Source organism: Leguminivora glycinivorella, chromosome 7, assembly GCF_023078275.1.
Source record: "Leguminivora glycinivorella isolate SPB_JAAS2020 chromosome 7, LegGlyc_1.1, whole genome shotgun sequence".
Taxonomy (NCBI): Eukaryota; Metazoa; Arthropoda; class Insecta; order Lepidoptera; family Tortricidae; genus Leguminivora; species Leguminivora glycinivorella.
Genome location: NC_062977.1, coordinates 5,019,884 through 5,091,972, shown reverse-complemented (window position 1 = coordinate 5,091,972; position 72,089 = coordinate 5,019,884). Strand labels below are relative to the sequence as shown.

At 34.6% G+C, this 72,089-nt stretch overlaps 1 protein-coding gene across 1 annotated transcript; it reads right to left on the bottom strand.

The window, feature by feature from the left end:
• Positions 1-32,415: 32,415 nt before the first annotated feature.
• LOC125228117 (fringe glycosyltransferase) lies at positions 32,416-70,749 on the bottom strand. The gene is made up of 8 exons (XM_048132571.1): positions 70,323-70,749; positions 61,412-61,460; positions 60,782-60,884; positions 51,363-51,522; positions 50,744-50,829; positions 35,309-35,379; positions 33,689-33,866; positions 32,416-32,819 (listed from the first exon to the last, which is right to left on the bottom strand). Exons 1-8 carry the CDS (start codon positions 70,605-70,607, stop codon positions 32,765-32,767), a joined length of 987 nt encoding a protein of 328 aa, XP_047988528.1. The 5' UTR covers positions 70,608-70,749; the 3' UTR covers positions 32,416-32,764.
• Between the last annotated feature and the right edge of the window lie 1,340 nt (positions 70,750-72,089).

Here is a 72,089-nt window from a genome sequence, read left to right as displayed (position 1 = left end):
TATGGTATCCATTTACAGGGCTGCTTTAAATTATACCTAATAAATCAATATACATTTAAATATCGTTGATAATTAATTGTATGTTAGTATCTATTTAAACGGAGGGCTGGGGCAGCTGCGGAGGCGGCTGAAATAAAAAAGATGACAAAATATCGGGGTCTCGGACACCAATACCATTTTAGGGTAGTTGGCGTCGAGACCATGGGGTCCAAGCGCCCGTGAGGTTTTTAAAGAGCTGAGCGCAAAGCTCAAAGAAACTACCGGTGACCAGAGAGCTGGCAGCTTTCTCTCGCAACGCATTAGCATTGCTATTCAGCGAGGGAATGCTGCCAGCATCTTTGGCACCATGCCGCGGGGGCCATATTTAGACGTATTTTAGTTTAGTTTAGTTTTTAATTTAATTATAAGTTGTTTTATTATTATTATTTTTAGAGTTAGATATGTATTATTTATTTGTTACTTAAGTTTTATGTCCAATAAAAATTTTATAACTCCAAAAAAAAAAAAAAATTAAACGGAGCTCAAAAAGATTTTTTTTACTCCTTGTCAAAAAAAACTAATCTAATTACTTATAGTAAGCCGTTTGGGTGCTTACTACCAACATCGAACCATCTGCTTAAACACTGTCCTAAGTACTGTCACAACCGATACGACCATGAATTTATCTGCGATCTCGAAAAAGTTAACCCGTACGACATATCGGAAATAATAGGAAAAGAGTCAACTACAACATCGTTCCAAAAATTTACCTGTAAAATATTAAACTCACTGAAAAAATTTAACAATACATAAAGCAGAACGAACTAACACATATACATATAAATACCTAATATTTATCTAAATACTATTAAGACAGTAAAAACATTATAAACAGTAAATATATCCAATAAAGTAACAAAGAGTTATCGGCCGCCCGTACTGAAAGCGAGGACCGTAAACTTAATAAAAATAGACATAAATCAAGACATCTACTTGACCGTACAGAGCCTGTCATAGCATTATTTTTGGATATGTCTAAGGCATTCGATTTTGTAAATCATAAAACGCTTCTCAATAAACTTTACAATTATGGCATTAGAGGGAAAGCTCAGGACTGGTTTACTAGCTACCTAAGTGAAAGAAGACAGTGCACAGAAATATCTAAAATAATGAATGATGAAAAAGTCTGTGTCAAGTCAGAATATAAAATTAATAGACGAAGGACGAAGGAAGCATTTTAGGACCAATATTGTTTCTTCTATACATTAATGACCTTCCCGATCAAACAACTCACAAATGTATATTGTTTGCCGATGATACGACTTTACTGTTTAGATGTACGAACCTTAATACTTTTGAAAATGAAATAAATGAAACTGTTAGAACCATAGTAAATTGGCTGAATATACACGATCTTAAAATTAATATTGATAAAACCAAAGCTGTACAATTTCGAACTAGTAAGAGCCAAGCATTATCATTAAATGTAATGTACAACGATACCAAAGTAGAAATGGTAAATTCGACTGTCTTTCTGGGATTAACTCTTGATGACCACTGTAAATGGAAGAAACATATTGACACTGTATGCTCTAAAATAAACCGATTCGTGTTTGCACTCAAACGGCTCAAAGAAATCGCATCCTTAGACACAGCTTTAAATGCCTATCATAGCTACGTATCATCTGTGTTACGATATGGTGTCATAATCTGGGGTAACTCTGTTGACATTAATAGAGCATTTAAAGCCCAAAAAAAGTGTATCAGAGCATTATGTGGAATCGGTACAAGAGAATCATGTAGACCCATGTTTATAAAACTTAAAATTCTGCCCTTGGCATGTATATATATAGCAGAAATATGCATTTTTGTAAAGAAACACTACCAATACTTTACTTTCGTAGCACAAGTCAATCCAAACGCCAGAGCTAATCGATTAAACAAGCTTCTTGGTACGAGAAACAATTTGGCACTTTACCGCAGTAATGTAGACGGGATGACATATATTATATATAATAAACTGCCACAACATTTAAGAGACATGCCATTTGTTAAATTTAGACGAGCGGTCATAGCATTTTTAAGTAATCATAATTTTTATAGCGTTAAGGAATATTTAAATGAAGACTTTAGTTAACACTTTGACATTTATCCGTAATTAATCTTATTATAAATCTGATATTTTGAAACAATAATTTAATAAATGGTGTATATAATTATGTAATATATTGTAAATAGATTTAAATAATAAGATTTGCATGCCTACTAGTATAAGGTACTGACATTATCTGGACATACATAACACAAATGATATTACCACCTTATCTGTACATAATGTTAAGCAAATAAATGCATTTCATTTCATTTCATTTCATTTCATTTCATTTCATTTCATTTCATTTCATCTATGGGTTGCATACAAGTTTATGGCTTCAATATGAAACAACAAAGGAGGATTAGATACCTATATATTCGATTATTTAATGAGAGCAGTATCCCTGATCTCCTGCTACCCAGCATGTTAAAGCGATTGAAACACTTATATTATGGTCCTGGAATTATTAAATAAATAATAATACAAGACATCGGTCTGGACCTGCAATTTCTGGCATAAATAGCGCACCTAACTCTACAAGCTATTTCCGCAGCTGTATATATAGAGTTCCAAGAGTTCCAAAGGGAATTTATAATAGTTAAAGCGCATATGCAAACTACCGCACTCCAAATATCTCACGTAGCCAAGAATGTAGCGAGTCGCAGTATTTAAATTACAATCGAACTATTAGAATACATGTTTATGTAAATGGCCGCTAAATGGTCGTTTTGTTTGAAAACGAGTCGTGGCACATTAAACTAATGTGCTTAATATTTTCCCTGGTCAGCGGTGTTCTTGGCTATGATTCGGTCTCACAGACGCCGCATTCGTCGTCATTGAATAAAAATAATAATAGCAGCAAAAATAATTACTAAACCCATCCTGTATTAGAGGGAATCTGGAAAACATAGTATATACTACATAATGTATTTAGGTATTTTGTAAGCCTTTAGGTACAGAAAGAGTTTATCTGTGCTCTAGAAAATATTCTTGAATTCGTACATATTTCAAGTTGTAGCTAGAAACAAAAAAAGTATTGTGGTTTTGTCTTCACTCTGTATTTAGAGTGCGCAGGTTCTTATTCTTAGCACAAAATATGCGTTAGAAACTGCCTATATACTAGTAAATAAATAAATAAATATATAAATTTATTTATTTATATACTAGTGAATAGTTTTTTCTACCTGGCACCCTGCTCAATGCCGTTTGAAGTTCAAGATACATTTTCTAAATGAATTTCGATATAAAGTCGGTTATGCATATATTTATTAAGCATTATAGAATAGTTTCGTTTTGTAGGAGGTAGCGCATAGCGAATGATATTCCGCTTTGTGTGGTAGGGCACAGCACAGCGGATATCGTCTCGCTCGAATCTAGAGCAGAGCCCAACTGGGGTAGTACCTCCGCCTTACAGAAGACCGCAGCCAAATAGCACTAGACCCTACTCATAGTGTTGTGTTCCTGCCGGTGAGTAAGGCTGCCAGAGCTCAACGAGGGTGCGGTCCTGATGACGGGAGGACTTACGGAACTAACTTGTTCCGTATATTGTCCTTTAGAGTCGTCGGCAACCCGAACCCTCCTTGGAACTTGTACACTCCTTTTTGCTGTGTACTTAACACAGCAAAAGGGAATGTACAAGTTTCTAATGGGGTGACAACGCGCATGTGACACTGTTTGCGTTGCATGCGTTCATAGTTTACGGTGACCGCTTTCCATCAGGCGGACCGTATGCTTGTTTGCCACCGACGTAGTATAAAAAAAAAAACTTATAATAGAAGCTTAAAGCAACACTTAGATGAACAATTGAACAGTCAGTACAACTCGCCTAACTCGTCTCTCGCTTCATCTAGTTCGTAAGGGATCTATGCCATTACCATAACGCCGGTGTCGTGTAGCGATAGGTTGGGCCAATAATTATTGTCTCAGAAGGTTAATGTGGGCTTCGGTGTTAAAACCAGTCCAGCCAGTCGTGGACTAAACAGGAACGTTCTTAGAACAATCAGGTAAGGCCGATCGGGGTACTGCAACTGACAAAGAATAGGTGTACTTTGAAATGTAAGGAATATTAAATTCTCCTTACGATGCACGACTAACGGTCTGGTGGAAGAGACGAAAGAAAAAAAATGAAAACAATCAATTACGTCTTGACACTGATAATTTTTAAATGTTGGGATTAAGTTACGGAGAAACTGCCGGACGAGGAAAATGAAAGACAAGAGAATAAAGAAGTTTTGATATACACCTTTGTCGCAAATAAGTTTCGAGGTACCATGCTTATTTCAAGCTCGATTGGTGCATCTCATAATGAAGCACGCTTAATATGAATTCAAACTTTTGTGCCAAACTTCGTAAAAATAACTACAGCCAGATTTCATAAGGACCTTTGGTTTTCGGGTAAAATCATACGAAATTGTAAAATGGGCACTGAATTGTCTTACACTTTATTTTTAGTTATTGTTGACACGCTCTAAAATCCGAAGGCTCTTCTGAAATCTCACGCCCTGTAGGTTTTAATTTTATGCCCTACCCTACACATTTTTGAGCTAACCGTTAATCGTTATAGATCATAAAGTATTATGAACGCTGCATCAACATTATGACAGACCCAACGTCGCTTGTCCCTACTTATTTTAATTTGTAACCGCGTGTAATAATATGCACCTCAAGCAACCTAGCCAGATCCAAAAGAACGTAACTTCCTACATGTTTCAACTTCATACGCTCTTTTTAATTTTGCTATGTAAAATAGTGGTAGTAATCTAGACCGGTCTGTCTAGTGCAGCCTAGGATAAAATACCGCCTGTGGTCAACCAGATACACTGTCTTTTTCAAAGACGCTGGAAGCTGTATTTCCAGTTGATCAAGATAAATTACCTTATAAAAGAAATATAGCCATCACTTGTTTTAACTAGTATGGTTCTGTAACATTCTAATTACACAGATAACTTTGTTTTAGGGACTGCATATGTTTGTATTTTTTATCTGCTGATGGCCATTTTACTTAGTTTTGAGACTTTTGAACTCGGTTACGATTACTATATTAGAGCACAACATTTTTTAGTTGTTATTGTTACCTATTCAGAATCATGAGCTTTTTCAATCTTATTTTTTTTTCAAATTTTTAAAACTTTAAATTTAATACTTTAATCCATACTAATATTATAAATGGGAAAATTAATAAATAAAAATTAAGAAAGACAGTGATTATCTCCAATTTGATGTCATTTATAATAAAGAGGTTTACAAAGAAATGAAGAAAAGGACAGTGATTTATATATGTGAATAAAAACCCATATTAAAAAAAAAACACCTAAAATGCAGCTAAAGGTTGTAAAATGGAGTGCACTGTGCAGTTTTCTTTTCAATGTGTTCGTTCTAAAAGCAAGTATCTAAATATGTTATACATATTTCGTGTAAGGTAAAATACCCCATAATGGACGGTGATGCCATTATGGACAAAAAAACACAAATCCTTAAAAATAAGTATCTAAAATACGTTTCTAAAAACTGACGGCTATGTACCATAAACTAGAGTTGTAGAGCTGTTTAATTTTGAAGTTTCAATTAATTCGGTTATTTCTGAAGGATTTGGAGACAAGATAAAATTCACCAGTTTACTGAAAAAAATATCAAGACGAATTCTTAGTAATGTTGCTAAGAGAGATGAGTTCATGTATAAAATAATAAAAAAATAACGCACGGTGTAATCTTGAATGCGTTTTACTTACTGCATTAAGCATGATATAAGGTATAAAACATACTAGTTTGTTGCTCCAAAGATATAAAGAAATGATGTTATTTTGCAAGTGTCCATTACTGGACCCGAAAAACTGCCTACCTCCTATAATGGACAAGGAACAATTTACAAAATCAAAATTTACAAGAAACAATCCTATGTTAAAATAACCCAAACTAATTGTATTTATGGTGTATAAAATTGACTCATTGCGTATCAGTTGGCTTTAAAAGTGAAATTTTAAACTTATTTCACTGTCCATAATGGGGGATCCATTACTGGAGAACTGCCGTCCATAATTGGAGAAAAAACACCTAGTTTTAATTTGTTAACTATGAAGAAACCAATAGGAATATCTATTCTGCAATACGCTTGAAATGTAGAAGAAGGATAGGACATTAAAGATTTAACACGCTTGGCGGTAGAATTTTTACATTTATCAGTGAAATATCAAAAACTGGCGAATTTTTTTCTTAAACTGTCCATGATTGGGTTCGTCACCTTATACCTAAGTTCCGAGAAACTCCTTAGTACAAGTTGTGGTTTGCACACACGGGGAAAAGTTTACCTAAACTAAAGTAGAAAATAAATAGATGTGTTGGTTTCTAGGTTTAATTAAATCCAACTTGTGCACGTGCAATGTGCATTGGTTAACTTTGCTCATAACTTCGTGCTAAATGACTTAAGTGGAGTTACGCCTAGATTGGCTTGTGGTAGTTGTGGTAGTTTTGATTTGATTTTAAATCGATATTCGTGTAAGAACCGTCCCAGTAGTATTTATTTGTAGGTGGTTGATAAAGGAAAACCGAGTAAAAGGTGGATTGACTGTGTGAAAGGTTATATGAAACGGAAACAAGTGAATGATGAGATGACGGGCGATAGAGAAGTATGGAAGAAAAGGGCATACTGCGCTGACCCCAAATGACTGGGATAAGAGCATGCGAATGATGATGATGATTAGAACTAACTAACTAGTATGGCACTGTGATCCAAAGAGGATCTTGGCCTCCAAAACGAGAGCACGCCACTTATCCTGCGTAGCTTCCTGCTAATTATCTGCTTGTAGCTGACACAGATCCGCCATGACGCTGTCTCCCCAGCGGTATCTGGGCCGACCCGCCGGGTGGCCACCAGTTGGTCTTCCCAGATACGCCCTCTTGGCAACCCGATCTTCTCCCATTCTTAGTAGGTGGCCGAACCAGCGAAGTCTGTGGGATTTGGTTACGCCGATGATGTTCGCTTCGCCCACCAACTCCTCTATTTCGGCATTCCTCCTTATCCTCCACGTGCCGTCATCTCTCTTGACAGGTCCCAGGATTTTCCGGTATATCTTCCTTTCCGCTACAAGGCTGACTTTCCTCTTTTTGTCCAGGCCTCACAGCCATACAATAGGATTGGTCGAATTACGGTGTTATATATTCTCAGCTTAGTATTTCTACTGAGAAGCCTGGACACCAACACTTTATAAAGAGCTGCACTGCACCGCATGATGATTTATAATATACTTATTTAATTTAAAAAAAGTCTCAATTTAGACTGAAAAACTGGTACGTATCAGAAGCCTATCCTCTAATATATCATTTTTTAGTTACGAAGTGCTCTAAAATATTCGAGTGCACACGTTACGCGCTTTGACAATTAGATGTGCAGACTCGTAGACAAGAGTGGTCAATCGTTAACGCTTTAGCGTATCGTAGTACTCGTAGTTAGCTCTTTCTATCTCTATTTTTAGTTGTGGCGCAGGTATTTTGGGCACCGTGGCACCTCTATTATATCTGATGTCAAAGATGGGTACAAAAAGAACGCGGATAGATCGTATTACTGATAGATACTAAAAGTTACACAAAAATCGTTTTAATTGGTCTCAGGTCTGTTTATAGCACTAAACCCATTGGATTGGAATAAATCAAATCGCGATACCACGCGTCATAAACGAATTAATAACGTCCGATATTATGCAGATTGCAGGTCTACGTTCGTGTGATTGGTCATGGAATATTAATTTTGATTTACCGATATCGCTTATCAAATTATTACATATATTGGTGATTAGTCGTTTAAAGTTTCCTTAATTACTAAGCAAGTTGGCCACTATTATCTGTCTTAGCGTTAGCAAAGGTTGTTTGTTTTTCTAGCCTGTTATAATAAAACAGATTAGATGAAATTGACTTGAATAGATTATTAAATATACAACTAGGGAACAAATCAAATTATTTTATTGAATATTTTTTTTTTGTTCTTCTTTAAGTAGTCACACTACTAAGTATATATAAATTATAAATTGAAATATATATCATACAGGAAAGAAACAACGACAAGGCCCACGGCTAAACGCGGCTAGGCGCGTAAGCTGAAGACCCGTGTTCGATTCCCCGCTCGGCTGCCAGTGGGCCTTGTCGTTTTTTCTTTCGTGTATGATATCTATTTCAATTTATAGATTACTAGCTTTTGGCTGCGGCTTGGCTTGCGTTAAAAAGAGACAAAAAGTAGCCTATTTCACTCTCCATCCCTTCAACTATTTACACTTAAAAAATCACGACAATTCGTCGCTCCGTTTTGCCGTGAAGGACGGACAAATAAACAGACACACACACTTTCCTATTTATAATATTAGTATAGATTAAATATATTTACTTAAAATAAGTTAATAGCTACGTATAAAAATATCACATATGAAAGTGAAATTACAACGTCCTATTTTCATTCTGTACGAGTAAGTATATTTAACGTGGAACGCATAATATATTTAAGCACCAGTTAATCATAGTGTCTACTAATCTACAACCGTAAGCTGACTCGATAGGACAGACAGGTGTAAGTAGTTCCAGTTTATGCGCTGCATATAATAACGAACCCTGTGTTCATTTTACTTTATTTGACAATGTTACACAATAAAAGTCAATAATTATGGACATTAAAAATGTTATTTAAAGTATAATTATGTCCGTCTTGCGGCAAAATTGTGGTTATCAAGTATGATAAGCAGATTTACGACCGTAGTTGCAGAGGTGACGATACGGTATGATATCTACATATCTGTCAGTCTTAAAATTGATACTATAGTTGAAGAAACGTGACATGGCAGATAACCATTGTTTAAATAATATTTGGTGGAGAAAAAAATTACATATATAGGAATATTATTTTATTACACACAGTTATGGAATTAATATTTAGTAGCATGTTGTTCTAATGCACAGTGCAAAACAATGAAATGCTTTAAAAACTAATTTTGAAGTTTAATTTTCAGACGATTATGAAATTCTACACTTTAAAATCTCAGTCCGTCTCAGTATAATTGCGCTTTACTGTAGAGAATGCAGTGCAGGGAGCAAAAATGTAATGAAAATCGTGAGTCACAAATTGTTTGTGGTGTTTTTCTTCATCTTATAAACAAAAATGTAATTATTATAAAAGTGTTGGTAATTAACCTTTCGTCGTTTTGGAAGTGTTATAAAAATCATCTCTCAAAAAGCTCCATAGTTGCAAGAGTACTATTTTGTTTGTGGATGATTAACTCTGGTACAAAAATGGTCTGTGCTGGCAAAAATTACAAATGCCATATTTTATGACGTGACATTATTACAAAAATAATTAAGACGCTGACAGCACCCAATGGCCTTGACGCTAGCGTACACTGTCTAATCGTATGGGTGTAAGTGAGAGCGCGATGTCACTAAAAGAGGGCGGATAGGTACGAAAAGTGCGGAAAAATATTAAAATAAAATAGAAAGATGCATTACTTGTGCAAAATGTTTCGTTAGTGTTTTAGATATGTATATATGTGTTATTATAATATTCACTAAAGACAATTAAGTGAATAATTGAACGACACACAACCGTTTAATGACGAACTCGAGACCAATCTTTGCAATTTTTTTCTATCGAGCCGATTTCATTAAATCGTGTATCGAGTACGGCTATGTTCTTTTAAATATAATGAATAATAACATATTATTTACTTGCCTTACTAAGACTAATAGTTTGTCTTAAAAAACTGCGCAAGTAACATCAATTTTACGCAATTGGTTGTTGTCAGCCCCTTAACACTATTCGCAAACTGTAGCAATTTATTATGAACACCGTGATCCCAATATGCGTGATAATCATCAGGATAAATTGGATCTGTAATGAACAATTTAATCGGACAAGTGGCCGGACTTGTTATGACGCCACACCCACCAACCAGTGGTTCCGCCACATTTATACACGATTTAAATAACTGATGTTCTGATTGCTTACTAAGTAAATGAGTCGAGCACCCAGTGGCCCATTTCTCAAAACTGAAAGTTACAAGTTACAAGTCTGCCCCTGGGGCCCATTTCTCGAAGCTACCAGTTACAATTTACAAGTGGTTGTCAATGTCTAATATGACAGGTTGGAAAGAGATTTCCGCTTGTAACTTGTAGCTTTCAGTTTTGAGAAATGGGCCCCTGCTAGTATTGTTAACTTTGATCTTAATGAGAATTTCACGGCTATTAGTTTGAAACAATCACATGGAATCGCATCCACATTCCAGACTCATCCTCCATTCTAAGTGGCCGAATAATTTATTCAGAATTGCGATACAAAATCAAATTTAGAAACAGGTAAACAATAAATAATGCGGAATACCATATATCGCATACCCCTTTGGTCAGCTATCTAATATAACAGAAAACATCAAATCAACTATTGCGCTCTGTGATTACATTTTACTTCGAGTAACTCTATATATGACACATGAACACGATCAGAATAAAAACTTACATTTGATTCAACAGCAATGTTTGCAATTCAAATTAAATTGCAAGTACTGTGGACTGACTTCTAATGTATATAATCCGGATCAGAGGCCAGGGAGCTCTGGTCATATTTAAACGTGAACTGTACAGTAAATTCCGCGTTTTATTGTACAAAAGGTGCGCCCAGTGACAATCGCAGCCTTGGCTGGGAGTGCTAGGACACACCTTGGTTGGAATTAGTTACACAAATGTTGCTGTGACTTTGGATATGTGAGTTAGGCACATTAGTGCTACTAAACATGGCTGTGAACGATTTTTTTATTGTGAAAGGTTTTCCATATTAGTATTTGTAGGCATTACTACTTGGTACAATTTACTACGTACTTAGTACCTTATGCCTACATCGACTTTTTACAGCCAATTGACTCAAAAAAATATTGTCTCTTAACATACGATAAGTAGACATAGTTAATTATAATGTGCAAGCACAGCCGTTCTGGAATATTATGCAGGTAATTTCTTCTGACAGATGTCTCTATCTATAAGTTTACATCGACAAGTCACGCTCGACATATACATAGTTACTACTGGTGCTCGTAATCACTATTTTTAATCCGTTTTATTAACTAATTTAACTACTTACCTACTTACGGAAAGCTAGGGACCAATTGAATTATAGACTACCACTCCTAAATTCTACTTTCTACATTTCTCATACAATATCTCTCGCTTGAGCATTAAACTGTTCAATAAATTGCCTTAAAGATCAAACTGTTCAATAAATTGCCACAAGAAATAACTAACCTCCAAACAAATAGTTTTAAGACCAAAATATCTATGTTTTTCAGGAAGCATGCCTTTTACTCTGTCACTGAATATTTAAACTGTGATATTGACATGAACAAATTCGCATGTTCTTTTTTTTTTTTTATTAGCCTACTGTAGTGTCCCACTGCTGGGCAAAAGCCTCCCCTCGCTTCTTCCACTCAACCCTGTCAAGTGCGTAATTTTGCCAGCTTGGATAAAATGCGTTCAAGTCGTCCCGCCATCTCTTTTTCGGTCTGCCTGAACCCCGGCCTGCACCCTCCACGGTGCATGCCGCATGTTCTTAAAAAAAAAAATCTTTTGTCATGTTTTCAATGTTATATTTAAATGTACATATATACTTTAATTATTTGTAACGACATACCATGTAATGCACATATTACTTTATGGTGAATAAAAACAATACAATACAATACAACTTATAGGCAGTCAGTATACTCACAACACTACATTACTTATTCGATATCTGTTCCAATCCAGAAATTGTTCAGTCAGGTTTCGCTTACCCGAGTCTGACCACAGCTAGGTATGATTTAGGTTCCATAATAGCACTTTAGACCGTTAATATAACGGTAGGGCGATAGATATTATTAATGAAACCTTGCTGCTTGGAAATTGTCCAATTTATTTGCCGTGTAAAGTTATAAAATGTCTAAGCAGTTTAGTTACGCATGTTAGTAATCTAGGCTTCTATATATTACTTTAGAACTAAGTTAATATCCACAACAATGTAAGTGATTAAATTACTTAATACTGGTTTCTTAGCTATAAGTACGGTCAACCAATTTGAATCCTAGGCCACTCTAGAACCCTGTCTCATTTAAACCGTGTTCTATTTGCTATAAGAAGTCACATTGATGTTTACTGTGCAAAGGTTCTACAGTGGCCGATGATTCAAATTGGTTGACTGTACTTACAAAATTAGTCTTACTATACTAAACTTATACATATTATAGTGTACAAGCTAGTACTACTAATGTACAAGCAAAATTATAATTTTGAGGGAAATCTTCCTTTCATTAAATAAGACGATCATCGTCGATTTATTCTTTTTTTTTATTGTGTACCTACCTACCTCTATCATATCATAGAACTATATTTTTTGTTATATAAGTAATTTGTATACACGCAACAGATTTTAAGTCCCCATTTTAGGTACTTAATTACTGTAATAATTGTTTACAATGCTTAATACAGAGTAAGAAATTTACTATAATTTGACGGTATATTTTAACACACAAATACATAATAGTATATTATATAACGGTAACGTTATGAAGGCTATAAAAGTTGAGTACCGTGGTTAGGTCACGAGGCTTGCCGAGTGGCCTAAGTAAGGTACGAGACTTTTATAGCCTTCATAATGTTACGATTGTATACTATACTTTTTCTACGACAGCCAAATAAATACCTATTCGAGAATAATAAAATGGGTTGCTTACCTACTGCATATAATGAATGGGAATATTTGTGTGGATCTTAATTATTATATTCTGTCCACAATGTTGATGGCGAGAACTTGTTGCACAATTCTTCAAAATATGCCAACAACGCGGTTTCAGAGAAAGTTGAAACATTTTTTGCAACTTCCATTTCAAAACAATCATAACATTTTTGGTGCTCCTTATCCGACTTTTCAGGTAACGAATTGTCAGTCACTTTGATCGCCATAGCCTTAACTCCTTCGGAAGTACATAGTTCACCAGAATCACTTATAATTACTTAAGTTTTTGCACAATAACGTCGAATTAAAATAAACTACACAACACTAAAATACTAGTTCAAAAAGTTTCGTCAAAAGTTTACAAATGTCAAACATGCCATAGACAAGAGAAATAGAAAATAAGCCGGTTTTCAATTACGAAAAATGTGGTTGCGTTCAAAAATATTTAAATGTCGAATGTAAAATTATTTGATAAACTTATGATTTTTACCTTTGTTTTGCAATATCTAATATGTAAAACGCATTTCAGTTTATTTTTTTATCTTGATTTAAATTATGAACCTTGACATCATATTATTTATTAAAAGTTATAAATGAAAACATACCTAATAAATTGGAAGTTGTGTTTTAAAAAAAAATTAACAGAACTCCTATATTCATAATGATTACTGCTAAGCAGTAATCATATGAACCTATAGACAAGTAGACTTTCTTATCGTTACTCAAATGAATTAATTTGGATACCGCTGCCAATAATCTAATTGGCAGATTTGAGTGCTGGAGTAGAAAAACTAAATTATTTAACTGTTGTAAAAGTGCAATATAAAATTCTTTTACCAAACGAAGCATTAGTTTCTCTTACATTGCAGAGAAATGCGAAACGAACGAAGTTTAGTAGGTTTCTGCTTCATTCCATTCTCGGAATGTTTATAGAGCTTCCAGAAACAGAGGTTGATTTCATTCAATTGGCATAACGTAGCCATGCTTTTTTTGTAATTCGAGTTTGTTTCTTATTTACTTCTATGTAAATTATATAAGGTATCTTTCTGAACCAACTCTTAATTAGGGTAAACTCGCCTCATTCGGTGGCACGCCTAATAGGCTAGTTTCCTACTAGTCAAATCAGCTTCTTTTTAAGAACTGTCAAAACGATTTTCTAATATGGAATTACTATGAAATACTGAGAAGTGACGTCACGGTCAATTCATTTACTTTATATGTTTCTCTTTGATTTATTAAATATAAATTATGTTTAAACATAACTACTGTCCATATTTTTCTTCTAATTAGGTGGTGCTTTATTTAGTGCACTGCATATTATATTTTATATTAACTATAGGAAACTAGCCTATTCGGTGATACAAGCTTTATAAATAATAAATAAATAAATAGTATACGACATTCTTACACAGATTCACTGAGGCCTACGGTAAGCTTAAGAAGGCTTGTGTTGTGGGTACTCAGACAGCGATACATATAATATATATATACTTATATACATAGAAAACATCCATGATACAGGAACAACTATCTGTGCTCATCACACAAATAAATGCCCTTACTGGGATTCGAACCCGGGACGGCGGCGTACATAATAGCAGGCAGGTTCACTACCGACTGCGCCAGACCGGTCGTCAAGCTTTGAAGCACTATTCCGAAAGACGATTTTTGGTTGTTTCGCTGAATTAGGCGTGGCACCGAATGAGGCGAGTTTACTTTACCTAAACAGTGCCCTCAGGTTATATCGTATAGAGGACCACAGTATATCCTTACACTACGTCTAAAATTTCAGAGCCTAACTGGGGAACTATCCGTACTTACCTTGCAGAAAACCGCTGTCAAATAACATTAGACCACACCCTATTTCTAGAGTTATGCTCCTGTCGGTGAGAAAGGTTGCCAGAACATGTATGTATGTAAATATTATATCTATATTTACATACATAGAATAGATTTCCAATATCAATATATGAAAATTAACTTCAATTATTGTCAAAATGCAAACATAAAATCGTCCAATGTTGACGTGCAAAGAGTAATTAATCATGGTTCCAATGTATTTGAATACGAATGTCATGCATATTTTATTTGTACTCACCAGTAGGCGAGGCTATGGATGTCACTCAAATTGAAAAGAGCGTATAACATGGCTGTTGCAATCTTTTATGCGACGTTTCATTCGAACGCCGCGGGACCGCTCTCGGGACCCGTCAGAGTAATACGACATGGTCGTAATTGAGGAAGCACAATATTCGTTCGATTCATTCAGCTACGTGTTGCAGTACTTTGTGTCATTGCGCTCTTGACGATCGTTTATTGAATCTGCATTCATAAATGGCTTGCGGCTGAGGTTGTTGCCGTCTGATTCATTGTGTGTCATCGGTTGTATGGTGACATGTCTGTGAAAATATTTGAATGACTGTCATAAAATTATGGTTACTATACAAATAAGCTTGCCAACATGGTGAGTGTTTATTCACGTGTTTGTGAACAAAAAGATATATAAATCTAAGCCTAGAGTTTCCTACATTACTGGATAATTAAGTAAATTAAAAATAGTAAACAAAATTACACACGCAGTAGTTGAGTACACACGCAAGGATGCATCTTATCTACTTAATGAAAAAATACAGTTAACAAGAAAACAGTAATTGCCGAACCTTGTTCTTGAAACTGGACAAAATAAATTATGAGCAAAAATATCAATATTATTAACCGAATTATTATAAAAGTTACAAGTGCGCCTAAAGGAAGAGTTTTTAGCATACTGTGGGCCATATGAGTGTTTCTTATACATGTATTTAGTGGGAGTGCTAACAGTAAATATATAATATATATTTTTTTTATTCTGGAAGTCTTATAAAAGTTATATTATAAACGTACTATAAGCTTTTGGGACTCTGCCTAAAATTCTACAAGACGTAGATATTGTTGAATTTTGAAATATCGTTGCTAGCTATCCAGGTATTGCCAAAATAAAATGTACTAACCCAAACACGTGTATGATACATTTTAAAGCGACACGAATTGAGAAAACTGCACTGCGGAACCGCTACTTAACTACGGCCGTATACATACATAGGTTGCCTAGAGAATATTGCCTGAAAAATGGGAGGGACGTGGGTAAGGACCGGGCCACAATATAAATGAAGGCAGAACGTCGTTTCATACCATGATTTTCTTCTTGTTAGATACTGAGTAATACATAAATATATATAATCCCGCCTCTATTTATAAAGGGACAGAGCACCTGAAACTACCTACTCAAGTTTCAGTGCCACTCTTGGTAATTAAGGGGTTGAAAGAAAACGAAATTGTGACATTGTAGTGACAGGATCCCAGCCTCTCGCTTACGTTACAATTTCACCCATAACCCACAGTCGACTTCTACGACACCCACGGGAAGAAAGGGGGTGGTGAAATTCTTAACACCACATTCGTCACCACACGGAACAATACCGCCCGTCAATACCCGGGGCATTGCCATGTTCTGCGTAATACCGGTAAAAGTCTTCGTAAACATATTAACGTCAACTTTGAACAAGCGAAAGTTAGTAAGAAACTGCTAGCCCAGGAAAGTGGTGTGAATTGGTGCCAGTTCAACCATTAATGTCGGGCAAGTTTTATTATAATTAATAGTAAACGTTCTTACCTTTACGAGACCAGTTTTACGAGATTAATTCAAATTATTTGAGCCGGAAAATAATTTCTAAACAATTTAATATTTTTCAGTGATGAAATATACTTATATAATTTCCATTTGTAAATATGGATCTGTGGTCTACTTTGTGTGATACTATACAGCACGACCACGGATGATTTTTTAAATTCTGATGCGGTACAAATTCACGAAAAAAAATGTACTTTTTTGTACTGACGTTTAAAAAAAATGTACCCTTATGATTTTGGAGTTTCGACATAGGGCCCGTGGTCGTGCTAGGTAGGTACTCCCTGGCACGACCACACTATATTTAATGAGATTTTAAATTTCTGTTGCAGTACAAATTCACGAAAAAAAATGTACTTTTTTGTACTTACCTTTTAAAAAAAAATACCCTCATGGTCTCGGAGTTTCGACATGGGTTGTAGTCGTGCTAGATAGGTACTCCCTGGCACGACCGCACTAAGTTTTTGAAGTAATTTACATAGTACAATTTCAAAACACTTGTTTAGTATTCATTTCACCATCAAATTAAACATAAATATAGTGTGGTCGTGCCAGGAAGTACCACCTATCTAGCACGACCACACCCCATGTCAAAACTCCGAAACCATGAGGGTATTTTTTTTTAAAAGGTAAGTACAAAAAAGTACATTTTTTTTCGTGAATTTGTACTGCAACAGAAATTTAAAATCTCATTAAATATAGTGTGGTCGTGCCAGGGAGTACCTACCTAGCACGACCACGGGCCCTATGTCGAAACTCCAAAATCATAAGGGTACATTTTTTTTAAACGTCAGTACAAAAAAGTACATTTTTTTTCGTGAATTTGTACCGCATCAGAATTAATAAAATTATCCGTGGTCGTGCTGTATAGTATTACACTCTACTTTCCTCATAAAAGTATTCCCTAACCAAACAGGATATTGATAATGTTAATCTTGTTTAAATTTGAATTCTTTTTTGTTAAGTTCACATACCCAAAAGCCCCTTGTTGGAATCTACACAACCAATTTCATAAAAACGTAGGTAATTAAACATTACCCTTCTGTCCTTCCTTATTTTATGTTAAAGGACTAGCGATATTGACGGAAGGTCAGCGTTCAATGGATACAAATTGACTTGACACTCACCTCGAGAAAAAATGGCGTCGATATTAGATAACATTGTTATTGGATCATGTTTTGTCTGTTCGTTGTTTAACTTCGTAGGCTGGTAGGTCCGGTATTATGTTTCAATGACAAAGACAATGAATTGAAAGGTATAGACACCTTGAAAGAAATATTAATTACAGAAAATCCTATTGTGAAGTCTGCTTCTTACCAAAATCTCTATTGATTCTGGGGCAACAAAGGTCGGACTTTAATACAATGTATGTAACGTGCTTACATTGATATAGAGGTTTAAAACTGGATTTTCAAATGAAGCACTAAGTAAAACAATAAATAACAATGGACATATTGGACATGCTACGAATATAATTATAATATTTTAGTTCATTTTCTCCTAATACCTGCACGCTGTTAAATGTAGTTTGGTAAAACGCATTCGAAAACATTTTTTTATGTTAAGTATTTTCATATTTTTCAATGTCTAACAGAATGTATACATGAAGCTTGCTAGTAACATAATAAATGAATGATTTATCTAAGATAAGAACACAAGTACAAAGCCCTAAGGCAAATGGCGCTAAGATGACGTCTGATAAATCAAAAATACCAAAATTAACACCTATTTTAAAAAAGCCTGTCGATTCTAATTCCACACCTGTTCTAAGCAGCCAACAAACGTGACACTGCATTTAGAAACCCTGGCACAAGCCGTCATATCTAAACAAAATGGTGGAGATTGGCAATCTGTGCCGGTAGTGCGGGCGTGGCGGGTCACGACTGCACCCTGGGATGTTACTGCTGTAGCTTACTGAGATGTCGCCTCGTGGAAACCATTTTGGTTCTGGTCTTTGAATCTTAGACTAGGAAATGATCTCTTAGTAGTGGTGAGTTGTGGTATATGGCTTGGAAAAACAATTTATGAATATAATAATCATAAATTGAAATAGATATCATACACGAAAGATTTTTCGTAAAATAATTTGATTTGTTCCCTAGTTGTAATATAATAATCGTTAACATTTAAATAGATTGAAGTAGGTCTTGGGCAGTAATACTTCTAGATATAAATGACTCATCAGTAGTTTAAGTTCCAGCACTCTTGTAATTAAGGATTTTAGGAGACACCGTCTAATTTACTTGCAACTATGAATATATTATCCATTTTATTTATTGATATACTATTGCCTTTTAAAATAACTTTTACAATTACTAAAACCGGTGCCTTTAAGCACAAGGCAATCTGAACCAGTCAACCTTCAGGTCAAATATAGAGGCAAATTTGGTTCGGTATATGTAAAGAACACAAATCTATTTTCACATTTAGATTTTTCTAGAATTTACGAACATAGTCTTACTCTCTGGTTGACAAATTTCGGGGTTTCTCTCATAATGGCATGATCGAGTTATGAGTTCGGCAAGCTAAAATAATGGCATTCCTGCACATTGTCCGGTGCCAGTGAAAGGATACAAATACTTCAATTAGATAAACTGTTAGGTGGGAATTATGGCGGCTTTAAATCCTTGCCCGTTGTGTACTGATTTTGCTAAATTTTGATAGCAATAAGGTTCGTTGGTATGTAGAAATAATTTTGAATGATCTTAAGCACAAATTCTGATCATATAGTATTTAGATATAAAAGTTTTTTGTGTAAATAATGCAAAATAAAATTGTGATATTGCAGTGACAGGTTGCCAGCCCATCCACACCGCAATGGAACCCATATCCCACAGTCGACTTCTACGACACTCCCGGGAAGAAAGTTGGTGGTGAAATTCTTAACCTGTCACCATATAGGGAAAATTAGGGAAATAAATGAAATAATACACCTTCGTAGAAATATTTACTTATAGCCAATGCATCTTATAAGAAAGTAAATAAAATCCAGAGGTAGACAAATTTACTTTAGATATGAAATGAATAGTGCTGGTAACGAAATAAAAGTAGCGGATATTTGAACCAGAGATCAGGCGCGTGCTTACGTAGATTAAGCAACCGGCATAATAATATAATAATGAAACAGTACAATAACTAAGACACTTATCAATTTGTTATAAGAAAACTATGACTTGGTTAATAAACCTTACTAATATTAATACATAAGACTATAAACGTTGCTTTTAAAATTGTATTACATTTATGCTTTTAAAATTGTATTAGATAAAACATGTAGGTAAATTAAAAACATTGAAAACAAAATTTTGGAAGCTTTTTATAATTGCTTGTATTAGAAATCATTTGATGAAGGTGCCTATTGAGTTTTGCTGTTGGTATCTGGAAAGTGCGACTGTAGTATTTTTTAAACCCCATGGATGTAACCTGATATCGAAATGACACCTGCCCGTGTATACCTAGTCAAAAAGCGTACAATATAGTATACCTATACTATTATTAAATACTGTTTAATATAATTTTACTGTGACGAAACGGTGCAGATAACCATGAATTTCAACTAACTGATAACGTTGATTAATCGATAAAAAGCTAAAGTTTGTGTTAATTACATTTCTGTCCCCAATCAATGAAGCAAGCTGCCATTACGTTAGAATTAATTTTATTATTAATCAGTAAAACTTTAGTTCATGAATGTGTCTATGGAAGAATGAGTTACTAGTCGATGGACGTAATAACATGACTACGAGAGGAAATTATTTTATTATCTTTTCAATTATTTTAAAGATGAATTACTGGGCAAAGATTAATTAGTTGTATTAAAAGTCTAATATAGATTAATTAGTTGTATTAAAAGTGATATCTTTGCGTATTTGTTACTGTTTTTATTTGTTTTTTTTTATTGTTGCCATGTCGCTAAAGACACCTTCTTTACCTCCGAGACCAAATCTTTTTTATAACGAAGTAAACAGTTTTTGATACTGGTGATGTCATGTCATTAGTTTCAATTGTTCCTTTGTCAAACTGGGCGACCAATTCGGAAATACTAGTCGAGTACAACGTTCTAACTTCAGGGGCCCGTTTCTCGAAAGGAACAAGCCTTGCGCGAACTGTCAAATCGTATAGGTTGTCATGGAAACACACTTGTAATACAAGGCTTGTACCTTTCGAGAAACGGGTCACTGGTATTTGAGTAATGTCATCAAAATTGCTGTACGTCTCGCTTTCTAAGCTAATACATCCAAGGAGCGAACATAAGCGAAATTTGCAGAATGAAAAAGTCCGGATTGGCATGTGTTTGCAATTATGACTGTATTTCTGTGGTAGGTACCTACCTAAACTGCAGCCTACGTAAAATTGCTCAACCGAAACGAGAAATCTCTGAACTATAACTTAACATCGGCACATTAAATTATACTCATTAAATGGATTTGTCGAAGTAACTTAATGCTAGAAGTAAATTGACTAAGACCTAATCAAGTCTTCAGTAAGCGTAGGCGTTGTAAGTTTTCTAGCTGATTTAATTAACTGTACTTAAAACAATTTATAGGCAGGGATCTAGAAGATTAATTGTTATTTTAAACCTAGGTATATACTATTAATTACTTCTTTTTTAGGTTAATCTAGCAATCAGCTGTGGCTCAAAAAAAAAAACATTCAGTCGAATTGAGAACCTCCTCCTTTTTTGAAGTCGGTTATAAAATGTCTTCAAATAGAAATCCCAAAAGGTTTGATTTTTAGACTTCGAATCGAATAAGATAAATTTAATGACAGCAAGTGCACACATTCAGACAGACATAAACAAGATAAAGTAAAAAATAATAGGGAACTGAGTTTGAGTAAAAAGTAAAGTACAGAGTGCTGAGTTGCTGACAAAAACGATATGTGCTTGTGTAAGTATACTTTCATTGAAGACTAGGAAAAAAATATAAACTTATTTAAAAATAAGACGTGATAGTAAAACAAATGATCAAACGGATCCATTAATTGAACGTAATTTAAACTAATCAATAAAAGATCGATGTTTTTTCCTAAAACGATCTTTCGAGCTTCCAAATTACACCCTAACTTGTAATTACTTAAATTCAATTCTGAAGAGCTTCTGAAATGGAAATAAGCAAGTAAGATCAATTCCTACTCGTTTTTATGTTTATACTTACTCATTAATTCTGGAACCAGTCGGTTTAATCGATACATTTATAGATAGATACATAGAAAAGTTTTTAAGCGATAGTGGTAATGTACCTTTTAGAGTTGAGTTAGTAGGGATAATGTCTTCTCTTTATTTTATGACTGTGAGTGAGTAGGCAAATGTATTATGTCCACATTTAAAGATAAAGACATTTTTGTAGAATGACGCTTTGATTTGAAGCGTAAGTGATGGGAAAACGTTTCTATTAGAAATATCAAAGTGACTTTAATAGTTAATTCACTGTTCATATCATTAAAATTTCAAAACAACATCGAGTAATTGCAACTTGAGAAAAATAAAAACTTTATGAAATGAATAGGTTAAGTACTTACTTATAAAGAGACAGATACAAAGGAAAATTTTTGCCATTGACTTTTGGCATTAAGTCCGCCATTTGTACATTTTTGTATATTTTGTGCAATAAAGTTTAAATAAATAAATAAATAAAAAAACCGGCCAAGAGCGTGTCGGGCCACGCTCAGTGTAGGGTTCCGTAGTTTTCTGTATTTTTCTCAAAAACTACTGAACCTATCAAGTTCAAAACAATTTTCCTAGAAAGTATTTATAAAGTTCTACTTTTGTCATTTTTTTCATATTTTTTAAACGTATGGTTCAAAAGTTAGAGGGGGGGGGACGCACATTTTTTTCCTTTAGGAGCGATTATTTACGAAAATATTAATATTATCAAAAAGCGATCTTAGTAAACCCTTATTTATTTTTTAATACCTATCCAACAATATATCACACGTTGGGGTTGGAATGAAAAAAAATATCAGCCCCCACTTTACATGTAGGGGGAGTACCCTAATAAAACATTTTTTTCCATTTTTTATTTTTGCACTTTGTTGGCGTGATTGATATACATATTGGTACCAAATTTCAGCTTTCTAGTGCTAACGGTTACTGAGATTATCCGCGGACGGACGGACGGACGGACGGACGGACGGACGGACGGACGGACGGACGGACGGACGGACGGACGGACAGACAGACATGGCGAAACTATAAGGGTTCCTAGTTGACTACGGAACCCTAAAAAATTACTGAGATTTATGGTTTGACAAGAAAACCAGAAGAAATATGTATATTTTTGTGTAAAAAGTATAGGTAGTTACATTTTAAATGCTTACTATACAATAATTTCAAAACCAACTATTAATTATGTTGCGTTGCTATATTAGTTTAGAACAGAGTTCCTATGACTACCTCATGTGGCCAATATCAGATCACCTAGATTTGTCATAGCATTAACGTAACCTAAATAATTATTCATGTGAAGATTCAAACATTTGTCATAACCGTCATACAAACAAGCCTTCTGACAAAAACTGCTAACTTCTTACTAATTTGAAACGATTTTAATAAAAGTTGAAACATAATTTAGAACCTTAACAATTAACTATTTAAGTATACACAAGTTATTACGTGCCTCCTTGAAGAAAACAGCGTTATTAAATAAGTAATTTGCTGAAGCAAAAGTTATAAAATTATCAAACAAAAACATCATTCATCGCAAACGCCCATGTAATGACTCTAATCGGTCCAGATCCGCTCGTTGCACCACCTTTGTGCAGAACCAATTTTCTACCCAAACCCAATAAGTAGGAACTATTACTGTAGTACCTGGTACTTACGCCCTATGGTTACTACATACAATTTTGGACGGATTCCAATTACTTAAAGTGACTCTGCACTAATAATCGATTTAAAAAACGATGTTACCGAATGCCAGGTGCTTCTTACCCACCGCCGTGAGACGAATCGACGTGACAATCGCTTTAATTAATCATTCAAGCGTCTAAGGAAATTCGTTTAAAACTAATTCGACTAATAAGTTCAAAAAAGTCAAACAGGTCGATGAGAAGGCAGTTTGACTGCTAATAGGTACTTATCTACCTAACCAGTAGGTACAGGTATCCCGAAGAAAAAACACTGGAAGGAAAACCCTTGTCGCGTTCACTTTGCCTTATAATAAATAAATCCGTTTATTGCAGACATATGGTCCAATTAAAATAACAGTACAATTAAAATAAATAAATCACAGATCACTTATATTTGTCTCTTCTATATATGTAATAGTTACTTAAGGTTTATTTTATACAAAAAGGGACAAGTATTGTATTATCTACTTACTCCCATTTAAATAAAATGATCCTTGAAATGAATGACAACATTTTACAAATAATTAATTTGTTTAAGAATGTTTGACGATATAATTGTATAAAATGCTTGTAAGTTTGTAAAACGAATTTCTATTGGATTTTTTATAATCAATAAATATTTGATGTATATAAATAAAAAAATACACATTTAAATAACCCAATCGTATCACCATGAAGTAAAACGTACATACTAGGTAACCAATAATATCCATCGCCACAAAGCAAAAGTGATGAGATCCAAGTGCATTTTTAATTATAAACTGAAATAGATACCATACATTTTTAATCTTTAAAGTAAGATACAAAAGGTAAACATTAAGGTATTCTGTTACATGATGCATTTACGTTAACTTGTCGTCTGTCTTAACATTCATTAACCCCTATATTTACTATAAAGACATTCGATACCGGTGCAACAATCTATAGGAAACTATCAATATGGTGTCGTATTTAGAAAGGAAATCTAACATTAAAATAAGTATTTTAGTGTTCAATATTAATATCAGTTCATGAATGATCATGATCATGAGCTCTAGCAATCAATGCCTGAGATGTGTATTTGATATGTTATTAAAAGCGTGTTTGAATATAAAGTTTAGAGGGCCTACCGCGAACCACGTATGACGTGTTCTTTCCCTGTCAGACTTACTTGTAAACGTACGTAAAAGTGCGACAGGCAATATGTCGAAAATTGTTCGCTGTAGGCCCTGAGAAGGAATGAAGTTCAGCTATTTTATTAGCCGTTGAATTTGAAATTTGATTCTACATAACCGTTGAAACGATTGAGTCAACAATCTTTTATCACACTATAAAAGCTGAATAAACATTCCGATGGTTCCAATGAGACACCTTTAGTTGTTTGGATGATAATATTATTATGATTATAGTCGTATTTAGCGATTTGATACTAGCTAGATAGCGTAGACTATCATAGACTGACGATTTATATTTATTGATACGATTTAGGTTCAAAAATTCCGTCATTACATCCCGTGTCGTGACGGGTTAAGAATTTCACCACTTTTCCCTCACGGGGGTGACGTAGAAATAGTCTTTAGGATATGGGTTCAATTGTGGCGTGGGTTAACAACCTGTCACTGCAGTATCACAATGTCGTTTTCATTTAATCCCTTTTTTTTTATTGTAGAGGTAGACTGATCAGCGATTGACCTTAGTCACACCTGATGGAAAGTGAAGACAAAGTTTAAGATGGAGCTCGCCGATTTAGTAATAGCCTATTCACTCTTGCTTTAAAGAGACCGAGATCGTATTTATTTGGGAACACAGATGGTGGGAGAGCATTCCAATTGTTAAGAGTGGCACTGAAACTAGAATAGGTAGTTTCATGTGCTGTGCCTAACCCTTTTGGGAATACAGACGTTGGTGAATGCCTTAAATCCGAGATATTACGTTTGAACTAATTGAAGCTGAAATTAGTTTTTTTTCTGTAAGTACCTACGGAAGATGAATAGCCCCAAAAATCATCTAAACATGCATTAAAAACAATGCTCGAATCCACGTCGGCAACGTTTGCAAATATAAGCCGCTTACCGCCCGCTTCAAGTGGGGGTAATCCCGAACAGCTTACGAACACTGCAATAACTCCACTTTATAACTACTTCAACATTTATTTTATGGCATCTTCAACGTTAGGGGTTATTAAGAGCCAGTGCCTTTTTATGTTTAAAAAAGGTTTCGATCAGTGGCCTGTTTCTCAAAAAGGTACAAGCCTTGTATTACAAGTGCGCGAACTGTCAAATCGTATGGGTTGTCATGGAAACACACTTGTAATATAAGGCTTGTACCTTTTGAGAAACGGGCCACAGATATTTACTTAGTAAGTAATCGACAGTACACAGACTATTAGAGTCGTAACTGGGAAGAAACGATACATAAAGAGTTTTACGATATCTTACTATCTCGATAAAGCCATATTTTGACGAAGTGAATTCAACTTAAAATAAAATTGGGAGGAAAGGGGGTGACCATTTAACCCATCGCTACACAAGTACACAGGGTCAATAAAAGTACCCACTTAGAAGAAATAAAATCCCAATGAGATCTAATAAATAATGAAATTAAGTAAAATCTTACGAAAATGTGGTTGAGCATGCAGTTGCCTCAAATATTTATATGTACCTATACTGACTATTCTAGTTTCATCTATCACGAATAAAATATGTATATTTATTCTATGCACGTTTTAAATAGGCACAGACTGGGTGACACAATAGCACATAAATATACTATATTATGTTCGCGAGGAAATGGTCAAATGTAACGTATGGTTTGCTTGGTTGTGCATACCAGATTTGAAAACAGTTTCTATGTAGATTGTTGTCCAGCTAAAGTCTTTAGCAATCTTCTCTGTCTTGTGTCAGGGTCTGGGTCTTTGACAATACCAGCATTTAAACCACATTTTACTGACAGTCAAGCCATAACACAATATTAGTGCATTGTACCGACTTAAAAACAATCATGCAGGTGTACTACAACAAGTATTTTGTGTTATAAATATTATGATAGGTTTACTTCCAAAGTAATTATAATCTTAGGATGTTTTGAGTCTTAGAAGCAGATAAGCAGAATGTGAACTTACCAGACTTATAGCTAAGTAAACAAACATAATAAGTGAACTTACCGATATGGCGACGACTCTAATGGGACACGCGCCACATGGCTCCACCGATTTATCACTGCACCATTAATTTTATCTTTATGAGAAGCGAGAAGGTAGAGGTACACATCAAACTGACAATAACCAGATGTCAGTCAAATATCAATACATGAAATACATCTAATAAAAAGGTTGTATAAAGAATGTCTGTCCATGATTTTATTAAAAGTGCAGTGAAACTTCGTTACCCACTTTTAGGGTTTAAAACGTGAGTTATCTCACTTATCACTTATCCTATCGATTCCTTATTAGAAAAGAGTGAATGTTTCTCGTTACCAACTTCAGCACTCACTTCAACTTCTTGTATATTCTCATTGACTTCTTTCGTATGATCACAAACTGTATGAAGACTTGACATTTTAACTTGACCTCGGAATCTGTAACGATTATTCGCAATCTGAGAACGTACTTATACTGGTCTATTCGAGTATACGTCTTCGGTCAGCAACTGGAGTGACCGCCCTGTATGTTTTGCCTTATGCCCCTAAGCGGCACACCTTTCGCTATACATTGAATCATTTACATTTGTATCGCAAAATACGGCAATACGTCAGCCAAGTTCGGTGGCCTTATCCGATTACGGCAGAGATCGTGCTCACTGAATACTTATCGAAGGTGTTAAGAGGTGTCTTTTCATGCTTAATGTTCTATTCAAGCGTCTTACTGGCCTTCTAGGGATCGGACTTGTCTCTGCGCTTTGCCTAATTTATGGACGACATTGGATGACCGAGTTCAAGCCAAACTGTTGCAGTGTTGGTTCTGTGACAAATTCGCTAGTCCTATATAATTTTTTATAAAACACTTTTCAGATGTATCTTTATTCATAATAGCCAGTGGAGGTAGGTAAACAGCAACCACATCAGACATACTTGGATACCCAAGTATAATAACATGACTTTCCACCTAGGACTTTTCACCTTAGTAAGTGATACACTACCATATCTCAAGTCTCAAGGATCAAAATAATGAGAATGACCAAGAGGGAAAGAACCACAATAAAATAAAGACCATCTCAGCTGACCATACACGGCGGGCGGAGGCAGACGGATTATAGCCGCCCACACTTCCAAACACACACAATTGTTTTCAAAACCATAACGCATTAAGTGAGTAATACATCTGTTCAAATTTCATTCTCATTGCAACTTAGGTACGCTGAATTTAGTGTGAGCTGAGATGAGTTTGGTGCCTTTTAGGGTATCGACTGACATAAACGCATACCTCGCAGATGTCTCAGTGACTTAAACCGAGACGATGAATATGTGGCGACTATAAAAATGCTATAACATTGAAATAAACGTCAATTAAAAGTCCGACGCATTTCTTCATTGGAAAAGGAAGTCACTTATGGGAACGACGTCGCCAAAATGGTTTTTATGTTTATTTAAGAACGGTTCTCACCGGTCTTTCTCGTTATCGGTTTTAATATTGACTTAGGGATTGAAGTAATAGATAAAAATGACACGATGCCAAAGGCTGTTGACAATCGATAGGTTTAACTAAATAAAGAAAATAAAATACATTGTAATTCTGAAATTGTTTATTTTATAAACAAATAATTATTTCATAAACAATATCGTAACATGACTTGAGAGAGATTTTAATAACATTTTAATAGCACATTTTGCGTCTACTTACAATTATCAGCTAATATCACAGACATTCCTTAAAAACAACAATTATAACATCACCCATGTAGGTTTTGTGATCGTGACATTTATAAACTTAAAAATACATATCCTCGATCTTGTTAACAGCGTATAAGACAAAAATAATTCAGACGTACTTAAAATGAGCGCAGTGATTGCATTTTATTTTGGACCTTATAGTCAGGGACCAAACGACCTCTTTTACAAAAAGTCGTCGACATCTCTTCTAAATACCTAAAACAGGTATGGATGTGTTCCTCGTTATCTCCAGATTACGAATTGACCTGTTTTAGTTTAAGGAGGGGGACGGGTTGAGAAAAAGGGGGAGAAAGATGGCGGCCGACCATCATAGATATTTATTCACATCTCGAGTCCTATGGCACCAATCTGTTCGTGCAAGGTGTCGTTTGAAAGCTTATTAAACCTACTTTAATTGTTTTTAAATAACTATACTCATAAAAGTAACCGTTTACGAAATATTTGAAAATATGTGTTTTTTTATCGCGCATTAATTGCACAAGTACTAGAAAAAATGCGTCTAACTCAATAAACAATAACTTTACCGCAATTGATGTTATTATAAAATTTTCGCGTCTATTCATGCTCTTTCTAAAAATATAAGTTTCATTGGTATATGATAATATATAACCATGTAATTACGAATTTGGTTTAGCAGGAGTCACTCTGCCCGGTCGCAGAAATGGGCGCTGACCGTAGTAAAGTATTCAATATTTTTGAGGTCCTATTTTACGGATCCATATGCGAGAGGTATCGTTTCAAAGCTAATTAAACCTACTATATTTTTTTATAAATAACTATAATCATAAAGGTAGCTGTTTAGAAAATATTTGAAAATATGTGTTTTATAGACCATGAGTCGCACAAGTACCTACTGGTAAAAAAGGCTTCTTAATCAATAAACAACAACTTTCCGGAATTGATGTTAGTATAAGATTTACGCGGAATTTCGTGTGCTTTCTAATAACATAAGTTTTATTGGTGTATGATATTATATAACCAAGTAATTACAAATATGGTTAAGTAGGGGCCACAGCGCCCGGCCACGTATGGATGCTGACCGTCGCCAAATTTTCTATATTTTTCAGATACTATTTTATTTAACAGGAATCTTTTGAAAGCATATTATGCGTACTATCATTGGTTCTCAATAATTTTAGTTGTAACTGTAGTATAGCTAACAAAATATTTGAAAATATGCATTGGAACCGATGTGAGTAAAACATGCTTCTAGCTCAATGAATTATATTTTTTCCGCAATTGATATAATAACAAAATAAACGGCGAAATGTATGACCTTTTCAAATAATAAGTTTTGTCAGTATTGCATAAAGAATTAATGTTAATTTATCCATCATACTCACTGCGCACCGTCATATACATGAATGACCATTTTCGTTGCCGTTTTCATAATTTTTAAGATTGTATCTTGGTGCATGACCAATAAACAATAACTTTACCGCAAATAATGTTATGATAAGATTTACAGGACATTTCATATGCTTTCTAAAAATATAAGTTTTATTGATGTATGATATTATACAACCAAGTAATTACGAATTTGGTTTAGCAGGTGTCACTGCACCCCCGTGACGTAAATAGGTGCTAACCGTCGCCTAATTTTATGTATTTCTCAGATCCTATTTTAGCGATCAATTTGTGAGAGGTATCATTTGAAAGCATATTATGCGTACTATCGTTACTTTTTAATAATTTTAGTCGTAATTGTAGAAGTTTACAAAATATTTGACAATATGTGTATTTTTACTGTATATGAATAGCATTCGCACTGATACGAGTGAAACATGCTTCTAGCTCAATAAATTATATTTTTCCGCAATTGATATAATAACGAAATGAACCGCAAAATGTATGGCCTTTACAAAAAATGAGTTTTGTTAGATTTGCTTAAACAATTAATGTTAATTTGTCCACCATACCCACTGCGCACGGTCAATCGTCATATAAACGGATGTCCCCCGCCGTTGCCTTAATTTCTTCATCATTTTACAGATTTTATTTTACTGATCAATTAAGTATATAAGTAAATTCGATACGTGATAGATTATATTTATTATGAATATACGATTAGTGAAATAAAATCTGAAAAATCATGAAAAAAGGCAACGACGGTGGACATCCATTTATATGATGGTGCGCAGTAGGTGAGCTGAACAAATTCAAATAAATTGTTTATGCAATACAAACCAAACTTATTTTTTGTGTAAGTCATACATTTTCCGTTTATTTTGTTATTATTTCAATTGCGGAAAACTATAATTTATTGAGCTAGAAGCGTGTCTTATCAATGCCAATGCTATTCATGCACAGTAAAATACACATATTACTAATCAAATATTTTGTAAACTTCTACAGTTTCGACTTGAAATATTAGAAATAAAGATAGTACGCATAATATGCTTTCAAATGATACCTCTCACAAATTTATCAGTAAAATAGGATCTGAGTAACGTAGAAAATTTAGCGACGTCAGTCAGCACCCAATATCGTGACAGGGCGCAGTGACACCTGCTAAACCAAATTCGTAATTACTTGGTCATATATTATCATACACCAATAAAACTTATATTTTTAGAAAGCGCATGAAATTTCGCGTAAATTTTATAATAACATTAATTGCGGTAAAGTTATGGTTTATTAAGTTAGAAGCATTTTTTATCTGTATATGTGCAACTCGTGCTCGAAAAAAAAACTCATGTTTTCAAATATTTTGTAAACAACTACCTTTATAACTATAGTTATTCAAAAATAATTATAGTAGGTTTAATTTTCTTTCAAATGATATCTCTTACATATGGATCCGTAAAATAAGAACTTAAAAATATTGAATACTTTACTACGGTCAGCGCTCATTTTTATGCGACCAGCGGAGTGACCACTACGAAACAAAATTCGTAATTTAATGGTTATATTATCACTTACCAATAAAACTTATATTTTTAGAAAGCTCATGAATAGTCGCGTAAATTTTATAATAACATCAATTGCGGTAACGTTATTGTTTATTGACTTAGAAGCATTTTTTACCAGTACTTGTGCGATTCATGCTCGATAAAAAACACATATTTTCAAATATTATGTAAACAGCTACTTTTAATACTATAGTTATGTGTAAACAATTATAGTAGGTTTAATTATCTTTCAAACGATACCTCTCACATATGGATCCGTAAAATAAGACCTCAAAAATATTGAATACTTTACTACGGTCAGCGCCCGTTTATGCGACCTGGAGGATAACCCCTGCCAAACAAAATTCTTAATTATATGGTTATATATTATCATATACCAATGAAACTTATATTTTTAGAAAGAGCATGAATAGACGCGAAAATTTTATAATAACATCAATTGCGGTAAAGTTATTGTTTATTGAGTTAGACGCATTTTTTACTAGTACTTGTGCAATTCATGCGCGATAAAAAAACATATATTTTCAAATATTTCCTAAACGGTTACTTTTATGAGCATAGTTATTGGAAAACAATTAAAGTAGGTTTAATAAGCTTTCAAATGACACATCGCACGAACAGATTGGTGCCATAGGACTCGAGATGTGAATAAATATCTATGATGGTCGGTCGTCATCTTTCCCCCCCTTTTTCTCGACCCGTCCCCCCCTCCTTAAACTAAAACAGGTCGATTCGTAATCTGGAGAGAACGAGGAACATATCCATACCTGTTTTAGGTATTTAGAAGAGATGTCGACGAAAATCGTGAAGGAGACGACTTGTGGCCAAATTGGCTCTAGACTATTATATGACCAAAAGTTTCTAATGTGATTTCAAAAGTATAGATTGGTTTGCGGTAGATCTAGTAAAAAAAATAATCAATATTTATGAGTGTGATCGGCTCAGTATAAGCTAGGTACTTACTTTTTATGTTTCACAGCAAAATGAGAAACAAGTTATTCCTACATTTTATATAAATTATTTACCAGTAAAATATGCTTGAAAATAAAAGCTAATAAACAAAAAAATAATATTATTAACGAAATAGATGTGCGTGGTATACAGTGACATATTATTTAATTCATCAATAATAATTTCACAACTCTTTATATTCATGTAAAAGTTACGATTTATTTTAAACAAAACGTAGATAAATTAAAATTTTGCATTATTAATAATTGTGTTGACTTTTTATAATTAAAGCATGTTAAACTTAGTAGTTATTAAAAAAAACATAAATAAAAAGAATCGAAACGCATCAGATGATGCGTTTTAAAATTGATTTAAATGGCATGATAAATAATTATGTATAAGATCTTGTCATTCACTTAACGCGTGCTCTAGTTCACAATTTCATACTGTTAAAGGTAAGGTTTGAAACATCTGCGCGTCATCGTACAGTCAACAACACAGCTGTGAATTAATGTACAGGCAATAAAGTTCTGTATACATATTTTTAGCACTTTGCCTGTATTCACAGCTGTGTTGTTGACTGTACATGGCACGATATATTTCAAATATAAATGTACTTAGAAAAAAATTGAAAACAAAAAAATAAATTAAAACTATTTTAGGCAACCAGAGATAAATAAGATAAACTAGCTTTCCACACAGAGGTGTAACACTGGCTATCTCGGACAGAACTTGAAATGCGGGAACAGGAAACAATGCAGAGACAGGAACCTGCAACAATGGAGGGCAGGTCGTAATTCGCTTTTATCTTCAACTTACCGGAAACGACGTTTTCTTTAAAAAGTTAGCCCACGAACATCATTAGATAAGATAGGTAGATATTGTTATTTTAATGGCTGGTATGGGACTTTATCGTTCTTCACATTTGCACAGTTATGGGCTAAAATGTTTTAAGGATGTTTTATTTTCACTATCACGAGCAGATACAGACAATTATGAAGGAAATGTACGCGCGAATGACAGCTAACTGATATGATAGTATCAATAGGGAACTTGACTGTAGTTAAAATAAAATATTTTATACCATACACGAAATCAAACATCAGATAATTATAAGAAAAACATGGACAGAAGTTATTTTTCAATCCAATTTCTATTTAATAAGTCAGGTAGAAATATATAAAGTAATTGAGTTGACCGTGACGTCACTCAAATCGATTTCATATAAATTCCTTATTAGCAAGTCGTTCAAATTCGTTTTGACAGTTCTTAAAGAGAAGTTGATTTGACTAGGAGGCAAGTAGCCTATATAGAGGATACTATTTAATATCTACTAAAATATTAATTATTAATGGCAATTACTGCAAATAGGTTTAAAAACAGAAGTCAAACTTTCGTGAAACATATTTTATTAAATATTGAGAAACACTCAACGTATAGCTGTCGCCAGTATAGCCGCGAGCATTTATGTCATTCCCATTCCTGACGAGGAATTACCAATTGATTTAAAACATGTCGCCAACGGCTATATGATAAACGAGAGTAGAACTGTATTTTTCAATATGTTTAAGTTTGATCCTATAAAATCAGATCTACCACTGGTACATTTTAAATTCTAGACGATTTTGAAAATTACTCACCTAGTAGGATCGTACAACTTGTCAAAACCCGGCACGTTGACAACGTTCCAGTCGTTCTTGGTTCTGATGTAACCGAAGGACACTTGTTCCTTCAAGCTCTCCGTTTCCAAGAGCTTTAGTTGCTCCAGGTGTGAGTGGAACTCGGGTATCACCGTCAGATTTATATGAATTATGTTTTCTGTGGACAAAGAGGAGACAGTTATGGTCTGGTAAGGGTTTCGGGTAAAAATCTAGCCGACTAAAAATCGCTCATTAGTATCGCGTCGTCGTCGCTAGACGAGCGATTTTTAGTCGGCGAACGCCGATTCTGCGTGGATAGCGCGTGGTGCGTTATAATATAAAGAAAAACCAAGCCACATCTCGGACACTGGCGATCAAATATATGAAAGAAGCGCGTTCCTAGCACACATTCTAAGCTCGTGTAGGTGAACGAGTACTATGCTTGTATGAGTGAAATATGACAGGTCGACTGGTCGCGTTTTTGACAGGCGGTAACTGCGAGGTAACCGAGAGGGGGTGGGCGGCGCTTTCAGCGGGGAGCGTAAGTGGCCATACTGTACGATAGTACTCTTTATTATACTGTGACCAAGCTGTCCAATTTCAGCTTACTTTTACTTTTTAGGGCACAAGTTTTAAAAATCCTTATGACACCATGTTTTTGTATTTTTCTCCTTGATCAGAATTTTGAAGAATATAGGTTGACTACGAAACTTCAATTTACGTTTTTTAATGGTTTGCCCGTTAAAGTATTAACGGAGTGCTTAGCGGCACTGCCAATACCTATAAATCGCATCTTCAGATCGAAACTGATGACCTAACGCTGAAATAAATCGCTTATTGAGTCGGATCGGTTTCGTTGTAAAGGTGCGAAATATACGCTGTGTGGTAGTATTTCTCGCAGACCATCCCTGAATTGAGCAGCAACCAGTAGTGTTGTGAACTCTAGACTATTCATTTTAACATGTTGAGATTGTTGAGTGTCCCGCTCTAGATTGTGAATCTTACGGTTTTGTATAAGACTTGCCGACATATGTGGGAGCACTGGACAGTGAACTTTTAAATACATATTTGCTTTAGTACGAAGGCTGTGCATTTATATTAATTTAAAATCTACTTTAATAACTTTCTATACTAGACGTGTCAAAAAGAATAATGGAAATAATGGAAACAAAATATGCTTCAGAAATAAATTTTGTCCGCAAAATAAAGGCACAAACAATTTGGCAACTTTATCATGTTGGCCACAAATTAGGAACTAACTAATTCAAATTCTACGGAAGTCCCAAATTGCTTTGCCTCTACAAATTCTAGAAAAGCGACGGCAAGTTACAAATTTTACACCAAATGTTTGGTAGTTTTGACAACGGAGTTGGAATTTAAATGGTTTGACTGTAGCGTATAATAAACGTAGGTATAAATAAACATTACCTACTGCAGAAAAATACTATAATGATTAAGGGCTGATTTAGACGTTACGATATCTTGTATGCGAGTTACAAGGCGGCATTTTGATCGGCTGGCGGCATTGCATGTAACTGATGTAACCTTAATAGAGTATTCAAAATCCCGAATTCGCGCGCCATCTGAATGAACAGTTAATAAGTGTTAGCAGTGTCTTACCTATTAGATATCCAAGGGATACGTCGTCAGGAAACCGAACGTTATCACAAAAACTGATGAACCTCCCACCACTGTAGAAAGAAAATTATTGGTTAAACATTTATTTTGTTGACAACGCACAAAAAAATCTATATATTATATACACTAAGTAATGTATAATCAAGTCATGAGGAACTATGGCAAGTACTTTATCAAGATAAATACGTAATACCAAGTTTTCGTATGGATCAACACTAAGTTATGTTGACTATCTAAGCTCAGAGAATATAGTACCTAATATAGTTCCAACATTTGTACCAATCTGTACACAAGTTTAAATCAGGTCAGTTGCAACGTAATATAAAAATAATATACCTAATATGAAACATAAATTGCATGGCAAGCCGTACTTGGTTACAGTAAATCATAAACGTAGCTGTTTGGCTTGGAATGCTGTGGTCAGAAACTTTAACAACCTTGGCACTAATTCTGACAACGATTAATTATTTTCGTTTAAAGTTTGTGTAGGTATATATGCATACACAGTAGGCTTAGCTCATGATGGCCGTGAGAGTATGTCGCCGCGAGATAGTGTAACGACCCGATGTCCTCGCCTCTTACAAATCTATGTATATAATTATTTGAATAATCTGACTTTGTTTCTTTTAGACAATTGTCTATGTTAATGTTGTGTTGTATGATTTCATAATAAGTAATATTCTAATCAAATAGTTACACTATTTGAATACAGTATTTGTAAAATTAAATATGCTTAGAAACAAAAATTCCAGGAAATTGAAAATAACAATTCTCGGAATTTGGGCACGCACATTTCGCACAACGATCACTGTTGCTACCCGCAGCACAAGGCCACGCTGGGGAGATCACACGATAGAAAAATAATAATTATTCCCGGAATTCAAACGTACATAATTTACAAAGATCAACATTTCTAAAACTGTTGCCAAAAGCGTTATTATCGAGGAAAGCAGTAAATCGGGATAAAAATATGAAAGTTAGCGTAATTTACAAAATCAAACATTCCTTACACTATTGCCGTAAGCGTTGTTATCGAGGAAAGCGGAACTTTGGACGAAAAACTTCAACCAATGAGACGCTAGAGAATCGCGTCCCGGGCGTTTGGGGAGCGTCACCAAGAACAGCGCATGCGTCATATTCGGGGAATAAAACTCTGAGCGCAGCGTCAGATGGGGTCATTAGGTTCGGGAACGTTGAAGACATAACATTAAAAGAATAGGTAATTTGATTCGAGAAGCTTGAAGAAGTACTTTGTGACTACGGAGGAGGCTGGAGCTAAGGTTTGCATAGTTCAGAATAAGGAGGTTTAGTGAGTAAGCCAATAGAACAGTTATGAAGAATGAAGGAGCTAGCCATCGAAGGCGACATAAAGAAGACCTTCTGACATTAAGAAAACAGGTATTAATTATTCTTTAATAATTTTAGTGCGCAAGTGAACTACATAATTAATTACGTGACGGTTTTCATTGGCATTTTTATGTGTGTTATTTAAATAATACTATATAGTTCGTATGGCATAAACTAAAGAACCCCGCTTTAAGTACGTAATTGCAATAAAACTATTTTAGCTACATACCTTTTTACATTTACAATCCATCGGGACACTAGCTTGCTTTTATAGTGTAAATATTTCACTAACCAATTCACTAAGACACAAACACAGTTTATAACACAATGCTTATTGCTTTCCATTATTTTTCACATACACAAAAAGTTAATAAAGTGTTGATAATTTAAAGATCTACTCTACATCCCGGCTCTGTGACAAGTCTACAAAGTACGTAAGATTAGATCTTCGCGGTTATAATTTTAGTTCATTATTACACTGTTATTGCAAGTATACTTTCACCACGTAGTTTAAGTATTTGCCTATCGTTATGTATCAATTACAAACAATTTAGATTAAAAAGGCATCGCGTTAAACCGAGCGAAAATGACATGCGAATTATTCCCGTGACGTAACGTTACTGATTCACTACTAGATAATCGCGGGCCGCCGGCGAGCATTGGGTTTTGACCTTCAAGTTTCAAAATGGCGGATTGTTGCGACTCGCGATGACTCGACGCGAGGCGGACGGCCATCCTAAATTACACTGTGTTTAGTAGTGGATAACTGTGCGCGTCGGGTTCAACTTATACTGGGCGTGTTGTTGCTGTGTTTATTTGGATTTAAAAGTTATTTTGAATGATATGTACGTTAAGTAAGTAATTAAGTGTCATTCAATTATACGTATTTTTTATACTACGTCAGTGGCAAACAAGCATACGGCCCGCCTGATGTAAAGCGGTTGTTAAAAGAGAACGCTTATATTCCAACGCTAATAGGTAAATTATTTGATTTGATTTGATTTGATTTGATTTACAATTAAGCAGTTTTACCTTTGATTATGAATTAAAGCAAGACTAAGCAATCTTGATAATCTTGTAGTATAAATTTAAAGATGATAAATAAATAAATAAATAAATATTATTGGACATTCTTACACAAATTGACTGAGTGTAAAGTAAAGAAGAGAGTGATATTTTTTTTGTTTAGTGTTCTGAATTACGGTTTGATAAAAGAAGTGACTTTACGATGTTTTCCTAAGGAAATAACTATATCATAATATCATGTGATTAGATGATTATTTTGTTTATTATGTATTTTGATTACTATTTGAGTACACATAATATATTTAATGAGTACAAATGTTACTCGTCAATATAAACAACAAATACGATGAGTTAACATAGACTTATTGCATTACTGAAATATAATGAATATGGGGAATTATGTCCCAAATGATATATTTAATGTGTACAAATGTTACTCGTCAATATAAACAACAAATACGATGAGTTAACATAGACTTATTGCATTACTGAAATATATTGAATATAGGGATTTATGTCATAAATAATATATTTAATGTGTACAAATGTTACTCGTCAATATAAACAACGAATACGATGAGTTAACACAGACTTATTGCATTACTCAAATATAATGAATATGGGGAATTATGTCCCAAATGATATATTTAATGTGTACAAATGTTACTCGTCAATATAAACAACAAATACGATGAGTTAACATAGACTTATTGCATTACTGAAATATATTGAATATAGGGAATTATGTCACAAATAATATATTTAATGTGTACAAATGTTACTCGTCAATATTAACAACAAATTAGATGAGTTAACACAGACTTATTGCATTACTCAAATATAATGAATATGGGGAATTATGTCCCAAATGATATATTTAATGTGTACAAATGTTACTCGTCAATATAAACAACAAATACGATGAGTTAACATAGACTTATTGCATTACTGAAATATATTGAATATAGGGAATTATGTCACAAATAATATATTTAATGTGTACAAATGTTACTCGTCAATATTAACAACAAATTAGATGAGTTACCATAGACTTATTGCATTACTGAAATATGATGAATACACTATGCAACATATTACTAAAAGTTCTTTATGGGGAATTATGTCCCAAATAATATATTTAATGTGAACAAATGTTACTCATCAATATTAACGAGAAGTTAGATGAGTTAACATAGAATTATTGCATTACTGAAATATAATGAATACATTATGCACCATATTCCTAAAAAGTCCATATGTGGACAATCCTCTCTCTCGTATGTTGAATAACATCATTGGTATAATTTTATCATCTATATTATTTTCTTTTCTATATTATTATTAGCTGTTTCTACTTAGAAGATTTTGAATATTTGATTGAAATTAATTTTGATAATGTTTTTTAACATTTATGAAATATCAGTTCATTTTGATGGCACGAAGTAAGATCTTTATTATTTCTTCACTGCTGTTTGATATGAAATATCAGTTCATTTTGATGGCACGAAGTAAGATCTATGTTATTTCTTCGCTGCTGTTTGACATAATGTTCAGGTGGACATTTTATGGTTTAAGTGCACTAACCGAGCGGAACGCAGAGTTAGGAGTCGTACTGTATAATAGAAACAGTCGATTCGCGCAACTTATACCTAATGAATTGTATTCCTGACTAAGGTCATAATAAGGCTAAGGCCTATTACAATTATTACCTAAGGGTAAAATTGATCTACGGATCTGCCATCAAAGCTTACAGTCTGACTAAGGTCATATTAAGGCTAAGGCCTATTACAATTATTACCTAAGGGTAAAAATGATCTACGGATCTGCCATCAAAGCTTACAGTCTGACTAAGGTCATATTAAGGCTAAGGCCTATTACAATTATTACCTAAGGGTAAAAATGATCTACGGATCTGCCATCAAGGCTTACAGTTTGACTAAGGTCATGTTAAGGCTAAGGCCTATTGCATTTATTACCTAAGGGTATAAATTGATCTACGGATCTGCCATCAAAGCTTACAGCTTTTGGGAATGGGTTATGGGATTAGCTTAGAGTGAAATGAAGTAGGTAGGGGTTTCTGGTGAATACTTGACGTTTCAATCATCGGAATACCATTAGGAATTGTGAAACGTTTTCTAGCCATTCGCTGAGTCTTATACTCCTAAGAATAGGGAGGTAGGGATTAGGAAGCCCAATCAAGGGACTTTCCCACAGTGATTGGTTTAGGGAGACTCCATACCCCACCTAGTATAGGAAGCGTTAGTTTTAGCATTCAGATTTTATTAGATTAAATTCCATAACTTTAGAGTCACTTCGGCTTATCCGACGCTTCTCGTGCGACAGGAGTCACAAGTAGGAGTTGGGGATTTTTTACCAAAAACCTTTTTTATGTTTATGTATTTATTATCTACATCGTTGCACCTGGAAGGACTACAAGGACCACTGTTTCTACTCTAGCTGAGCTACTGCTATTGTCAACCAACTCCAACGACTGACGAGAGTTCCAGTATCCAGATTCTGCAGTATAGTACAAATACATGAATGATTACTTAACTAAATTATCGTTTTGTTTGTTATATTACATTGATTAAAACATGTTCTTTGTTACTTTGCTTCCGTTATTTATCTACTTCTTATAATATCCTAACTTTAATATAATCTAACTTTCTAAGATCTAAAACTTTATAGTAAATTACCTTTAATTAATTATCTTAGTTTCATTAAATTACAGTTTTGTAAGGTATGCAACTCTCCTCCTTGTTAAAGAACCAGGGGTTACTACGCACAACTACGGGGTTCTATCACTTACTAGACGATCACATCACTTTTATGGCCATACGTTTAAATGCAAGACAGAGACAGATAGTTAAAGTAGATTTGCTTTTAGGGTTCCTTGAGATTTAGATTAGTTATTGGGTCAGTGGGTCTTTGGGTTTGAGGTAACGTTTAGGTGGGGCGAGGGGGCTTTTACAATTTGGTGCCGTGACCAGGATTATTATTTACTAAACTTAAATTATTACCATTAGTAGGATGTATTTAAATGTGTTTCGATTTGTTTGTGTCTCTGTTTTGCTAGTGGCACGCGAGTGTCACAATTTGTTGCCGTGTTACGGATGCAAAGAGTTGAGAGTTGCATATTTATTATTACCTTTCTAACATTGTTTTTATATTTTTAGGTCTACATTACTAACCTTGTTCTTGTGAAAAGATGGGTCAAGAGTTTACTAAAAGTGGGGGCAGGTTAATTGAAGCTATATACTGTGATGTTATTCCATTATTTTCTTCCTCATACATAGTATAGGAAAGCTAGGAGTCTCAAAATGAAGAAGATATCAGGCAAAAGATATTAAAAGTAACAACAATTGGTAAGTAGATAAATGAAGCCAGACTATAATATAGCAGTTTATATTTTATCAAGGTAAGTGAGCATGTTTGTAATATTTCTTATTCGTGTTTACTTACGTAACTTTATATATTTATCTTACCGGATTTATATTGTATTCGATTACAATGGAATTTTTCTGTGGATAATTCTACTGCATAGTTGTCGTTTTGATATTTCTACTTTTATTTGAGAAGATTACTTGTGTTAGTTTGTCGTAGCTATTCTTGAAAACGAGAGACATAAAACAATTCAGCTTTTCAATTAACAATTCTATGAAAATTATGATCTTTACATACAAGAGGACATTTATAAATAATATATTTAGAGACGAGTGATTTAGCAAAATATTTCAATTTTAAATAGTCCTTTAAACTAAAGTAATTACTTGTCGGATCATAATTATTAGTTTATTATTTTGAATCAAGTATACGTAATATTGCATTTCAAAGAAAAATATTTTTCACATTTTAGGAATTTTACGATGTGTCGACTCAGTTACGCAATAATTTCACTACTCTGTTTGACTACTATCATATCGTGTTCGATTATTTCATATTTGTATGTTTTGGTAAAATATAAAAAAAAAATATGTAGAGATCGGAGGATCTAGTGGTGTCAAAGTTTAACTCATTGTACCTGTCAGTAAGACACAGATAATCAAGTCAGGTAAATGTTAATAGTGTCATTATTGTCATTCTACACCAATTTCACAAACTTAAATAAACTTTCATTAAAAGGTTAAAGAGTGAGAAAAAGAAATCAATATTAAACTTAAAAGGGTTTAATTTTCAGAGTTGGTTGTTTGTATGTATGTATGTTTGGAATCACTTAGAATTTATTTACCATCTATTCAATTTTATCAAAATCGATGACGTGAATAATTATTTAGATTTGAATACCAACTTAGCAATAACCTCTGTTTAGAAATTTACAATTGTTTCCAATTTACAATTTCAAATCTAAAACCAATCAATAATCACTGTTAAGCATTTCCTATTTTTATGGTTCCTGAATACCATCATTTTCTATTTTTATAGTCTTTTAATGTCATCAAAATCTAAAGATAGCTTGAAGGAAGAAAGTAGTGCAATAATTTCAGTTTAATCGGCATCTAATTTGGGAATTTAGGAATAGTTATTCGACGTATATGATTATTCAATGACAGATGACAAAGTTTAGTTAACAAGGGGGCAAATAGGTCAAAGTATAAAGAAATCAGTTGTATGGACAATGTAAATGTATGTGTATGTATGTTATTTTTGTTTTTGTTTGCCTCAACTGGTAAACTAAATTCAGTTAGCAGGGGGCCCATATTGCCAGCAATTATAATTGCAAGTAAATAGTTTGTGCATGCAACAGATACATTGTAAGTGTATGTGTATGTTATTCTTGTTTCTGATTAACTTAATTAAGTTAACTTCATCATCATCATCGTAAATATAATATAATGGGCTTATATCATAAAATTATTTTAAAAACAAGTCGTAGTAGTTTTATATTTTTGAATTATCATTTTATAAGAGTTAGTTAATAGTGTAAAACTTGCGATGTCATGGGGGCAAGTTTTATTACGAAGTAACTTTCATTAACATATCTTTTGAAATATTTATTAGAGAAACGTTTATCTATCAATAATTGAGAGTAGACTATAAAGTATAAAATTAATATGTTTCACAATTTTAATTCAAGTCGAACTTATACTGAAAACGTTACGCTGAAACAAAAGAATCCCGAATTAATCATAGCTACTGTTACAATTATTTGGGTACAGGAAAACACTAAAAGGAGAGCGATTCATAAATTAAAGAAAAATATAGTAGGTACCTATACTTATGATATAAGTATGTATATTATTTTAAATTTCTGATCAATTTGGAAAATTTAAATAGCAACAGGAAAAAGAGAGAGCTTTTTAATTATGATATCATACATTATTTTTACTGTCATTATCTAAGTGGACTTGCAGGTATGTCAGAAACAGTAAAATTGGGCGTATGAGGAAGGATGAAATCTGAACGAGTAGTATAGATGAAATTCGCATAATAGAAAGAAGAGAGGTTTAGCTAGATGAATGGATGAAGAGTCGTTTGAAGATATGAAGGGTTTCCTCATGTTTGCAAGTTTGAGAATAGTGACGGCAGTTATTGGAATTTTAGAATGGGGAAAGGGTTACACAAACTTGTTATCACGAGAGTTATGTGTTAGGATAAATAATTTATACCTTTTACAGGTACATTCTTTTGGTAACAACATACTCTACATGCCGCTAATAAACGAACTAAACACACACCCTGTGTCTTTATGGGATAAATCAGATAATTTTGTTTGTCATAAAATGTGACTTAACATTATCAATAAGATTGAAATATTGATTGTCTGATTACTCTTATAAATATACATAGGACATATGCCGAGAAAGGAGGAAAATTATTGACTAGTATTGAGTTGTGGACTGGTTTTTCGAACTATGGGGAGAACAATTGTCGGTGGTTACCTGAGAAATTGAAAGGCTTTTTCATTCTAGTAAAGAGATTTTTGTAGGTTCATAATATCTGGGCAATGTAGATAGCGGGTTACCTAATCGTGCAATGTGATTTAACTACCCATATGAGGATGCAAAGATTTTACCATTAGGGTACATTTGATTCACAACCAAATGCTTTATTGGAATGGGAATTCTGGCTGGTGGCAATTTGACTCATGTGTCTGGATAACCATTAAGTTCATAATTCGTGCTGGATCAGTGAGATTCCTTTGAATATTGGTCACTTTTACTCACCACAACTACGAAAAGGGGAAATTGAAAATTTCAATAACTGAATTTATTTTGCTGGTTATTTTTGATTAATCAAATTATTTACTATATTTCTCTCTATCTAGGAGAATTATTAAATCAAAATAAGTTTTGTTCACAAAAGTTGAATCATAATTAACACTGGCCTCGAGAATGGCAGACTTTGGAATCATCATTCCATTCTTATAATACTACATACTAACATAAAAGTTACCCTGGAAGTCAAACAATTCTAGCACTGACTAGTGTAACACGATGTCAGGTGATAAATCCGCGATACTAGGAAAGTGGAGTATCACATGCATATAGAATTTATAGTTTGGAATCTCGGACAACTATCGATGGCCATGGCCAAACCATTCAACACATTTCACACTATATGGCAGTTGAATCTAAGGATTTGTCATTCAAAAGGCTAGTTCAAAAAGAATTTGTCTTAGTTTTTAAAGATAACCAAAAATGGATACCGAAATAGATATTTAGTTTCCTAGACAATTCAGGAATTAGTTGGAGCGGCTCTCATATAGAGGTTTAATTTACCGAAGTACTCATCCCAGAAACATATCATATTTTACCGGAATTAAAGGGTTAAGACAACGATATCTCATTTTGAATAAAAACATTTGTGCTCCGAGTCAGGTTTGAGAAACCATTCTCTATGCACAAATGTGGGGGCAATTGTAACGACCCGATGTCCTCGCCTCTTACAAATCTATGTATATAATTATTTGAATAATCTGACTTTGTTTCTTTTAGACAATTGTCTATGTTAATGTTGTGTTGTATGATTTCATAATAAGTAATATTCTAATCAAATAGTTACACTATTTGAATACAGTATTTGTAAAATTAAATATGCTTAGAAACAAAAATTCCAGGAAATTGAAAATAACAATTCTCGGAATTTGGGCACGCACATTTCGCACAACGATCACTGTTGCTACCCGCAGCACAAGGCCACGCTGGGGAGATCACACGATAGAAAAATAATAATTATTCCCGGAATTCAAACGTACATAATTTACAAAGATCAACATTTCTAAAACTGTTGCCAAAAGCGTTATTATCGAGGAAAGCAGTAAATCGGGATAAAAATATGAAAGTTAGCGTAATTTACAAAATCAAACATTCCTTACACTATTGCCGTAAGCGTTGTTATCGAGGAAAGCGGAACTTTGGACGAAAAACTTCAACCAATGAGACGCTAGAGAATCGCGTCCCGGGCGTTTGGGGAGCGTCACCAAGAACAGCGCATGCGTCATATTCGGGGGAATAAAACTCTGAGCGCAGCGTCAGATGGGGTCATTAGGTTCGGGAACGTTGAAGACATAACATTAAAAGAATAGGTAATTTGATTCGAGAAGCTTGAAGAAGTACTTTGTGACTACGGAGGAGGCTGGAGCTAAGGTTTGCATAGTTCAGAATAAGGAGGTTTAGTGAGTAAGCCAATAGAACAGTTATGAAGAATGAAGGAGCTAGCCATCGAAGGCGACATAAAGAAGACCTTCTGACATTAAGAAAACAGGTATTAATTATTCTTTAATAATTTTAGTGCGCAAGTGAACTACATAATTAATTACGTGACGGTTTTCATTGGCATTTTTATGTGTGTTATTTAAATAATACTATATAGTTCGTATGGCATAAACTAAAGAACCCCGCTTTAAGTACGTAATTGCAATAAAACTATTTTAGCTACATACCTTTTTACATTTACAATCCATCGGGACACTAGCTTGCTTTTATAGTGTAAATATTTCACTAACCAATTCACTAAGACACAAACACAGTTTATAACACAATGCTTATTGCTTTCCATTATTTTTCACATACACAAAAAGTTAATAAAGTGTTGATAATTTAAAGATCTACTCTACATCCCGGCTCTGTGACAAGTCTACAAAGTACGTAAGATTAGATCTTCGCGGTTATAATTTTAGTTCATTATTACACTGTTATTGCAAGTATACTTTCACCACGTAGTTTAAGTATTTGCCTATCGTTATGTATCAATTACAAACAATTTAGATTAAAAAGGCATCGCGTTAAACCGAGCGAAAATGACATGCGAATTATTCCCGTGACGTAACGTTACTGATTCACTACTAGATAATCGCGGGCCGCCGGCGAGCATTGGGTTTTGACCTTCAAGTTTCAAAATGGCGGATTGTTGCGACTCGCGATGACTCGACGCGAGGCGGACGGCCATCCTAAATTACACTGTGTTTAGTAGTGGATAACTGTGCGCGTCGGGTTCAACTTATACTGGGCGTGTTGTTGCTGTGTTTATTTGGATTTAAAAGTTATTTTGAATGATATGTACGTTAAGTAAGTAATTAAGTGTCATTCAATTATACGTATTTTTTATACTACGTCAGTGGCAAACAAGCATACGGCCCGCCTGATGTAAAGCGGTTGTTAAAAGAGAACGCTTATATTCCAACGCTAATAGGTAAATTATTTGATTTGATTTGATTTGATTTACAATTAAGCAGTTTTACCTTTGATTATGAATTAAAGCAAGACTAAGCAATCTTGATAATCTTGTAGTATAAATTTAAAGATGATAAATAAATAAATAAATAAATATTATTGGACATTCTTACACAAATTGACTGAGTGTAAAGTAAAGAAGAGAGTGATATTTTTTTTGTTTAGTGTTCTGAATTACGGTTTGATAAAAGAAGTGACTTTACGATGTTTTCCTAAGGAAATAACTATATCATAATATCATGTGATTAGATGATTATTTTGTTTATTATGTATTTTGATTACTATTTGAGTACACATAATATATTTAATGAGTACAAATGTTACTCGTCAATATAAACAACAAATACGATGAGTTAACATAGACTTATTGCATTACTGAAATATAATGAATATGGGGAATTATGTCCCAAATGATATATTTAATGTGTACAAATGTTACTCGTCAATATAAACAACAAATACGATGAGTTAACATAGACTTATTGCATTACTGAAATATATTGAATATAGGGATTTATGTCATAAATAATATATTTAATGTGTACAAATGTTACTCGTCAATATAAACAACGAATACGATGAGTTAACACAGACTTATTGCATTACTCAAATATAATGAATATGGGGAATTATGTCCCAAATGATATATTTAATGTGTACAAATGTTACTCGTCAATATAAACAACAAATACGATGAGTTAACATAGACTTATTGCATTACTGAAATATATTGAATATAGGGAATTATGTCACAAATAATATATTTAATGTGTACAAATGTTACTCGTCAATATTAACAACAAATTAGATGAGTTAACACAGACTTATTGCATTACTCAAATATAATGAATATGGGGAATTATGTCCCAAATGATATATTTAATGTGTACAAATGTTACTCGTCAATATAAACAACAAATACGATGAGTTAACATAGACTTATTGCATTACTGAAATATATTGAATATAGGGAATTATGTCACAAATAATATATTTAATGTGTACAAATGTTACTCGTCAATATTAACAACAAATTAGATGAGTTACCATAGACTTATTGCATTACTGAAATATGATGAATACACTATGCAACATATTACTAAAAGTTCTTTATGGGGAATTATGTCCCAAATAATATATTTAATGTGAACAAATGTTACTCATCAATATTAACGAGAAGTTAGATGAGTTAACATAGAATTATTGCATTACTGAAATATAATGAATACATTATGCACCATATTCCTAAAAAGTCCATATGTGGACAATCCTCTCTCTCGTATGTTGAATAACATCATTGGTATAATTTTATCATCTATATTATTTTCTTTTCTATATTATTATTAGCTGTTTCTACTTAGAAGATTTTGAATATTTGATTGAAATTAATTTTGATAATGTTTTTTAACATTTATGAAATATCAGTTCATTTTGATGGCACGAAGTAAGATCTTTATTATTTCTTCACTGCTGTTTGATATGAAATATCAGTTCATTTTGATGGCACGAAGTAAGATCTATGTTATTTCTTCGCTGCTGTTTGACATAATGTTCAGGTGGACATTTTATGGTTTAAGTGCACTAACCGAGCGGAACGCAGAGTTAGGAGTCGTACTGTATAATAGAAACAGTCGATTCGCGCAACTTATACCTAATGAATTGTATTCCTGACTAAGGTCATAATAAGGCTAAGGCCTATTACAATTATTACCTAAGGGTAAAATTGATCTACGGATCTGCCATCAAAGCTTACAGTCTGACTAAGGTCATATTAAGGCTAAGGCCTATTACAATTATTACCTAAGGGTAAAAATGATCTACGGATCTGCCATCAAAGCTTACAGTCTGACTAAGGTCATATTAAGGCTAAGGCCTATTACAATTATTACCTAAGGGTAAAAATGATCTACGGATCTGCCATCAAGGCTTACAGTTTGACTAAGGTCATGTTAAGGCTAAGGCCTATTGCATTTATTACCTAAGGGTATAAATTGATCTACGGATCTGCCATCAAAGCTTACAGCTTTTGGGAATGGGTTATGGGATTAGCTTAGAGTGAAATGAAGTAGGTAGGGGTTTCTGGTGAATACTTGACGTTTCAATCATCGGAATACCATTAGGAATTGTGAAACGTTTTCTAGCCATTCGCTGAGTCTTATACTCCTAAGAATAGGGAGGTAGGGATTAGGAAGCCCAATCAAGGGACTTTCCCACAGTGATTGGTTTAGGGAGACTCCATACCCCACCTAGTATAGGAAGCGTTAGTTTTAGCATTCAGATTTTATTAGATTAAATTCCATAACTTTAGAGTCACTTCGGCTTATCCGACGCTTCTCGTGCGACAGGAGTCACAAGTAGGAGTTGGGGATTTTTTACCAAAAACCTTTTTTATGTTTATGTATTTATTATCTACATCGTTGCACCTGGAAGGACTACAAGGACCACTGTTTCTACTCTAGCTGAGCTACTGCTATTGTCAACCAACTCCAACGACTGACGAGAGTTCCAGTATCCAGATTCTGCAGTATAGTACAAATACATGAATGATTACTTAACTAAATTATCGTTTTGTTTGTTATATTACATTGATTAAAACATGTTCTTTGTTACTTTGCTTCCGTTATTTATCTACTTCTTATAATATCCTAACTTTAATATAATCTAACTTTCTAAGATCTAAAACTTTATAGTAAATTACCTTTAATTAATTATCTTAGTTTCATTAAATTACAGTTTTGTAAGGTATGCAACTCTCCTCCTTGTTAAAGAACCAGGGGTTACTACGCACAACTACGGGGTTCTATCACTTACTAGACGATCACATCACTTTTATGGCCATACGAATAGATCACACGTCTTCTTCTAACTGTATTAATGACATAAGGACGAGTAGTCTATCTCGCGGCAATCATGTGCTAGGCCTACAGTTACATAAACTCACGCCTGTATAACCATAACCTGTCATATATTGCCTGTATAGGTATGAAGCATATGAAGCTGCTCAAGTATCCGTGCCACTCTTAGCAATTAAGGGGTTGCAGATTGAACGAAATCGAAATTTGTAATATTGAAGTGACAGGTTGTGTACTACGGTCGCTTTTCGGTGAAGGAAAACATCGTGAGGAAACTGGGCTAATTCCAATAAGGTCTAGTTTACCCTTCGGGTTGGAAGGTCAGATGGCAGTCGCTTTCGTAAAAACTAGTGCCTACGCCAAATCTTGGAGTTAGTTGTCAAAGCGGACCCCAGGCCTATGAGCCGTGACAAATGCCGGGATAACGCAAGGAGGATGATGAGGTTGTGACTACGGTCTAGTCGCCCAATATCACAATTAAACCGTTCCAAAGTGTCGAGTTGTGTGTTTAAAAATTGATATCACATCAATTTTCTGTTTTGTAGTATCATAGCCAATGGCCGAAGTAAAAGCCCTTGTGCACGTTCAAGTGACACGGCAGAGATGAAAGTAATCATGTAAAGTCCTTGCTACACGGTCGGCTTGAATGTCCTGCAGTATGACCACTTGACTGTCCGAGAGCACTGGAGTATCACAAAAGAGTATCGACTAACAAGAGGCCTTTATTTTATTAATCGCGGCCCATTCGGTCTATTAAACAATAGAACAACAAGCGTTAAAATATGTGTTTATTAAAAAGCGTGCAGAATGTGAACAAGGCTATTGTGTTGGGTAATCAGAATCACCTTCAAATTTACTCTTGTTAAACAAAATAACATTTTGTATATTCAGACCAATTTAGCAAAATCATGTTGCGGAACAAATTTTCACACATTTGACTATTACAGACAAATTGTGGCTGTCAAAATCCATTGTATTGCGATAAAGCGTGGCGTGATTTTGCAAAATCTTTTGTATTAGTTTCTGTTTGAACGAGGTTGCCTACTGACTTAATTTGTTCATGATGATGGATTTTGGGACAATATTTTACTTCACCGTAACTCTCTTCTCTTTAGGTATGTTTTACCAAAGAGGATCAAGTATTATAGAGAATTACTGTAATAGTAAAATATGTAATCAGTGTATGTCTCGGCCATCTCTCGACACAAGCTTAAAACTTTTAAACCTTAGTTTTGACAATTTGGCCCATATTCTTAACTTGATATGTGTTAAAATGTCAAATATTAACGCCATCTAGCCGAGCGTCCCCCAAAGGTGTAACGCCATCTAGGTCACCGTACCTTTTTCTGTATGGTTTTGAGGTACGTTTTTTTTATTAGACTTTATCTGTCTATACGGAATTACATATGTCTTTGCCTATCATATTCTAACTGAATCACATTTCACGATTTTCAAGAACAGGAATGATAAAGACGTAAATGTTTGAAATAGGTAAAAATTGTATGTAAATAGTGACTTACCTTGCAAAAGGCACCATTTTTAATGCCAGACTTCGGCTCAAGCATACTCCAGCACCGCCCGTGCCGAACCAAAACGAATATTTTAACTGAAACAAACATTTTTTGTTACTTTCATCACTATCTCTCAACAAATAAAAATATCATCAAATCATAACACAGTATCAACGTCAGTCATTACATGTTACCTACAGATAGATATTATATCATCATCAGTTGGTTTGGGACTTGGGCCTTTGGCACTGGTCCCACCGCGAGCTAGTAAGCTATGAGCTATTGGCTATAAAAACGAACAAAAGATAATCACTCCCGTGTAAATAAAAGGGACACGGCGATGTTTATAGTTACTCGCCCAGCGGTGAGCTATCAAAATCGCCGTGTCTCTGTTATTTGCACGATAGTGCCTTAGATACGTAGAACATTGTTGATTCGCATTTTAGCAACCTTACGATAGATAGGGATATTTTGCATAACATTCAAGTTTCATTATTTGTGTTAAAGTTACAGATGAATGTGCTTTTTAATGCATTGCGATTGCTTAACTAGCCTACAATAAAATTAACCGCAAATAAATTAAAAACAGTACCTACGCAATTTTGGAATAATATGGTAACTTTTTTACCTTCGCTTTTTTATTCTTCTTGGACTTGGTATATATCCTTACTGGCTTATAGACCGAGGTCCGGCCAAGGTACCAGTCCTCTTTATAGTCGTACCTTTGGAGGACTTCGACTAGGCGAGGTACGTTTACGTAGTTGTCGTCGTCGAAGTGACAGAACCATCTGGAACAAAGTTGTTCATGAACACAAGGGTAAATAAAATACGAGGATAATTTACAATTTAATATTTTGATTCAGGTATAACTCTTCGACTCAGATTTTTTTTTATTTAGACGACATAAAGTCGTAGCTAAGCTGAATCCTCAGCTCTTTTATTGATTTAGTAGTTAGAAAGTTTCATTCGGTACATAGGTTACTATTAGTACCATTGTATATTTTTTGTGTGGTGACGGGTTAAGAATTTCACCATACCCTTTCTTCCCGTGGGTGTCGTAGAAGGCGACTGTGGGATATGGGTTAAATTGTGGCGTAGGCGAGAGGCTGGCAACCTGTCACTGCAATGTCACAGTTTCGTTTTCTTTCAACCCCCTATTTGCCAAAAGTGGCACTGAGTAGTTTCATGTGCTCTGCCTACCCCGTCATGGGACACAGGCGTGATTGTATGTATGTATGTATGTATGTACGTAAGTATTAAATTGTGTTAAATACTCGTACAGCCGCCATGTAATAGAACTAATAGATATTTATAAATAAGTAAGATTCTTTGAGAAAATAATTGAAACGAAGCAGTGTAATAACGTAGGTAGATAACAACCAGCAAATCCATTCTAGGATAAATGACCTGTCGGTATACTTTATTCTATATACGGCGCTCATTTCAATTAACTGACACTGCAAATTACATCGGGACGCAAAAGAATTCAATTCCATTAAATCGCCAAGTACTTAATTGTGATTACGATATAGAAGGGATCTGTGCCTGTAGCCAAGATTACAATCGTTGATGATCCGTGGGAGCGATAAAGCAACTGGCTCTGTCGCACCGATACGGAGACCCGACGTACGAAGTTCAAGTTGGGAGCCTCGGTGTTCTCATACTTAAAGAGCCGGACAAAGCTCGACGTTACAAATGAATGTGGAAGGAAGTAACGGACTGTGCGAAATGATAAAGAAGCAAGAGCAAGTGAATGACAGAGAGAAGAGAGAGAGAGAGAGAGAGAGAGAGAGAGAGAAGAGAGAGAGAGAGAGAGAGGTATGGAAGAGGAAGACATGCTGCGCCGACCCCAAATGAACCCGTCATCACATAAGGGCAGAGGGTGAATGATGATAGCCCGATGATGACGTATATGATGACGGTTCGGCGGCGCCTGGCTAGAGCCAAAGGAAAAGGGAGCCGAAGAGAATCATTTATTGAAAAACTTGTAAGTGCGTTAAGCTTAATTTACTGTACTAATATAAGTGTCTTATCTATATTTTGAATAGTTCTCAGTGAGAGCGTCTTAGGAGGTAGGTGCACATCTCTTGAACTGTGTATATCGTATCTGATGTAATTTTGTTTATGTGCTTACTTCCGTTGTTTATCGAATAAAGAAAATAATTAAAATAAACTTATACGTATCCCGACTTATACTTTTGAGAGCCTACTGGAGAGAGATAACTACCATACGATGTGCAACATCAACGATTGTGCCATTTGTACCCTTGGCTACAGACAGTACAGACCCTGGGATAAAACACTAACCTTGAGCGACTTTAGGTTGTACAGTTTAGAATGTCACAAGTGACGCAAGTTTGCTATTGAAATAAGCGTTTTTGTGTAAGCGTGGCGGGATTGCGTCCAGCGTGTGTAATTAGTGCGGTATAATTTAGTGGCATTACGCCGACGCAAATAACAGGAGCTGCGCTGGCGCAGCCTGCAGTACTCGTTTTATAACAGTAGGGAAGTAGAAAAATTTAATTATAAAATTATCATCAAAACCAGACTTAATAGATCAGAATGAATGTATCATCCAATATCGTTTTACATTTTACACACCTACTTAGTTACTGTTTTAGACCTAGCTATCAATCGTGTAATACAAAGAAGTGACGATTAACCATGTCAAAACAAATAAGAGTTTGCCATGAGGCATTTAGTCTGCTATTCGTAACTTTTTTGGTGTGCTTTATTTTTTTTAAATATTTTTGAATTGCAAGCTGAACATATTATATTATAGGTACTTTATTTTACCTTTATAACATTACTTGCTGCGAAGGAAACTGTTTAATTCTGTGCACTGTTACCATGAGAGACCACATGATTGCAAGGCGTACGACAAACGGCTTTGCCGCCAATTTTATAATCAGTATCAGGTTTCTTGTACATTGGTTACTTTGTAATACCCGATATTTCTAAATCACTGCATGGAAAAGGACACCTTAGTCTTTACACATAAGAATGATATTCCATAAGAATGAAAGAAGATACGACGTTGGAAAAGTAAACAGTTTCGATCGAACTGGTTGCAGTGTTTAACCGATGAAGCATAAACGGCGAGACAGATGTTTAACGAAGGGATATATACATTATTTGAGATCATAAATTTTATTTCATACTGTCATATTAAAGTTAAAAGTGAATGTAAAGTGATTGCTATACTTACATACATTGTTAAGGTAAGTCGTTCCACCCATTGTTCAGAGACAAACATTAATTTTCGGAATTTGATTCCATATCGGTAGAATCTTCAGATTCTAAATGGATTAAAATTATAATTAGGATAAGGAATCTCACATACGGGATTTTGTCACTAAAATACCGGTTGAAAACGGTGACTTGCTTATTATTTTCAGTGACAATTTTCTGAATTCGAACGCGTGAGACTCAAAAATCGGCCCGCAGGAAGTAAATTAGGTACCTACACGATAATAATTATGTTATATTCTGCGATAGTACAGGTAGGTAGGAAAGAGTACAAAAATATTAGAAGTTCAATAATAAAGATACACTTTAGCTACGTATCTTCCCTGCGCTGTATTCCTCTACGCTATAGACTCAGGAATATTGAATCTAAACGAAACTCCAGTTAAAGTCAAAGCCCGTAAATGCCCGGGGAGATTAGGTGTCGGACAAGCGATCCTACGGCAACCTTGCGGGTTTAAGTGGACGGACATGGAGCTAAAAGGCGGGGAATAGAATTCATTGATTGACAGATGAAATACTAAACGAGCATTAACCAAGGTTAGACTTAGAACAATGAGTTATTATGAATAGTTTGAAAGATATGTTATTTATTTTTTATTTAATATTTATTTAGGTTTGCTAACAGGTGTAATACAAAAATACTTTAAACATTAAAGTTATAGGTAAGATAAGCTTGCTTGAGTATTCACCCAATTACAGGCAAACACGGCACGCATGTTTCAATTTTTTTTTAATCCTAATAAGTAGGTAATAAGTTTAAATGAAAGTATACGTATGCTACTTAAGTACAACTTGAAATACTGATACTTACTATGAGTAATCTAGTTAGAAAGGATGTACAAATAGTAATATAATAGAAAAAAAATCCAGCTCAAGAGTTAGTCAGTTCTGTTATAAACGCCTGTCAAGAGGCTTGTCTTTTGATTGTAATTTTTTTTTTTGTAGAGGTTTGGTAAGTTTTATGAATAAGATAAGGGGGTTGGAATAAATAAATAAATAAATTAAATATTATAGGACATTCTTACACAGATTGACGGAGTCCCACAGTAAGCTCAAGATGGCTTGTGTTGCAGGTACTCAGACAACGATATAGGTATATAATATACAAATACTTATAAACATAGAAAACATCCATGACTCAAGAATCAATTAGTCAATTAATCAATTAGTGAATTTCAGACAACCTGCTTTAAGTGACCCAACACGGAGCTAAAAGAAAAATAATATAATTAATTTATTGACAGATGAAATACTAAACCCTGATTTCCTTAGTGTTGTATTGTATAGAAAGAAACATTCAGTATTCAGTGAGGTTAGAACAATCAGTTGTTGTGAATAGTTTGAAAGATAAATTATTACGGCGCCACGAGAAACCGAATAGACTAGTATTATATGGCGTTGATAATAGTTTGTACTCGTCTTGTTGATATTTATGTTCATTAGAAGAGGACCGCATTTGAGTTTTAAGATAGGGTCAAATAATACTTGTATTTTGGTTATCGTGATTCCAATGAATGGAGTCAAAGAAACTCTAATCGATCTGTATTATTGCTTCCACGGTGCATAACAAGGACACGTGTTTTGTTTTATGTAATAATAAAACACGAATCAAAAAGATATATACGGAAATAAAGATATAAAAACTTATTTAAATACCTAATGAACGTTTATATAACCCCATTGACTTTAGACATCAAAAATAGGGGACTACCTCTACATTCCTAATGACGTTTGTTCGAAAATCACTTGGCCTAACTCATTTGGCCGAATTATGAAATGCCTAACGCTCTTTTGGCCTAACGATCATTTGGCATAATTTAAATTTTGCCCCAAAAATGACATTACCCAGAACCGATTCGCTGTTAGAAAGGTAGGTTTAGGTTAGGTTAGAACCGTGACCTCACACAAATCCGAATCGCTTCTAAAAAAGTGGGTTTTAACGGCGTTAGGCGAAACAATATTAGGACATTTAAATTAGGCCAAATGATCATTATGCCAAAAAATATTAGGCGATCTAAAAATCGAAGAAAAAACTTTAGGAATCTAGATATACATCCCAAAAATAGATTAACCCCTCGAATGCAATTTAGACTATTTGATTGAACATCCTAACGTTATTAATTCCGTAGAAAATTTTGGACATCGGCATTCCAGGGGTTAAGCGACAATCTAAAATACATCCAACTTCAAGTAAATCCGTACACCATCCAGACACCTTTAGCTCGCTGTTCAAGGCCCATAATCCTATTACGGCAGCCACCTGGGCCCAATAAAAGATCGTTCTGCGCCAACTAGTGGCCGTTCTTATGCGGAAACCGGATACCGCTTCTTCGTACAAACGTCCCTTATTTCCTTATAAATATTGACGTCATGGAAATATTTTTCCACAATTTGATGAACCCAATGGTCTGGAAGAGATCGCTCTTAAGCGTTAAGACCGCTTGTTGTTAACTCTGTTTAAGTGACTTTATATTTCTTAAATATGCATTATGGTGCTCCAACATTGCCCAGTGTGGAAGTACCATTACTTATACTTAATCCATTAATTAAGTTGCACACAGTTCATTGTATTGTAATGTCGTTTCTTTCGTCTTATTTATTTTACAATTTATTATTCGGCTTAGGACTGGAGAGCGAACATGAAAACATTTTTTTGAAAGCGAACACAAATACTTTCTTTGACACTGACATATCCATAACCTATCAAAACAGCATGACTACGATTATTATGGCATTCCTCTCCGGGACTCCGTTTGTATGAGAAACAATCATCTCCTTTTACCGTTCCTGCCGCAGTCCGCAGAGCAAATAGCACCGGGATTTCTTAAAATTTCCTAAAATGCCATTATGGGTTTACTGAGGTTTACGAGGTCTTAAATTTGACCGTTACGGTTATTCGGTAGCTTTTGATGGCTTACCCGATTTTATAGCTTTGGGACATTACACACTTAAATTAATTAATGTGCCGGCGGTTTGGTCGGTCAACATGATATAACAGTTCTGAAAATTCGAGTACCGGTAATCCAAAAGTTGACCTAAAATTATTATTGTTTCACCATTTGGAAAATATGCTAAATAAATCGTTATTTAACATATAATTGTGTGGTGCCTTTAAATAAGATGTAAGTAATGAAATGAATCGCGTCGAGAAAAAAAAATGTCATAACTAATGAGGATGGCTTTTCTAAAATAATATTAATTAAATCTTAAACGTATCCAATTTGAAATCTATTTAACTACTGACTGCATTAGTGTAATAATAATATGGCCTAAAAACCCACTTGACTTTTGTGGGAAAACAAACCTAATAAAACCCATCTCCGCTGTGTCAACGCGTGAAAATTATTGTGAGCCCAAAATAATATTGGACTTGCTCTCCAAAAACCATTACGTTGTTGTGTGTTTGAACACCGAGGTTCGAGATGAGACCGCGGATTATCGTTTGAACTGGCATAGGCAAAAAGCTTGCTTGAATGGTGGTTGGTGGTCCTTATAGTGGGGATACGGTATAAGGAATGTTTATGCTTAACCGGTATTTAAATAGTAGTGATAATAGATGACGATAAGTTCACATTGAAACATGGCATTTGTTGCCTGCAGGCACACAGTTTTTTGATACTGACTTAAGTTTTTGTTTTCTTCTGTCATTTAATCGCATATTTTTATGAAATGATTATGAGCTTCTTAAAAATTTGGTCGAGTTGGTCGCCTTCATTTACCGATTTTGATATCAAATCGAGGCTACAAGGAAAACATAGACATGACCAAAAAAATTAGACTGTTATTTAAACAGGCTATCATTTGAAATAACATATGAGTTACATAGTAAAGCCTGACAAGATTTTATTTGACCCTGAAGAAGTGTCGCTACAAAACGTTTTCATATGGCAATAAAGTGCGGACGTCATATATAATGGGGACAGTGTGTACTGGTCTCGCGTTAATATTTGTAGAAAACTAAAACATGGTTTTAGAGAACAAAAATGTAATAAGCAAGGTTTGAATACTCGCTACTTGTATCCGCACAGCCTAAAATACACATGAATCTTGTGCCTGCATCAAAGTCGTCAATGTTTATTTTCTTTTTGCGTGAGACCTTGTTTTGTACTGGTAGCAATGATGGAACAGTCTCCTTATTTCTATAAATATTTTTCACGGCAGAGCTACAGACACCTTAAATAAGAACAAAAAATATATTAAGCTTAATCGAAACCAACTAATCAATACAGGAGAACCGCACTATAAACCGTCAGTACCGGACATGTCAACAACCGATTTCGGAACATTATCATCGAAATGCTGTGAAATCCTTCATCCTTTTTTGTTGTAATTCATTTTTCACATTAAGTATAATTATTTTCACTTTTTCAATATTATTTTGGGCATATTTGCGATGAAACCGTTAGGAAATTTAAAATCTTTTCTTCTTGTTTATATCACTGACATTCGATGGCTTTCGATGACGGGTGTCAAATAGTAATCCTTGCCAGTAAAAGAAATTAGTTCTGCTGAAAATCCGCAACGTGGCGAGGGTCAAATAAACACTTGTCAGGCTATACATGTCAACAAAAATACGGATTACGCAAATTTTTTCCTACATTGCATCTTAAGCATCTTATATGCAAGTTGTCGATGTAAATAAACATTATCTATAATTTATTCTTCATCACTGAGAAATAACAAATGAGAGTACCAATTACTTTTACCGTATCTCATTCTATAGGCAAAAATCTGCCTTAAACGGTGGTTCCTAAACAAATTTGTGAGACACCGGTGGTGTAATAAGATGTCCATTAAGATTCTTTGATATTTAAGTCGACTCGGCAGACATTTGACGATGTTTGATGCAAAAGTGATTTAAATATTTTCGATTTTACGATGGTTGACGTAAATTATTTTTCGTAGGTACTTAATTTTTGGTACAGGCATTGAGAAATTCGACTTCTTTCAATTAAAGTTAAGATAATTTAGAAAGTTAGAGTTCTAGATAGGATTAAAGAAAATATATATATTAAAGACAAAGAAATATAAATTCAAGACAATAGAAAACAGAAGAGGTGTACTAGTTGGACATCTGCTACGACGACACGACCTGTTTGTCAAAAACATGGTAGAAGGAAAGAGGGGAAGAGGAAGACCTAGGAGAAACTATTTCACCCAAATTAAAGAAAAGGTTCAGGTCGTGTCGTACCAGAAGGTGAAGGAGTTGACAGAGCACCGGACGTGAGATTGCTCCACCGACAAGAGCACAGCTCTTAAGTTAGAAGAAGAAAATAATTTAGATAACTTCATTATTTGGTAAAGAATGAAGAATATTAAAGGCATTGATGTTATGTTTAAAGAGTATAAGTTTGTTAATTCAGATTTTTCTTTACAGGCCATAAATATTTATAAATATGACTGGTCTAATATGGACTGACTCCACGAGACAGGCCTAGCCTAGTGTGGTGGTCAAAGGTAAAAAAAAATACCTACTTGTAACACTTTTTGGCAAATAAACTATTTTTATTTTATTTATTTTATTTTATGAATTCCCATTATGTCCTAATACGGGGTATGTGGGTATGTCCATACGAAGGAACGTAAAGACTCATCAAGCGATCATTATACCTCTCAAACAAAACGGAAACCCAATATTTACCCGCACAGCTTCTAAAAACAGAAGTTAAGAGCGTCTTGTTTTTAATAAAAACAAAAACGATCTCCATGGGTTTGTGTACGAAGTGCAAACCACCGTGATATTTAACATAGCCCATGTTTGTTTGTTAAGATAATTAGAAATGATTTTTAAAATAATTGGAATGTTAATACGAGTAACTTAGGTATAAGAAATTTGATCTCGAATAAGATTGGCGTAGTCTGTAATTTGATCTGAGATTTGTTTGTTGCATTGAAGTTATTTTTATCTAATCATTCCGCACGCAAATATGTGCATATTGGTATCACGTAAGTTGTGTTAAACACAAGACAGATTTTAACTCGATTTATTAATGGCTAAACATATTGTTCAAAGTAGTTATTTACAAAAATATTTCACTAGATATATTTTCTGAGTTTTTTTCCATATTTGTCGAACGTCATATGTTTTCTATCTTCGTATCCTATGCTACATTTTTATTTTCGACTTATATTCAATTCACTATTTCATCTTATGCTTATGCGTGAGTACGTGTTAATGAACAGCACTTACTTTCGGAGACTTCAAGGTAAAAATATTATTATATCTATTACCGTTGGTTCAAAGCTTATTTTTTCTCATTACAACAATAAAAAATCTTAAACTATAACAGTGTGTTTGAAACAAATAACCCTCAATTTCCGTTTGATCTAGACTGACGTACACGCAACTTTATTTATAAGCTTGTAAAACTAATTGCAGGCATGGGTATAATTATACAGATTAATAGTGTTAGTATGTGAGACACTGATTGCAATTTAATTGCCCGGTTGTGTTGGATGAGTGATGTGCCGTATTGATGTCTGGTCCCATCGTGACGTCAGCCATTTATATAAATAAATACGAGTATGTATACACAAAATCTACACTCAACAGGCTCATTTACCCTCAAATGAAAACATTACACGTCCAAATACAGTCTGACCGAAAAGATTAGAAATTAAAAGTGGCATCATAGAGTCGTCCCGTTTTGTCACGCTTACTGATTTGAAAGAGATGATAATGATACTATAAATGTGGCAACTTTTTAATTTCTCCTCTCTTTGGTCGGACTATAAGGAGAGTCCTGTTAAATAACGAAAAGGCAATTATAGATTTTAAATAATTGAATTATTACTCACTTTTTATTAGTTTCTAAGTAGCGGTCATATTCAGCCGCCATTTTGCAGCACAGTGCATTTCTGGAGTGAGACGCAGAGCATTTGGTGTTCACCATGTGGCCGTCTGCCAACAAAATAATTAGGATTAACATTTGACATTGAGATGCTCAGAAACATTTTTAAAACTGTATAAGGTACCTATTACAGTTGGAAATATTAACTGAAGGGTAATTTCAACTACTTAATTGATATTGTTTCCAAGTTTTTTTTGACTGGGATTAAATATTGATGTGATAACTTTAAGTAAAACATAATAAATGATAAACTAAAACTAACTTAAAATATTTCAAAAGTACACTCTAAAAATAAACTTCAGCAACCCAATCATGTTTTACATTGTTCACATTAATACAGTGTCCTCTGGTCACATATGGCACGCCTGTACAGGGGACATATGTGGCACTTTAGTTATTAGTGAAAAACGTGGAAAAATCATCGATTACTTTTATTCGCCAGTCGAAAAAATATTTTTAGTGCGCGGATGCGAAGTAAGAAGAAGAATGCAAGTCATTTTTTTAGTGCATTTCTCATGGTCAATAATTTGTATGTAAATGTCAATCAAACTAAGTTACAAATATTTGTGAAACTTACTTGTTTGGTTTTGATGAACTGGATTTTCTACGTCGGTGAAAAACCATGTCTGTAACAAAAAAAAAACAAGAATTTTAATACTCAACATTTATTTAGTCAACCGTACGAAGTCTTGTCTTTCCACTTGTCATTTACTACTGGCTACTCGTCTGTATGTAAAGGCACAGTATAATAATAACAGTACTATGGTACAGTATGGCCACTCCCGCTTCCCGCTGAAAGTGCCGCCCACCCCCTCTCGGTTACCTCACAGCCTGTCAAAAACGCGAACAGTCGACCTGTCATATTTCACTCATACAAGCTTAGTACGCGTTCACCTACACGAGAGATTGTGTGCTATACAGAGTGGGGCCTGTAACAAAGGCGAAGAATTGAACTCTAGGCTATTCTCCTTATACTGATCAACATTTGTTCGGCGACTTTTAAAAATAACTTGTATTTTGATTTTTATCACCCTTGAAAGTTTTTTCTAAGAGGTAATGTATTGCGAATTCTGTTAAGTCTAAAGTGTGACAGACAACGTCAATGACAACAATAATGGCGTACATTGAAGCTAATATTTATTTTGTATGAAAAATTAAAAATTTAAAGACTTCATAATTTTTAAAAGTCACTGAACAAATGTCGATCAGTATAAGGAGAATAGCCTACAGTTCAATTCTTCGCCTTTGTTACAGGCCCCACTCTGTATATTTGATCGCTGTGTCCGAGGTGTGGTAAAGGTTTGTTCACACGGCTGTTATGGCTTTTGTGGAACAATAACTGTGCAATATTGGTAGGTAAGTAACCAGAGTCTATCTTTAGGTATTTAAATAAATGTAAAGGAAATCTACCCTCAAATGGCTCCTTGTGTCAGTTGAGGATAAATGAAAACCCTACACGACCAAATAATACAGGTAAAAGAGAGGTGGCTTAGTGACACATCCGCTTGGTTTTTGTATTTAGTTGGTTAAACGATAAATTTCTTAACTAGGTACCCGAAAATGTAAGACTTTACGTTCTTTTCAATAGGTACCATAACCGCCACACATAAAGCGTTTTGATAGCGTAGCGTTAGTGGAGCGCAATGATAGCGGTGCGCCGGCGGAACACTGGCGTTCCACTCGCAATCCGCGCGCGTTCCGCTCGCAATACGCGCTCGTTAATTCCCGCCGGCGTCCGCTGGGCGCAACGCCAGCGTTCGTCCGGCGCACCGCTATCGTTGCGCTCTGCTAACGCTCGGCTACCGCTCCGCCTACGCTATCAAAACGCGCAAGTGTGGCCGAGCTTTAAAGTATAGAATATTAGCTACGCTCGCATTAAATTTGAAAATTGCGGAATACTCCATACAAACGTCCACCCCCCATTTTAGGAAAGTGGGGGGTTGGAAAGGGACTGAAAGTAGCCTATCTAGTAGTACTCTTCATCTCTTCAACTATCCTCACTTAAAAAATCACGTCAATTCGTCTCTCTGTAGTCTGTACAACGTAAACAGACACACACAACACACACATTCCCATTTTATAATATTAGTATGGATAGGTAAGTTTTAATGGTGAATTGCAAAGTAAAATGTGTTTCGGATAAAGTACGTAAATTCAACGTGCATTTGTATAATTACTTAGTAACAATAGCTTATCAAAACACGTTAAACCTTCACGCTTAACTAAACATCATGTTTATATGCCCATAACTCCCGTAAGTTTAGTGTGTAAAATTCTATGGTACATAGTTAGAATTAGAATCTACCTATACGAGTAAGTAACGTAACCGTGACTAATGCATGTTTTTATGATTCGATTTTAACATTTTATGGTTGAAAATAAATCAAATTTTACGGAGTAAATACAATAGGTATGGAAACTGGTAAATACATCTACATAATTACGTACAATTAGGTAGAAAGAGTGTCCATTCTTTATAATTAGATTTACAAAAAATATGTTGTCTTTATACAACTTCTCTTTAAAGTTTCTGATGTCCAGAAGATTACCATAACCATGATTTTACCAGGGAGAATCTTCAGAGAATCTAAATATAATATGAACATCCGATTTTCATAAAACATGGCTAAGAAAACTCCCGACTAACACAGCTTTCAAATAAAAAAAACTAAATCGAAATCGGGTTTACCTATAAAATACGTATATACACCGCCTTGATTTCAATTTGTATCAAAGTAAACTTTGGCACCTATCGGAATATTCGGAATACGACCTCAAGTCTAAGCTACTAATAATATCGTCACATCAGCATTTGGGGCGGTAAAGGCACATAGTGTACAATCTTGTTGCCCGCTGAGAGAGCACAGCTTGCACCTTATCTCATTCAATACTACGTGTACCTAAATATTCAGGTTGCCTTTTCACCAGATACGTGTTACATGCTCGTTACATGGATGTTTTTGATATTTAGCAATAATGTTCATCGGTCCTACCACACTGCACTACGCTGCGTGCGTAGTTGAAAGCACAAACGCTCATGAATCGCTCACGAAACAAAACGCTCGTAGATATCTATCTCTATCGTATATCTCTTGCGTATTGGCGTGACAGAGCCAGACTACCTTTCGTGGCGTTTCGTTTTCGTTTTGCCTCGTAGAAATGCCATTTGGCTACAGGGCCTGGTAGGAATGTAGGTATAAATTAAGGTATTAAAAAAAAAAACAAATACTTTGCAAATTTTAGGGTAAGTTCCATTTGTTGGTTAACTACTACTTACTACTAAATACCACAACACAGACGAGTTGCTATAGGTTTGTAATAAATGGTAAATTTTAGTCCACTGATGTCCAAGCTCATAAAAATAGTTTGTCCTTATTCTGATATCCTTGTTTTAAAATATATTCATGGCTTGATGTATTCGCAAAGAAGATAAAAAATACAAGTTATGCAAAATGTAAGCGGATTATTTATTGTGACACTGATAAGATTCACACATGTGGTAGTCGTTTACGGAAATATGACTTTAGATGGATGTGCACACAAAACAATAGTTATTTGTTATACAAGGGGGCAAAGTTGTATTTTAACGCCGAGTGTGGAATTGAAAAACGAGCAAGTGAAAGGATTCTATAGTTGAACCACGAGCGAAGCGAGTGGTTTGAGAATAGAATCCTGAACTTGCGAGTTTTTTAACACACGAGAAGTAAAATACATTTGCACCCGAGTGTAACACAAAACTTTTCCCCTCACTAATAGCGAGGAAACTACAACGCAAAAAATGCGTTTATCACTGCTTCCAGTAGTTCCACAGGTGGTAAATCATCTTTATTACTAGATTTACCTACTTTTATCAATTTTAAAGCAGTTAATTTGACTTAATTCAAGGTCAAATTACTTTACCCACTAGTGGATAAAATGCGTTTTTACCCGCTGGTATTAAAGGACAAAACATGTGTTTCCGAGCTAGTGAGGGGAAAATGTTTTATCGCATTCATGAACAGGTCATTGTTTTCTATCTTTTTGGAGGAATATTTAAATAAAAATAACAGTAAGTACTTCGTTTTATACGGCAGCACTGTTCTTTAGGCCTCATGTTAAAATTGATACTGAGAAAAAAATACCAAAATTGAGCTTCGAGAGTTTACGAGGATTTAAGTGTCTTAAATTTTGTGCTTTACTTTGCTATAGATTTAAACATAATATTTCTTACAACTACTTTGAAGTCAATTCAACCCGTCGATATGAACAAACTATTAAAATTTTGCACCGAACTTCCAGTACTGTGGAAAATCCAATTTTATCATCAGTTTTTGATGAATTTTACTAGCCGCCGGCATGACAATATGCAATGTGTGTATTCCTAAAAACTAAATGCATTTTTTGTAGTTGACTAACTCTATTTCATATTCTGAACTACTTTTTTTTTCGCAGTACCAAACGAAATAAATAAAAACTACGAGTAATTTACTAGTATCTAACTTCCAGCGTTAATAACTCTCTAAAGTCTACAAATAGTATTAGACACACCCCGGTTTCCCGCGACGTGTTTGTCAAAGTGGTGGAGCACAGATAAAGATTGCTGAAGGTTTACATACGGTCAACCAATTTGAATCCTAGGCCACTCTAGAACCCTGTCTTATTGACACCGTGCATTATTGGCCATAGAAGTCAGTTTTGACGTTGACTGTGAAAAGGTTCTACAGTGGCCTGGGACTCAAATTGGTTGACTGTACGTCAGGTGGTCAATGATCTTTAAAAAACAATGTTAGACTTATATTGACCGGGATATAGACCGTGATTATTACCTTTTTGATTTTTGTCGAAAAACAATGTTGGTGAATTAGTAACAGCGGTGTTGGATTCGTTCACTTTTGTATACCTATCTGGTACTTCTCCATGTTGTTATCTCGCCCAATCCTATCCTCGAAGTCCCGGCGTATTTGTACAAGACAAGTAATTTTGAGTTTTGAACTCTTACGGAAAAAAAAACAATATCGGAAAAATATTGGCCTGGGTCTTACGAGACGAATCATTATCAAAGTTGAAGGAACGAGTTTGTGTAACTATGTATTCTGTTACTTCCGAACATCTTATCGGATTCAGTTAGGTACAAATGTGCATTAGGTTCGTTAGCTTATTCTTATTTGAGGAAGACAGAGACAAATACTCTCTATAAAACATTCTGAATAGTATGTTTATGTCTGTTTGGTGTTTTTCTTTACTTTCTATGAACATCACTTATGGCAGTCTACGTTTGTATAGAATGTTTTGCAATATTCATTTAACCCCCAACGCAAAAACGACGGGGTATATGTAATTTACCTACACAACATAAAATATAAAATATTTGATGTGCTTTCTTATCTGAACTGTGTCCTCTATACATAATACAATTATTTTAATTGCTATTCGTTTTTTGTAGTTTCTGGTTCGGGCCATGCATGTTTGTCTGTCAAATAGTCCTCGACTCTGTAATAAGCCTTTAACATCAATGATTTTTTTAAGTAGTTCTTAAGAGCTGGGAGGGGTAATCTCAAAGCAGTGTCAGGTAACTTATTATAAAAATGAATGCATTGCCCAACAAATGACTTCTGTACTTTACGGACACGAAACTTCTTTATGGCAAGCTTATTTTAGTTTCTAGTGTTATAATTATGGATATCAGAATTCTTAGTGAAACAGTCTATATTCTTAACAACATAAATTATACTATCATAAATGTATTGGGAAGCTACAGTTAAGATATTAATTTCTTTGAAGAGTTCTCTTACTGATTCACGTGTTCCTAAGTTGTAAATAGAACGAATGGCTCTCTTTTGTAATACAAAGATAGTCTGTATGTCAGCTGCTTTGCCCCAAACCAGAATACCGTATGACATTACACTGTGAAAATAACTATGATACACTAGGCGAGCTGTCTCAACATTAGTCAGTTGCCTGATTCTCCTAACGGCGTATGCGTTATAAGTTTGACGTGTCTGTCTGTCTGTTTGTCTGTCTGTCTGTGTGTGTGTCTGTCTGTGGCATCGTAGCTCCCGAACGGATGAAACGATCTAGATTTAGTTTTTTTGTCTGAAATCTGAGTTAGTCGGGAGTGTTCTTAGCCATGTTTCATTAAAATCGGTCAACTATGTGGCGGTCGGGGTTTTTTTCAAAATGTTAATTTTGTGGTTAGGTAATTTCTGATGTAAAGACATTTACCTAGACACAAATCACTTGTCTCGGTGTCAATGACACTTCTAACTTAAGTATACTTTTTCCCAAGAGGGCAAAACAATCGCAGTTATGTAAAAGACTTCGTCATTTCAATCGCTTTGAGTATAACTAATTAATTTTTAATGAGTTTTTACTTGAGATCGTTAAAAAAGTTTCTTTGAACTATTAATTTTGTTGGCTAATTACGCTTATCACTGTTTTTAGGCATTTTAGTTTCATTTCAATTTCTAAATGTTTTTTTTTTGTTTAGGTACAGTCAACCAATTGGAACCCTAGGCTACTGTAGAACTATGTCATAGTGACGTTATAAATCAGATTGTAAGAAATCTCTTACTGCTTATCATTTCGACATGGTTGTAGAGTGGCCTAGGGTTCCAATTGGTTGACTATACAGTCGAAGATGGAGACAAATTAAGAGGATACGGTAACGAAAATGCTAAAATGGAAAGGAGTCCCCCTTTCAACTTGGGAATTTTAGTTAAATATACAAGTGTTATTAACTAGATTTATCGAAAAAAAAATTGTCCATTAAGAACAACTCAGTCAAAAGGTATTTCAAAAAAATCTTTAAAATCGAGGTTCCGCTCTCGAATCTTTCCTCCTTCAAAACTTAATCAATCGGAACGAAATTTGAGAATCTGAATAACAATGAAATAATCTATGTTGGACCGTTTAGCTTTTTTGGTTAATTGTTACCAATCTTGATTATTACACATTTTTTGCGCCCCAATGAAAAAGGCCGTTTTTGGAATGTTTTGATTGGCTCTAGAATCTTTAAAAAGCAGAATATCAAAAAAATCAAAACGTTCCGACACAGATAAAAATAATAACAATCTGTGTTGAAAAAATCATTGCTCTATCTTCAAAAACCAGGGAGGAAATAGTCGAGAGCGTTTGTATGGAGAATTGACCCCTACCGTATCGTCTCCAAAATTAAACATCAAAAGACTACGTTAAATACTTCGTAAAACTTATCTAAAACATCAATGCACCTAATAAGCTAAATTCTGTGAATCACAAAAAGCCCAGTAGTTACAATGAATTATTTTTAGCACCTAATATTTTAAAACATTATATGAAGTACATATTAATGACCGACATTCAAAAATAGGTGTTTCATCCTCAGGATCTTATTAATTATCAAAAATGTTAACGTGCTAACAAAATCCCCTCTGTAACATAGCACGAGATAAGCATCAGTTCTAAGAAAGCTAAGGTGCGTGCTACAATTTGAAAATAACGCAGATAACCTAAAGAAACACGATAGCCGGAAACATTTGGACGTCCGTCGGCAAACAGCTAAGCGCTGTTGTCATTACCTGGGTGGGTTCGAGGTGATGTCAGTCTGATGTTTATATTCTTAGTTGTGCATTGCTTCGAAGAGATTCGATACTTCGTAACTATCCTTTTACATTCTTATGTTCGTATGTACCTGTTTTCGAATGGGGAATGAAGACATAAGTGGGTGGTGTTTTACTCATAATGCATATATTTACTGATAAAAGAAGATTTAATCTGCAAAATATTTGACATATTGATTGCGGCAATTGTTTAATATCGCAATCAACCACGCAGATCGGGCCTAAGCAACTTTATGCTGAAGTGAACGTGTTAGACAATATTTAGCCTAGTAATAGTAACATTTCAACGATGGAATAGAAAATGAATCAATACTATATTTTGTAAATGGATTAGGTATGTTGACATTGTTAACTAAGAGAAATGTTTCTATCAGAATTTTCAATTATGGGGGACTTAAACAATAAGAACTTGATTGAAAGCAATCCGCCAATGTACAGTTAGCAACATAACATAAAACAGTTTCTAAACAAGAGCACGATTCGAAATGCGATCGGCCACGAGCTTTCGATACAAAAGGGCTAATGCAACATCACAATCGGGTCACGTGGCCGGCGCGCGCCCAGGCCACGCGCGGGCGCAGCGCACAATATATTTATGCTGGTCCTTCGGGCCGGATTAACGGTCGATTATGCACGTTCCATGCAGGAAATGCAAGTTGAACGAGCGCACGACTGAATCTGGACCGCTCTCTATTGTCTGTTATATCCACGATCGTTTAATAGACAATATTTCGAGGAATTCCCAAATCACACGGGCTGAGTGATAAATGGATTCACCAAAAATGTTTGCATAATAATGTTGTGTCGGTGTCCCGTATGCTCATGGAATAATAATGTGTTGGGAATTCAAACGAGTTTATTACAGGATCTGCTTTTTAGCTTGCTTAAGATTCATTGCGTATACACACTGAGAGAAGAAAATTAAGTCGTTGTTTTATAAGCAATTCCGAAGGTAATGGCAATATTGACCTGGCGAAGACACTGCCTGCTGAGATCGTTCTAGTGCATTTATCACCCTAGTATTTAATGTGCACTCTGCGGGGTGTCCATTTATTGCCATTCTGTTAGTTACCTACTAGGTAATATTGAATGAATGTGCTCATAAATCATAAAATATATTGGTGAAGTTTGCATGATTTTGGCAATGCCTTAAATGTAACTTTTACTGCAAAATCGTATGTTTTTTACTAAGTAGTGTACTATTTAATACTCATTCTTATTGGTATTTACTTTCAAATAAACCCTTCGTTTAGTCTTATTTTTGTCTAGAACGCTGGTATTGTTAGAGAACAAAAACCCTACAGATTATATAATCCTCGTAGTGTATATTGGTTTTTGTCATATTACATAGTTATAGTTTTTACAAACTTTGTACTTTCTTATGTTAATTCAGTCTTAGATGTACTATTGATTTGTGGTCTTAGATACAATTATTATTGTATTGACATGTCTTATTAGTCTTATACCATATTTAATATTGTTTATTAAATTATTACAACTTATTAATGGTTGTTTATTACTTTCGTAAACAAGCAAAGTAACGAAATTATCAAAAAGTGCGAAAAGTAGGTAGGTACTTTATTGTTAATACATACATAATTCCAGTGCAAAAAATGTCTGTTGCCCCGCTCAGTCAGTAGGTAGATACAAATTATTCCACTGCAACTTCGGAACAGTCATTAAGATGCTGGCGGATGATAGCTCTTGTAAAAATAAATATTGTTGACCACTAACAAGGCACGAGTACCTACTCATTTTATCTTCTTTGAATAATCTTGTTGGTTAACTTGTTTTGACATCTTTATAAGTCCTTTTGCCGGGACATCCTGACAGTTGTCTTAACTTAAACAAACAAGTTTCTCATTTGGCCTGACATCTTAAAAACTTAACAAATTAAAACGGAATGTTTACCTGGTTTTTTGCCAACTGAAACCATGTCTTCAAAATGATTGGCAGTCTCGAGTTTTCATAATATCTTGTAGTTTTAACACTTATAAACAAATCATCCAATGTTATATTTATTGTTGTATCACTGTCATTACTAATAACACTAGTTTTAGTCACTGGGTCTATAGTCAGCTCCTGCAATTGCACTCGAGGTTCTTGGAAGTTAGAGACACCGCCCTGGTACACCAAAAGGGTGCAGTACAAGAAAGCGACGATCGCGGCGACTTTAAGCAGTTTTCGACTCGCCATCTAGCCGAATGGCGCCAAAGCGCGCATGAGCTTCACTACTTTGCCACTCATCTGTTGGACTTTGTTTATCGAAATGTTATTGATAAGCACGCGAGGAAAAAGCTGTGGTGCTGAGTCAAAGAACGGTTACAAACTAATAAAAATGTAGCACAGGGCTCCGAACATGCCCGCGCCTCCGCGCGGCGCCCCACCACGTGGTGCGAGCGAGAGGTCGGATGTGCGGCGCCGCTCGGGGCTGAACTACCTGCGCGCGCGCCGGCCGACCTCCTATTCCCTTCTCTTTCTTTACACTCCCCTCTAGAGAACCAGTATAAATTTGACCTCGAGATTCCCATTCGCTGAGGGTAGTCTATAACCATATCATCCTGGTTGTATTGAGGCTTGTGCTAGTAAGCGATAGGATGATCAACCCTTGCACTGCCGGCAGCAACTCCCGTGTCAATGGCTGGAGTAATTGACGCCTACAGTATCGACAACTTTTGAACCTTGCTCTTACTCTTGTATTGGCGGTATAAACAAGCAACAATAACCCTTTGTTAGAATCATCATAATACATATTACATTCACTGGTGCACTGTGTAATGTAAACTTAATTCTTTGTTACACACATGTGCAAGTGACTTATCTTTTACAAAAATATAATAAAAATATCTAACCGAAGTCTAAATTAAAAGAAAAAACAATAAGTACCTACTTGACCCGTTCGACCACAAACGCTGTAGTAAAGGTAAAAGATAAAAGACGTCGGGATTTATTAGAAATTCAATATAGGTAGGTACGCAATATAATGCAATGCCATAGTTTTGTTTCACTTACTACGTAGTAATATTATGTAAAATCAAAATATATCAAAGACTATAAATAAATATACTTACGCGTATATAATTTTAATAACTACCAATCAAATGCTAATTCATAAGTACTTAGTGTAAAGACAACAACAAAAATGTTTTTGAGCGAAGTTTTATGACCTAAATTTGCAAATTTTCAGTACTTTCTCAAGATTCCGGTCACGTTTCACTTCATCATAGCGTTAATTTGTTTTCATCGGTCAACAAAACATCATTGTTCGTCCGACAGCGATGACTATTGACTACCCACCATACCGTTGCCTGACTTAAAAAATGCTGTAACCAGCATAAAAAGCATGTTGGTTACTACCTTTCATCTTTCACGCATGTCAAACGATACCTCAGGGCCTGTAGCCAAGAGTACAGTGTTTGACGCTCCGTGGCTAACGATACGCAACTGACTCTGACGCACCAATACAGAAGAACGATAGAAAGAGATGCGTGAGATTGCGGAATATCCCTTCATATTTTGGAGCATATCCATTTTACAATTACGTACGATTTTACCCGAAATCAAAAGTCCATAGTAAACTCAAGGGGTTGGGTTGTAATTGCGATACGGTATGAGCAACAATGATTGTACACAGCTTCAGGCTCAGCCGGCCTAGCCAAGTGACAGTTGTTAACGCCA

Coding starts and splice junctions, on each gene's coding strand:
- LOC125228117 (XM_048132571.1), bottom strand. CDS start 70,607: ATGGCGAGTCGAAAACTGCTTAAAGTCGCCGCGATCGTCGCTTTCTTG. Junction 61,461..70,322: donor TTCAGTTGGCAAAAAACCAG/GTAAACATTCCG, acceptor TTTTTGTTACAG/ACATGGTTTTTCACCGACGT. Junction 32,820..33,688: donor AAGTTGTACGATCCTACTAG/GTGAGTAATTTT, acceptor CCATTGTTGCAG/GTTCCTGTCTCTGCATTGTT.